The 71,186-nt window shown below is 43.1% G+C and overlaps 5 protein-coding genes across 6 annotated transcripts in view; 3 read left to right on the plus strand and 2 right to left on the minus strand.

Annotated features, from left to right (window-relative positions):
- PCSK6 (proprotein convertase subtilisin/kexin type 6) overlaps positions 1 to 6,785 on the plus strand; it is a 142,506-nt gene extending 135,721 nt beyond the window's left edge. The window contains exon 21 of the mRNA XM_075273143.1: positions 2,161 to 6,785. Coding sequence (XP_075129244.1) covers positions 2,161 to 2,258 — 98 coding nt within the window. The 3' untranslated portion in view covers positions 2,259 to 6,785. The remainder of the gene's footprint in view (positions 1 to 2,160) is intronic.
- Positions 6,786 to 18,491: 11,706 nt separating this feature from the next.
- Positions 18,492 to 25,045, plus strand: SNRPA1 (small nuclear ribonucleoprotein polypeptide A'). Its single transcript, XM_075273116.1, has 9 exons — positions 18,492 to 18,647; positions 20,223 to 20,370; positions 20,762 to 20,840; positions 20,923 to 20,969; positions 21,867 to 21,969; positions 22,660 to 22,739; positions 23,190 to 23,262; positions 24,191 to 24,284; positions 24,878 to 25,045. The coding sequence occupies exons 1-9, from the start codon at positions 18,566 to 18,568 to the stop codon at positions 24,946 to 24,948; spliced, it is 777 nt and encodes a 258-aa protein (XP_075129217.1). The 5' UTR covers positions 18,492 to 18,565; the 3' UTR covers positions 24,949 to 25,045.
- A 738-nt stretch (positions 25,046 to 25,783) lies between these two features.
- Positions 25,784 to 44,790, minus strand: LOC142202800 (nucleoporin NUP35-like). The gene is made up of 9 exons (XM_075273119.1): positions 44,637 to 44,790; positions 41,205 to 41,363; positions 40,342 to 40,469; positions 35,832 to 35,889; positions 33,807 to 33,948; positions 33,018 to 33,087; positions 31,417 to 31,545; positions 30,336 to 30,476; positions 25,784 to 28,201 (listed from the first exon to the last, which is right to left on the minus strand). Exons 1-9 carry the CDS (start codon positions 44,662 to 44,664, stop codon positions 28,124 to 28,126), a joined length of 933 nt encoding a protein of 310 aa, XP_075129220.1. The 5' UTR covers positions 44,665 to 44,790; the 3' UTR covers positions 25,784 to 28,123.
- Positions 44,791 to 44,861: 71 nt separating this feature from the next.
- Positions 44,862 to 54,866, plus strand: SELENOS (selenoprotein S). Its single transcript, XM_075273120.1, has 6 exons — positions 44,862 to 45,001; positions 45,822 to 45,947; positions 48,811 to 48,917; positions 51,591 to 51,680; positions 53,038 to 53,119; positions 53,634 to 54,866. The coding sequence occupies exons 1-6, from the start codon at positions 44,923 to 44,925 to the stop codon at positions 53,711 to 53,713; spliced, it is 564 nt and encodes a 187-aa protein (XP_075129221.1). The 5' UTR covers positions 44,862 to 44,922; the 3' UTR covers positions 53,714 to 54,866.
- A 4,005-nt stretch (positions 54,867 to 58,871) lies between these two features.
- On the minus strand, positions 58,872 to 66,708 carry LOC142202799 (uncharacterized). Of its 2 annotated transcripts, XM_075273118.1 has the most exons (7): positions 66,629 to 66,708; positions 62,658 to 62,986; positions 62,275 to 62,375; positions 61,828 to 62,007; positions 61,642 to 61,717; positions 61,085 to 61,423; positions 58,872 to 60,985 (listed from the first exon to the last, which is right to left on the minus strand). In XM_075273118.1, the coding sequence occupies exons 2-7, from the start codon at positions 62,983 to 62,985 to the stop codon at positions 60,378 to 60,380; spliced, it is 1,632 nt and encodes a 543-aa protein (XP_075129219.1). In that variant the 5' UTR covers position 62,986; positions 66,629 to 66,708; the 3' UTR covers positions 58,872 to 60,377. The 2 variants fall into 2 exon arrangements, with proteins under 2 accessions (XP_075129219.1, XP_075129218.1); XM_075273117.1 differs by having other exon boundaries at positions 58,872 to 61,423.
- Between the last annotated feature and the right edge of the window lie 4,478 nt (positions 66,709 to 71,186).

Raw genomic sequence — 71,186 nt, forward strand, 5'->3', positions numbered from 1 at the left:
GGTAGAGCATTCCAGAGAAGTGGTGCAGCTCGGGAGAAGTCTTGTATACGAGCATGGGAGGTTCTGATAATAGAGGATGTAAGTGTTAGGTCATTGAGTGAACAGAGAACACGGGTTGGGCGGTAGACAGAGATGAGGGAAGAAATGTAGGGAGGTGCGGCATTATGGAGAGCCTTGTGGATGAGGGTGATAACTTTATATTTTATTCTATAATGAATAGGCAGCCAATGTAGTGACTGGCACAGACCGGAGGCATCGCTGTAGCGTCTAGCCTGATAGATGAGCCTGGCTGCTGCATTCAGAATAGATTGTAGAGGGGAGAGTTTAGTGAGGAGAAGACCGATTAGTAAGGAGTTACAGTAGTCAAGGCGAGAATGAATCAGAGAGACAATAAGTGTCTTTAGTGTATCTCTGGTAAGGAAAGGGCGTATTCTGGAGATGTTTTTGAGGTTGAAGGTTCAAATACAGACAGAAAGATACATTACAAAGAAAGTCATTTCACCCAATGGGACTGAGGGCCCTGCTCGCAAGAGCTTATAATCTATGAGATAGAGGGGGTGACACAAGAGGTAGCAGGGGTGGCATTGCTTATACAGAGGTCAGACAATGTTGTAATAGAGGTGACTGTCATTACATAAACACAAGACTTTATGAGCCGTCGACAGTCGTGTCCTTTAACATGTGGATGGAGCTTGGACAAATAGAGTTAGCCTGAAATGGCATCATATTATGTGGGGAAATTGGGGATCGGGGACAGAGGAGGGTTAAGGGTTTACGTTAGACATTGTGATAGGCTTGTCTGAAAAGATGCGTCTTTAGTTTGCGTTTGAAACTATAGAAATTGGGAGTTAATCTGATTGTCCGGGGTAGAGCATTCCAGAGAAGTGGTGCAACTCGGGAGAAGTCTTGTATACAGAGATGAGGGAGGAAATGTATGGAGGTGCGGCATTATGGAGAGCCTTGTGGATGACAGTGATAACTTTATATTTTATTCTATAATGAATAGGCAGCCAATGTAGTGACTGGCACAGACCAGAGACATCGCTGTAGCGTCTAGCCTGATAGATGAGCCTGGCCGCTGCATTCAGAATAGATTGTAGAGGGGAGAGTTTAGTGAGGGGAAGACCGATTAGTAAGGAGTTACAGTAGTCAAGGCGAGAATGAATCAGAGAGACAATAAGTGTCTTTAGTGTATCTCTGGTAAGGAAAGGGTGTATTCTGGAGATGTTTTTGAGGTGGAGGTGACATGAGTGTGCAAGTGATTCAATATGGGTATGAAGGAAAGGTCTGCGTAAACATGACCCTGAGGCAGCGGGCATACTGCCTAGGAGTTATAGTAAGGCCTGAGACTACAATGGATATATCAGGGACAGATCTATTAGATGGTGGAAACAGTAGTAGTTCAGTCTTAGAGAGACTTAGTTTCAGATAGAGTGAGGACATGATATTTGAGACAGCAGAGAGACAGTTGCTGGTGTTCTGTATGAGTGCAGGGGTGATGTCATGGGAAGATGTGTATAATTGGGTGTCATCAGCATAAAGATGGTACCTGAAGCCAAATCTGGCGATGGTTTGTCCAATGGGGGCTGTGTAGAGAGAAAAGAGCAGGGGGCCGAGGACCGAGCCCTGAGGAACCCCAACAGCAAGGGAAAGAGGGGAGGAAACAGAGCCCGCAAATGATACACTGAAAGTTGATGGTCAACAGTGTGAAAAGCTGCGAAGGGTCCAGAAGAATAAGAAGAGAGAAGTCACCATTGGATTTAGCCATTAGGAGATCATTGGAGACTTTTGTGTTAGCCGTTTCAGTAGAGTGCAAAGCGCGGAAACCAGATTGTAAGGGGTCAAGCAGAGAGATAGCGGATTAAACGAGAATAGACCAGGCGTTCCAAGAGTTTAGAGATGAAGGGGAGGTTAGAGACGGGTTGATAGTTAGCAGCACAGGATGGGTCCAGGGACATAACAAATATCCAGTCCTGAATGTGAGCAACAAACATAGTATATCCCCAAAAACACCTCATACCAACTATAAAGCACAGTGGTGGAGGGGTGATGACTTTCGCTTGTTTTGCAGCCAAAATATGATTATTAAAACCTTTTTTCATAATTCTCTTAAAATATACTGATTTAATTTATTTCTTCTGTTTATTTCCATGTAAACAGCTGACGAAATGTTCTGCGAGATGGTGAAGTCCAGCAAACTCTGTGAACGGAAACTATTCATCCAGTTTTGCTGTCGAACTTGTATGCTGGCAGGCTGACCCTGTTGAAGTGTCTTCTTTATCCCACCATGGTGTGACTGCTGCCGACCTAGTGTCCAGAACACCCACTTCTGGCAATGGTGCTATCCTGGTTGCATTAATCCATTTCATGCCAAGGCTGACTGGCAACGAATGGGTTCAATGGCTGTCTGCTTGACAATAACCCCCAGTGTGATATTATATTGTTAAACATGGACCACAAACAATGTTTCTGGAAGGGATTTCAAGCTTTTGCTGTAGCTCTGAGCACAGGATCATTATTACAAGTCATGTATTAGTTGCCCAGTCTTCCAGTGGCCGACTGGGTGACCATAGATATTCCAGTAAGTTATCAAAGGGAGGGGGCTGCAGTATCACTTCGGGGTGGACTTCTCCTTAAATGTGCCAGTATTCCCAGAAGAAAGAAGGAACATGTGCCTTGCATATGAACAGTAGGCTACTTATAGGTTTCAAATTGGAAGTCTGCCTTACGTTTATGAAGAATCGCCATAGTGCGTCTTATGACGCTGGACGTATATTATTAGCTTGGTTGGATGACTATAATAGCTGCTATATACTTTCATTGGTCACAGTTGTGTAGGGCACGTACAGATTGATACATGACACTTTATTTTTACACACAGGTGAATCTACCAATATTAAGTGTTGGGTCTTAAGGATCACATAAGAAATATGTTGTTTGAGCACAACATCTAATATGCCCGTATACCTCCAGCATATGATGGGATTGTATTGTTGTTATGGGTTCGGTAAGATTTTAAAATCACAAGAAAAAATTCATCTTTCACAAGGTGGATGTAAATTTTAAGCTCTATATGTGAGTGTTTTAACAGTTGTCTGTATTCACTACATGTTGTTCACCAATATGGCGGCTGCTTTGAGATCCCATTGTGTTATCAGATACCAGCTAAGATTGTAATGTATACAGTAGTGTATGTACAAACTGGAGAAGTGCTGTGTACACCTCTGAGCTATTCACCAGCACACACAAAATACATCACAACTACATTTGCCTCTAAAGGATGTATTCTGATTATAACAAGTTATCCGCTATCTGCTGGGTAGGGTAACAGCTAGATTTAGGGGTATGACTACTGTAATTCCCACCATACACAATAACAGGTCCAGAATCCCCCATTTGAATTGAGTAGTGGTCAAGCATGAATGCTCTTGCTCTAATTGACTATGGGAGTGATGGAGAAGGCCTAGCGCAGTGCTGCGACACCTACAGCAGGGCCATGGACTCTGAATGAAGCAGTAGTAGTGGTGCGCTTGCTTAACCATTGCTATGTTCAACTTGGTGATGACCCAATGGCACTACCCCTAATCTAGTAGTGGATAACTTGTAATGACTAGCATACCCCTTTAATTGATAAATGAAACAACTGATCTCTCACTATATTGTCTAAAAACTAAGTCTAGGCGATCACAAAGTAGACTCTGATTTGCGAGATGAAACTCCGTATGACCATTGGCTAAGATTTAAATGTTTCCTTATGGAATTTTTTGTTCTGCAAGTTGAGGGTGAATCCCTATCACTATAGAGCTCTATCCTTAAAGCCTAATTCTCCTTAAAGGGAGCCTATCACCACCTAGATCGCTTCTAAACCACTTATGTGCTGTATGGCCGGTAAATCTCACAGTGAACATACTGTTCTTGTTTTAGTCCGGCAGCCACCATTTAATTTTAATGCCATATAGAGGTGAGCTGTTTGGTGCACTCGGATGGGATCAGACCTTCTGGAGCACCCATTCTTTTTTATGGCCATCACGTTGTGCAACCCTCAAAACAGACTGACATGTCTCATGGACAGTAATTTCAGCACCTACAAAATGAAATGGTTCTCCAGCAGCTGGGCCTGTGCCCTGAGAGCACAGAATAAGTCTTTTACATATAGAATAAAAGTTCACTATGTTATTTAATAAAAGTTTGGGTGGTGGTAGACTCGCTTTAAGGCTGAGGTCCCACATTGCGAGAACACAGCTTTTTTTGTTGTTGCAGATTTTGCTGCGTTTTTTTTTTTTTTTTTCGGTGGTTCAACACCTGGGACCCACGTGGATCAGCTGTTTGAAGAGTCTTCAGCCCTTCAGACAAATATTGCAGCCTCTTCTCTGACAACCAAGCATAGTGCCGTACATTGTATAATGGCTATACTTTGTATTGCAGCTCAGCCTCATTTGCTTGAATGGGACTGTGTTGATAACACAGACCAATAAACATAGCATCACAAGGCCCGGAAAGCAAAACACAGCTCACAGAGCGCTGCTGCCACTTCAGACATCTGATCTATGGGGGTCTCAGGTACCATCCCCATGCTGGTTGATAGGTCCTCAGTCTTTTAAACCGTTTTATTGACCTAGTTGACGGCAACATCTGACTCTCTCCAAGTCACACTGAAAGTGGTCCAGAAAGCTTAAGATATGAGGTAGCGCTTGGTTGGGGATCTTACACTGTCATTTTTGTAGTTATACACCTGTCATGTCCCATCTGCAGGCAGTATGTTATATAGCAGGAGGAGCTGAGCAGATCATTACATAGGTTTGCTAAATAGTTCCAGTATAAACTGTAATTTATTTACTTCTGCTCATTCTGTGCTTGAGTCCAATGGGTAGTCCTACTTGATTGACAATCTTCCTTGTGTGTGTGCATACAGAGATATTGTAGCTGTCAATCACAGATTAGGACCGCCCACTGGACTCCTAAATCTAGACTGAGCAGAGATGAATAAAGGGAACTTTTGAGTCTGTTTATGGAGAACTGAAAAGACAACCCCTGTAAGTCTGCAGAGCCATTGTAGGTGACCAGTGTTTCCTTCCATTACATATATGTACACAGATTCTACTACACATGAGACCTCCACCAAAAATCAAATCTCCACTTTAAGAGGTTCTCTGGCCAACAAATCAAATTTTTATTCTCATGACCTATCCATAGTACAGGTCATCATAATGTGACTTATTGATTCCGATGCTTAGACCCTGCACAGATCAGCTGTTCTAGCAGGCTCCATGTACTGGAAGCTGTTAGTGGATGGGCCGCTCCTGCAGCTCTGCTCCTCTTCAAGTAATGGGAAGGGCGCAGCAACCTTGTCTACTGCATAGTGGCGCGTCTGGGAAATTTTGGTGCTGCTAGAATAGATAATCTGTATGGGGTCTGGGTGTCGGACCCCTGCAGAACACAGACTGATGACCTATCCTGTGGATTTCATTCCATTCAATTCAGAAAAGTCCTAGAAGACAATAAACTATTGTAGAATATTTATTAACGTGTCGCTGGATTAACCCTCTAATATGAATAAGTTTCAAAAACATCTTTTAACATGACTGTTCCAGGAATATTGTGAAAAAAAGATGTGTACATAATATAATATAATCATCTACTATAAGCTTTTCTAGCCAGCACTGTATAGGAAACTATGCCTGAAGAACCATTGCCAAAATTGTACATAGGTCCTCTAGTGGCCTGTCTCGCAGTTATAGCCTCAGCCCTGCACAGCCACTAAGGGGTTAAGAGTTTTCTGTAAAGTGTTTTTCAATGCTCGGCACTGTTTTTACATATGTTTTTCTTAAATTATAACATCAAAGACTATTATTTTTCCATAAATTGTCATTTTTTTGTATCAGAAATGCTTATCCGGTGTTTCTACATGTCAGGTCTGCATATATAGTATGCGTTTATCAAACTGTACATATTTCTGTGTTGCATGTAATTTTTATAGAAGTTCTATATTTTAGGAGACTTTTTAAGAGTAGTTGATCATACATGGTCTGGCAGATTTGGGATTAGTGTGCCTCCATTTTGAAGCTTACTATTCGACTTCGGAGGATCTGTTTGCTCTCCTGCCGTGTCTGTATTAGTAAATACTTCATGTGAAATAATTCTGGAAATTTTCATTTTTAAGAAATCTTTGGGTTTTTTTAATTCCTCTGGAAATTAATCTGATAACTGGGTGTTACCGTCCGCATGGTGAATAGGTTACAGAGGACCTCATATTGATGTACGGTATTATATACTGCTAGAAAGCAGACCGTGTACGGTATTCTGTGCACTGTTGGCTTTCCTGGTATTCGCCCTGGTGCTGGAGATATCTGCGCCATTATTTCAACACTGATATCTCCCCATTGTCAGAAGGCCAGGCCTTACAGCCTACAAAGTTATAGAAGTCCGGTCAGGAAAGCAGACAGATCCTCTTAAGTGCGCCATTTCGTTACATGTAATGTTGTATAATCCGATTATACTCTGATTTCTCCCAATGAATGTATTATGTACTAAAGGCATGACCTCCGGTACAAGGTACATTAAGTTCTAAGTGTTAGGTGTGATATTGGCTACATTGGTTTATTTCCCCAATAGGGCTGCCTGTGCCTAATATAGGTAACAGGTAAATTTAAGGAGTAGACAAAAAATTGCCACTGTACTAAATCTTCTCATATTGTCCTATCCTGAATGTCTCCTTTTTAACTCTAACCATTCACTCCATGGAGGGTAGTCCAAAGATCTTCCATTCTGATCAATAAAATTTTTACTTGCCTAAAGAGTCTCAGCTTCTTTATTCCAATACAATGTAATCCTAAAGGGAAATAGTAAAGTCTTTATAGCAGCAATGCCTAAAAATGACACATAAAGTTACATAATACTGAACAGGTTCACATATAAAACATAAATACGTGTTCCAGCACGTGTAAATGTGTAAGCACTTCCTATATATTTCCCATTCTGTTCAAAGTGCTGTGGGAAGAACCGTGATCCGTTCTCACAGTGCTTTAGCGTGGCGTTTCCAGTCTGTGGGGCCTTAGCCTTAAAGTGTTTTTTCCAATGTGGTTTTCAACTGTGTTGCAAAAAAAGCATTATGTGAACAGTAGTTTACAAGTTGCTGCTTAGCAACAACATATTGACAAGTTGGTTGTAAGAATTCATTTACACAGTCTGTCACCGGGATCCAGCAGATGGATTTAGATCCTGTGAATTATACAGTGTTTTCAACTTGTAGATCGCTGCCTCCGATGAGAGACACTGTTTTTGTCAACATGCAAATTAGCTGTTCGGAGCAATGGGGCCAAAGAGATAATTAGCCGCACCCACATTTCTCAAAAAGAACTAATTTGCATATTGACAAAGCATGGGTATTCCCTTTCTAGTGTATCTGAAATGCTACGACTAAAGGCAGATGGAGCACAATATTACCAAATTTATATAACGTGAAGCAAACAACAGTGCCAAGAGTGAAATGGCGGAGCAAGGCTAAAGCCCAAATGAATGAGCCTAGTCGGGAGGGAGAGTTGTGCTATGGAATCTGCCTGAAGAAAGGGCAGGTTACTTCTTTTTTCCGATCTTGGGAAGAAACCGCTCTCGGGGAAAAAGGAACCCATTGAAAACAATGGGAGCTGGATTTTGACGCAGATTCCGCGTCAAAATCGGTCACAAAAACCCCATGTGAATCCAGCTTAAAGGAACCAAATCCACTGCAAAAAAACTTGGCAAAAAAATGCAATAAAATTTTTTAGTTTATCTGTTGTAGCCAAATACACATTCTGCATTGCTTGCCTGAACTGAGGGAGCTGAATGTTGTAGATATGACATTAATTTGTTTTGAGCAATTTTCCGTTTATTCTGTGTTCCAACATATAGAAATTGCACATCTGTGCGCTGGAATGTGTATAGTTAAATATTTATCTTCAGCAAAGAAAGGTATTCTACTGCCCTCTGATGGTGACATGGAGTAGTACATGTGTGACGATTTGTAAGTCTCTGAAGAGAAGCTTCTTTCATGCTACTGTATGTAAGTGGGATCATTTTTTTTTCCTAGATATTTGTTAAAAATGTTGTTTACTCAATACAATGGGATCGATTTAGTCTGTACAGGAGCGACACAAGGTGTAAACTATGTACACTGATCACATGTGGAGGAGTTGCTTCAAATTTAAACATGCAAATCCACTGGAAAAAACAGTGCAACGCAAAAACACAATTTACGGTACTAAGAAAATAAATGTATGGATTTGCCGAATGCTGCTGATGCTAAAGGTCAAGTACCCTGTTGTACTGTGGACTTGTTCTGAATTTCACTTTGGATAACACACTTGGCAGAATTCAAAAATTGTGTATTTTCATAGTTTTTCTGTCTGGTTCACAGAAGAAATGTCCTTTTGTTGTGTGAACATGTCCTGAATAGTTGCCAACAAAATTTTGCAATATTTTAGCCCCTTTCCTGGCCCAATCCAGAAACTCTCCTTTCAGGCTCAGGATTGCCCACTTTAGAGGTTAATTTTACTGTCACCTCACCCCTTTGTGATTTGTCACACTTCTTCCCATCCAGTGGCATAACTAGGAATGGCAGGGTTGCGTGGCACACTTTTGACATGGCCCCCCCCACCCTGACTGATGCCAAAGACCTCGACCAACCGACCCAGAGTATAATAATCAGAGACCCAGGGGGGATAAAAACGTAAAAAAAACCTGTTACTTAACTGTCCCTGCGCTCCCCACTGATGGCGGCCATCTTCAATGATGTCTGGGACGTCATTTGACCGTGGGGGCCTGCGTCGCGATGCATATGGTCATGTGACGTCACGCAAGTAGGCTCGAAGCCTGCCCAGAGAGGTAAGTAATACTGTTTTTTTTTCATGTTCCTTACCTCTCCTGGGCCTCCAATCATCATGGAGTAACACCAGCCGGTAACGGCCTATTAAAAACGCAGCGGTAGCATCTCAGAATATTATAAACTTGATCACTTGTACATCCCAACTACATTGAGACCCCCTCCCCATACTGAAATATTTACTGTGTGTTCCTCTCGTATATGTGGTTTTCCCATCGCTAGGGTTTTGTCTTTCTAAGATGACACCGTTTACATTTCCTACATGGGGAAAAACATGCAAGCTGGAAAAAGAAATTCTCTCTCATGTTCATCTGTGCATCTCATAATTACAGCCATAATAAAGGGTCTTTGTCAGGTCCAAAATTCCTCCAAACTAATGACTGTGCTTTGTAGAGACCTATAGGCTAAAGCCCCACGTTGCGGAAATGCAGATTTTTTTTTTTTTTTGCTTCAGATTCTGTTGTGTTTTTTTGAGCCAAAGCCAAGAATTTGTTCTTATACTTCTATCATCTGCTCAATCTACTCCTGGCTTTGGCTAAAAAACTACAGCACAATCTGCAACAAAAAAAGCTGCGTTTTCGCAACATGGGGCTTTATCCTTAAAGGGAGTCTCTTAGGTCAATTAGGGACACTAAATGACCCACAGATACTTATGGACTGGGGCTTCAGTGTCCCAAATCACTCTGTTATGACGCTATTGGTGGCCGCGTTAAAAATAAAAACGTATACTCTCCTATTGATTGTACTCCTCATGTTGGTACAGTTCTTTAATGAAGCCAGAGTCATTTATCATCATTGTATACTATTTTTCCTCCACTGACTGATATAAATGCAGTTCATCCATGGGATGCTAATGCATAGAGTCCACACCATGTCTTGATTTAGTGGAATCACCACCCTGGTAGGCCTTCAAGTCGTGCCTGTTGAGTCAAAACTGCATCCGCATCGCAGAAAGGCCCATTCTAAAGGAGATAATGTCATGTGCCCATTTCCAGAACATTCTGGTGACCCCTTTATCCTGTATGTATTTTTATTTATTATGCTTATATAGTGCCGTCATATTCTGAAGCACATTACAGAGATTGTCATTCACTGGAAACCCACGCAAACACAGGGAGAACGTACAAACTCCTTGCAGATGTTGTCCTTGGCAGGATTCAAACCCAGGACTCCAGCATTGCAAGGCTGCAGTGCTAAACACTGAGTCACCATTCTGCCCGTGCTTAACCATCATCAAATTTCCCTTTCCCCATGTTTATTTGGCATTTGTACCCTCTGTCAATTTGTTAATAATACGAAAATATGATGCCACATGTTAGTATAGAGATGCAAATGATGAAACACAACTGTCCTTCATCAGCTTTAGGTTCAATAAAATTAAATAAACAGTGTTTTTCAATATGTCAATATATGTCAAGGAATATGAATTTTTTGGCCTTTTCTAAGGACATACTGAGGATTTTATGTCCCCAGATGCCCCCACATTGCTCAACTGCATGGGGCTGCTTCCTGACTACATACCATATGCTATACCAGGCAGGGTCGAACTGGCCCAATGGGGGACCGGGGACCCCGGTGGGCCCCAAGACTTCACTATTAGTCCTCATTATGGAGCCCTACCGGACCACTGCTACCCTGGTAGTTACACCCCTGAGGAAACCAATAGACAGCCCTGAACCCTGCGAGGAGGCCCAAAATAAGTGAGGGGAGGAAAATATAAATGTTTGTTATTTTCTTTGCCTCCACCTATTATACTGTAATATCTGAAGAGACCCCAGACCCAAATCATGTCACTTCTTGGTTTATCCGAACTTCGATTTGAAATGTATCAGGGACCCCGAACTACCAGAACTGAAACAAAATGAGTCTTGGACACTTCGCCCATCTCCAGTCCTAGCCCATAAAGGACTATGTTTTATTTTTTGATGGAGAACGGGCAACTTTTTATTCTCTGCGACAATAACAATCCTTGCAAAGTCAACCAAATCCATAAACTTGGAATTCTGAACGGACTTTGAACATCAATCAGAATATTTATATATATATTTCTGCATTGTGATTTGCCTGCAGATACAGCCCCGGACGCCGATGAGTTAAAACCAGGACACACCACCCCATCTCTGCCCCCAGTTTCATGTCCCCCCCCCCATCTCTGCCCCCAGTTTCATGTCCCCCCATCTCTGCCTCCAGACTCATGTCCCCCCATCTCTGCACAGTTTCATGCCATTTCCCCCCTTCATCTGCCCCAGTTTCATGCCGTTCTCCCACCTTCATCTGCCCCCAGTTTCATGAGCCCCCTTCATATACTCACCTTCCAACGCTCCCCAGCAGCTCTCTCTGCAGTCTCACTAACAGAGTTGTAGACGTGATGTGACGTCATCACATCGTGCCTACACATCCACTAGCCCGCGGCAAAGCAAAGAGCTGAGCTGTGACAGCTCCTTGCTTTAGTCGCATATGTATTCAACTCAGATCTGCATCCGGAGAGGACATAGTTCCCACCGACCGGGACCGCGAGACAGGACACCGAAATTGTGAATGTCCCGCGGAAATTGGGACGGTTGGTAGGTATGTAGGACACCAAATCTGTAGGACACCGAACCAGGTTAAACTGGTGTTCCAGTTTAAATTGGGGGAAACTAGAGGGGACATGAAACTGGGGCAGCTGGAGGGGGACATTAGCAGTGAAGGGTAGTTGGAGGGAGGCAATAAATTAATGGCAGCTGAAGTGGGACATTAAACTGGGGGCAACTAGAGGGGGAGATTAAACTCGGGCTGCTAGTAGCAGACATTAAACCGTAGGGGTAGCTGAAGGTTGACATTAAATGGGGGGCAACTAGAGGCAGACAGGTCTCCCTTAAACTACCTTCACGGTTTAATGGCCCCTCTAGTTGTCCCCAGTTTATTTGTCCCCTCAGTTTAAGTGCCCCCTTGGTCTACCCCCAGTTTCATGTCCCTCCTCCATTTCTCCCCCAGTTTTATATCCCCCTCCATCTATCCCCAGTTTCTTCTACCCCTCCATCTCTCCCAAGTTTCATATCCCCCTTTATCTGCCTCCCGTTTCATGCCCCCCTCCATCTACCCCCAGTTTCATGTCCCCCTCATCTCTGTCCTCAGTATAATGTTCCCCTTCACATATAGAGCAGCATTAATTTATCTTATACTAATATAGTATGTATGCAGTGAGTGCCCCGTAGTGGTGGCTGTATATATAGTATGGGCATGGCTCAGTGGTTAGCACTGCAGCCTTGCAGCGCTGGAGCCCTAGGTTCAAATCCTGCCAAGGGCAACATCTGCAAGGAGTTTGTATGTTCTCCCCGTGTTTGCGTGGGTTTTCTCCGGGTACTCCAGTTTCCTCCCACACACCAAAGACATACTGATAGGGAATGTAGATTGTGAGCCCTATATGGGACAGTGACTGACCATATCTGTAAAGCGCTGCGGAATATGATGGCGCTATATGAGTAAGCATAATAAATAATAATAGTATGTATGCATAGAGTTCCCCCTAGTGGTGGCTGTAAATATAATATGTATGCAGTGAGAGACCTCTAGTGGTGTATATATAGTACTTATGCAGTGAGTGCCCCGTAGTGGTGGCTGTATATATAGTATGTATGCAGTGAGGGACCTCTAGTGGTGGCTGTATATATAGTACTTATGCAGCGAGTGCCCCCTAGTGGTGGCTGTATATATAGTATGTATGAAGTGAGTGCCCCCTAGTGGTGTCTTTATATATAGTATGCATGCAGTGAGTGCCCCCTAGTGGTGGCTGTATATATAGTATGTATGAAGTGAGTGCCCCGTAGTGGTGCCCCTCTAAAACAATCCACACACACCCCTCCTCCCCATGCCATATATTTACCTAGTTGTGTATGGGTCTGGTTGCTGGGAAAATTTGGGGAGACGTTTCTGTGTTCTGCAATAGAAAAATCCATCTCAAGTTAGCCTCATTAACCCTTTATTCCCTGTAACAATCCATCTCCCCCACATCTATATATGGACTTACAGGACCCCCCACCCTAATGGTAATAAAGCTTACAGAAATATACCAAGTCCTAAGAATAAATCCTACTGCCCCCCCCCCCCCAATATCTGGTCCCCCCATGTGTTTAGTGTACCCCACGAGCAGGATTCATGTTTTCTTACAATGTATCTCTTCTCATACAGTAAAGATGGTGATTGTACACTCAGTGTAAAGTATTAGTCCCCCAGGACTACCCCGTCGCTCTATACTTAGAAGACCCTAATACTGTAACCCAGGAGGAACCCACAATCATACTGTCGTTACAATGTATCAGTGTAGCCTGCCTGGACTCTAGGACAGGAAAGAGGTTTCTACCACTGCTTATAGCTCAGCTGTAAACCAACTCAATCAATGTTTTGAGTTGTATTAGAAAGCCTGTTGCAACATAATAACACATGGACCCTCTCTTGATGAACTAGAGACGCTCTCTGCAACAAACTATCACTTGACCCAACTAGATACTGCTATGGTTATGCAGAGAAATAGACCAAAGGACATATATACAGGGGTGTCATAGACTTAACCTCTCCCTGTTGCCACTACAGCGCTGTATCTCAAAACATTGATTGAGTTGGTTTACAGCTGCGGGATAGGTAGCAGCTACGGTGTTACAGGATTTTCTGCATCAATTTAATAGGCTATAAGTCATCTCTTTGCCATTTGAGATACAGGCAGCCGTTAGTGCAATATTAGTCATCTCTCCTAGGACAAACTTTAGGACTTGGGAATACTAAAGATTTGGGATCCCAAACCTACATTGCTTTTGGGTTTTGGAGGTCTTTTTGGAATGGGAATAGTATGACATTCGAAACAGACCAAAAAAGACACCAGTACACTATCTGGAGAGAATATTTTAATAAATTTAATATATTTATACCCAGGATATACATTTTTTAACGCATATCAATAAAAAATTAATTATTTTATTATTTTTGCCATTTTTCCACATAGAATTGGATTGTTTGTATATCATTAGTTCATTGGGATTGACCCTTTTTTTCTGCCTCCCATTCTTGTTAAGGGGCCTTACAAGGTGGAATCCCCTAAAGGTAGATCCAGGGGCTTCTTTTTGCCTCTACCTGACAATATATATAATAAATTTTATTTATATGGCGCCAACATATTCCGTAGCACTGTACAATTTGTACGGTTCAACTACAGACAGAAAGATACATTACAAAGAAATTCATTTCACACAATGGGACTGAGGGCCCTGCTTGCAAGAGCTTACAATCTATGAGGTAGAGGGGGTGACACAAGAGGTAGCAGGGGCGGCATTGCTTATACAGAGGTCAGACAATGTTGTAATAGAGGTGACTGTCATTGCACAAACATAAAACTCATCTGCCACGGCCATCGTGACACCTTTACAAGAACCTGCCGCAAGCACTCCAAATAGCCCACTCAGGCGACTTAACTTCCTGTAAGAAAAAATATTAAATATCAAGGCAAAAAACATATGCGTACCCTAACAAAAAATAAGCGCGGGAGGGACCTTTCAAAATGGTGTCTCCGTTAAAAGTGAGCGCTTTCCAGCTACCCGCCGGAAGTTGCGCTCTAGCTCCACCCCCCACTTCGTGTACTAGGCGCAGGAAGCGGAGCGGCACTATCTTGGGAAAGGTAGGTGAAACGCTGCCTCACCTACCATTCCCCCTGCCCGGATTCCGGCCAACAGAGGCAGCGGCAGCCATCTTGGGAAGGTAAGTGAAACGCCGCTTCACCTCACCTTCCCCCCCCCCCTGCACCACACTACAGCCAGAAGTCATGCTGACCTCCGCTACAGGCCTGCAGCCCCCACTGCGGCCCCTACTTGATTGTGACTGTGGTGCCTAACATTGACCCCTCACCTGAAAACAAACCCCCTTCCCAAGGCCTGAAACATCCTATACTCCCGGATCCCCCTTTGTTATCAAAAAAACCCCTGGCAACATCATACCTCTGAACCCAAGACACCGGATCACCGCCGCATCCCTACTGAAGCCGAGTTGTCTCCCATTGGGACAAACATTAGTGTGCTCAGCTCCCCAATGCACAAATGAGTGCTCGAGGATCCAGACCAACGGAACCGTGCCACCTGCAGGAACACAAAAACATCCAACAGAAAACATCCAAAGCAACAGAAAAAAGGGGGCGACTATACAAAAAGAAAACTATTGTAACAAGTGAGGGCCATGTTGCCATGGAGGGGGGGAGGGACCAGTGAAGGGGCTACTGTATCAGCCATACAGTGGCCCCATCACTATTCCCCCCCATACAGTTGCCAACTCACTTAGCCCCCCACCCCCCATATAGTGGTCCCTTCAGAACCCCCCCATACACTGGATACAGTGGTCAACTGTACTATGGGGGGTATATATTCTCCCCATACAGTGGCCAACTCACCTGCCCCACCCCCCCTACAGTGGTCCCTTCACTATTTCCCCCCATACAATGGTTCCCTTCCCCCCATCCCCGTAAAGGGTCCTCTATACTGTATGGGGACCATTGATGGGGCTATTATATTGTCAGTGATGGAGGGCAATATCCTGGAGGATATTATTGGGGTCGTCCAAACAAAAAAAATATCTAATGCCCTGTTCACATCTGCTTTTGTATTCCGTCTGGGGAGAGTCCGCATGGAGAACCCCCCCCCCCCCGAACGGAATACAAACGCTATTGCAAGCGCTGTGCTGTAAATACATAGACTATAACGGGGTCCTTGTGTTTCCTGCGCACTGCCCTCATGAATCATGTGGACATGATTGCGTTTGTATTCCGTTCGGGAATCCGGTCAAATCCTCCTGTTCTTACTATGCAAACTCTTCCTCTGAAAATGACGTCCTGTGACTAAGGTTTCAATGCTTGTAGATGGTACGACTGGCTCTGGGTGGAGCGCCAAAAGATTCCTTTATAAACTGATACAGGACTTTTCAATAAACAGAATTCATTTTACACGCTACACTCGTGTATGTGATTTTCTCCGAGTTCATATTGATATTAGAAATTCAACAAAATATCTCGGGGTCCCTTGTAATCCCCAACACTACAGGACCAATGCAGAGACGCTAAGGGAAAAACCTGGTAAGTATTGATTATTTTGTTAGTTTATCACTTTTACTAGTGATCAGCCATAATTTGGCTTATATCTTTTTTTTTTCTGGCCCTTCCATACACATGCAGAAATGGCTGGGTGTGCATGTGCATGCATTGTGAATGCAATGACTGGAGGAGGTCACTGGCAGACTAACGCTAAGGCTCCGTTCCCATGGAGTAACGCGCCGTGCATTCAGACATGTATACACGTGTCAGAGTGTGAGCGCTCAAAAAAGATCCCATTCACTTCAATGTGTGCCGGCTCACGCGCGCTACACATTGAAATCAATTGGTTAAAAAGCCTCCCATTGATTTCAATGTGTAGCGCCTGTAAGCCGGCACACATTGAAATGAATGGGATCTGTTTTGAGCGCTCACACTCTGACACGTGTATAGGTGTCTGAATGCGCGGCGCGTTAGTCTGTGGGAACGGAGCCTTAGTTCACATTATCGTTGCCTCTTTGTTGTTGTGGTCCGTCAAAGGACCAAAACAATGGAGAGGTGGACTGCTAAATAGCTGTAACACAAAAAGTTAGACGAACCCCATTGACTATAGTGGGGTCCATCAGGTGTCCTTCGTTTTAAAACTGAAATCGGGAGAGGAAAATGATGTGCAAATGTGAACTTAGCCTTAACATATTCTTAAGTCCAGATAACAAAAGAAATGGGAATGTTAAAATCCAACTGCTTGATTACTCTCCCAATATCTGCTGCCAGGTGGAAATTGAGAGCCCCCTATACACATTACATGGTCATCTGGTCCAATGAAATGAGTAGATTTGGCCAGCTTAGGCAGGGTTTCTCCCTACGGTTAAATTCCGTTATAAAGGTGTCCGTTAAAAAAAAACGGACAACTATCATAACAGACATTAATGTGTCCTTTTTTTTTTTTTACATTTAATGGATCAATTAAAAAAAAAATGGACACACTAGCATCAGTTAATGTCTGGTTTTTTTATAGTCTGTTTTTTTTTTGTTTTTGTTTTTTTAGAATGTTTCTGCTTTCTGGGCATGCACAGAAAAAAATTGGCACAAAATAACGGACAGTATCTGAAGTCTATGGGCAACGCCCTGTCTTCTCCATTCTCGCTCCGGCTGTTAAAATCTCGGGCATGCACAGTAACGCTCCGTCCTGCAGGAGGAGGGCATACTGAGCACAAGCAATGGAGAGGCGTTTTCAGAAGTATGATGGGGGAAGGTTGGGTTGGGGGTGCTCAGAGGCCCTGGACAACACCCAGGGTGCTCCGTGGGGCTGATTTACATATACAACTTTTTCATTTTTAAAAGAAACCGTGGGGTCAGCTGCAGTAGTAGAGGCAGCACCTGATTAGGCTTTGTAAAGGATGTTCAGGCATACGTTTAGCTAAAAATGTAGTTTATGAATGATAGAATCCCTTTAAGGATGTATTTTATTTCTCGGACATGATTGCGTAAATATTAATTATCATTAATTATGTATAATTCACACATGAATTGGTGTTTCACTCAGGAACGTTACTAGGAAAATCTGACGGATGTTTCAGCAAAATTTTGCTGTATGAGCCCCACATATGCGTGAATAGCCTTTAAAAAGGCTATTCAGGCACCACTAATCTTACTTTAAACCCCCCTCCCGTTTTAAAATAAAACTATAAAAACATATATGTAAATCATACTTTAGCGTGCACGCTGGGCGGTGATCCACGGTCCGTCATCATCTTCTGGCACGCTTTCCTCTCCTTTCGGCGACGCCCTCCGGTCCTGGATCTTCCCCGGCTTCATTGTCATCTTCTTCTGGTGGTTCAAATCCGGCGCGTGCGCAATAGCGCTCCCTCCGGAGCTACTGCGCATGCTCCAGCGCCATTTTTCTCAATGGAGGGCATAGCCGAAAAAAGAAGAGGAAGGCGTGCCAGAAGATAACGTCGGATTGTGCACGACCGCCCAGCTTGCATGATAGGTATGATTTACATATATGGTTTTATAGTTTTATTTTAAAACGGGAGGTGGGAGTTAAAATAAGATTAGCGGTGCCTGAATAGCCTTTTTAAAGGCTATTCAGGCATATGTGGGGCTCATACTGCATAATTTTGCTGATAGAGCCCCTTTGCTCTCCCAACATGGTATATTGCCCTTTATTGTCCCCGATACAGTAAGTGCCTGCATTACAGACCCCATAATCTGCTATGGCAATAGTTACACCTCTGGTCCTTGGTTTAAATTTTAGGGCAGGCAGGCTGCCTTTTTTTCTGTCCCATTGAGCTTTACTGATTGGATCCTGGGCGTGCATCCTGATTTCTGTGATCGTGCAGCTGGTATTTTTGTTAATTATAATATATATATATATATATACACACACACACACTTATATGTACGTTTTTTCATAGTCTTTAGTCAGAGAGCCCAATACTGCCACTGCACTACAATGATGCAGAGGGCTCCAGGCAGGCTTATTGAACCTAGACCGCCTCAGTCAACTCTCCACTCTATAAGTTCTTTGATCGACTTGTTCTGCCTGGGCTGCAGTTCGCTTACTGTGATTGGACGACGTACCGGAAGTGACGTATGAGGCCTAGCTAGTCAGTGTTGAAGCGCGGTTTGTGTGCAGCGTGTTGAGGATCTGTGCGGGCGCCATGGTGAAGCTCACGGCCGATGTGATTGAGCAGGCGGCACAATACACGAATGCCGTGCGCGACAGAGAGCTGGACCTGCGGGGTGAGACCTGGGGCTCGGTGCTAAGGGAGTGGGGTACCTGGCAGAGCGGGCGGGCGGCGCAGAGCTGCAGGCTGCCTGCTGTATCGCTCCGCATTCCGGGTTATTCCGGCGCTTTCTCTTACTAACACATAATGAGGGATCTTTGTTGAGCCTCTTTTGGTCTTAGCCTGGTGTTGGTTAGCTGTGATACCAGAAGGGGGCGCACTGTGCGGTACTGACCTCAGTGCTTGTCCCCACCGGAAGCTTATCATGGGTCTCCATCAGGTACCAGGTGTCCATAGTAAAGCTCCTTTATTATACCCAGTGATTACATCTGTGGATTTGCCCTTAGCATAAAGTTGACCCGTTGATGATTTTATATGGAGATCCACAAGGGTTAATCTACATGTGTGTGCACATATGGGGCCCTGTTCAGATTCCACTGGAGGTGTAGTATTCTGATGCTTCAGTCACATCTCTGTAGGATTAGTCCCGTCTTCTGTCCATTCTTTGTCCCAAAATTGCTTGATTCGGGATGTTTGTCATTCAATCTCTGATGGATGTACTTTGGATCCACTCCCAGCACACAGAGCCTAAAGCTAGGTTGACAATAGCATTTGGGTTTCCCAACTGGACCCCACGAACTGAAAACTAATCCACTTAAAAAAAAAAAAAAAAAAAGTGGTTACCCATGGACCCCATAGACTATAACGGGGTATGACTGGTTTCAAAGAAGTCCTGCTTGTAAGACTCTTCTCTCTGTATTTTTAAAGTAGAATGGGGAATGGAATCCCTTAGTGGAGGTGTGAGCCTTGCTTGAGCTGTTCTGAGTCCTCCAGAGCTAGGTGCACACTTAGCCGCTGCTTTCTGCTTTGGTTCACAGAGTTGAATGTGTCTGACATAATACAGAAAACATATAAACCTAGGGCGTACCATAGAGGTAGATGCTGAAAGAGATAGCAATACGTTTGGCAAAGAATAAGGGAATAGTACCAAAATCCAATTGAATAAAAATATAGCCAAAGTTTATTTATATGAATATTAAAACCACATAAATCAAATGAAAAAAGAGAGGAAAGAAAACCTATGATGTTGACCCGGTGAGTAGGATGTAGAGAAAGGAGATGAAGGTCTAGCTTTTAGGATATGCAGTCAGTATTACAGCAGGTTAGTTCCACTGTTGCAGGACCTCCCCCAGATGTTTGGAGGGAGGGGATCAAGGTTCTCTTCAATCCCTTAGAGGTGTTGTAGAATGTTATAAAATAACCGACCGCTACTTAGCTGAATCCCTGCAGTGCATCGGTGATCCATGTTAGTATCACCACTGAAGCCAGTGATTGGCTGCAGAGGTCACGTGTGAGCCATGTCATACGTTTTGGATATTAAACAGACTGGTGGGCACCACTGGCGCGGCAGGGGATTTAATTGTGGGTTAATGTTGTTCGTTTATTTATTTTTTTAATATGTATTTTAATTCTACTTTTACAGATCATTTACCAGATGCCTGTAATCCTTATGTGTATACGTAGCATTTATACTCATGAGAGAGTGTACTTGTGTATTTTAAATACACAAAATATCTTTTGTTCTCTTTAGGTTACAAAATCCCAGTCATTGAGAATCTTGGGGCCACATTGGACCAGTTTGATACAATTGACTTTTCAGACAATGAGATCAGGAAGTTGGATGGATTTCCCTTGCTGAGGAGACTCAAATCCTTACTACTAAACAATAATAGAATATGGTAAGATTGTCCGTGTTCATTACGGCCCCATACCGTGTTATTCAGCCCCAGTTTAAATGTTGTAATAACTCCTCATTCATCTTGAGAGACTGTGCTAGGAGTGCAGCAAGTGTGTAAAGATTGTGTCTGCTCTAAAATCTGTCTTTGATATATAATACTTCTTACAGTGCTTTTCCCAATTGAGTCTGTTGTCTTATCTACTTCTCCACCACACATTCAGATGCAGAACTCCTAGGGACGTTCTTATGACCAATGGTAGTCTCATAAGTAAACTGCTGTCCCTTTTGGTTTGTCTTAAGCAAATCCATGTGGTGAAAGCTTTGTGATTTTCTTTTAGTTGTAGCCTTGTGTTGCAGATTTCTGAGATACAATTGGTTTTTGTTGTTTCTAGTCGTATCGGGGAAGGACTGGAGCAGGTTTTGCCGAATCTCACTGAGCTGATCCTTACAAATAACAATATTCTGGAACTGGTAAGAATTTTCTCCTTGCTGTGTATTTTATTAGTAAACCTATAGCACTGCTTTCATTTATTATTCGCTTCTTCATTTTCAGGGTGACTTGGACAACTTGTCAACGCTTAAGAATCTCACGTATCTTTGGTAAGTAGTCCACTGTCGTTATAAGGCTTGTTTAGTCACTTTAGGTTGGCACACACTGTTTATTTATTACGTATTGATCTATGTACATATTTACAATCAATATATATTTATGACCATAGTGTCCCTCAGAAACTAAATCTTGGTCTAACCAAAGATGCACAGAGTTCAGAAGCATTACAGTTTGCAGACTCTGATCAATGGTATTCTTTTCTACTCAACCCCCTGCCAATATATCAGTTATCATAGATGGTGTCTATTTATGGGTACATGCCATGTGTGCAAACCCTATATAGCAATATATGGAGTCCCCAGTTGTTCATATCCTGTGCAGTACGTTACATTCACCTCTAGCAAAAAAGATTCCCGGTGAATACCTCATTAAAGGATTTTCTCAGTCAGCAATCTTGATGACCGGTCCTAAGGATCAGGACTGTGGAGTTGCGTTTGGGGCAAGTCTTGGTTAAAAAACAAATTATGGACTCCAGCGTTAAAATTAAAATGATGATTTTTAATCATATTATAGAACTATTGCTATGGTATCGTTAATTTGATATATAGTTTGTTGCATTTTTACCTTCATAGGAATTCAGACACTAGCTTATTCCATTAGCGGATCTGTATGGCTATGGCTGTCATCCACTAATAAATTCTAAGTGTAGAACTATAGGATTTGGAAGGTAGCGCTCTGACCTCCTAACTCTACAGTACTGCTTAGGATATCCATCAGTATCCGATCACGCCATGAGCTTAGTAGCATGGTATTGCTGCTTTGTCCCATTCACTTGGCCATAACGCAAGGGTTAGCCATTAATATTGTGGACATGTAAAAGTTTGTAATGTGTGTTTTGTTTATTGTAGTTGTTGTTCTCACTAACCATTCACTGTTTTCTCTTCCAGTTTATTAAGAAATCCAGTCATTAACAAGCGACATTACAGACTGTATGTAATTTACAAAGTACCACAGGTCCGGGTGTTGGACTTCCAGAAAGTCAGACTAGCAGTAAGTTGCCTTTGCTGATATCTCTACTTGGCACTAACTGGTATTCTTTGTAGAAGAGAATTCTCTCTCTTTACCATGAGTCCCAGAGAAATTTAGTTGGCTGATAGCTGCATGATGGGTTAAAAATTGCACCTAGAGTACTCACTTGGCCCAATAACATAGCAGAGTTTGGTTCTTTAATGGCCATTCTGATGGCTAGAGGAAGACCTAGCCGTTCCATAAATGTTAGGTGTAAGAACAGCCTTTTTTTCCCCCTATTATAAGTTGCAGTTTTCTGTGGCTGACTTGCCACCTTTGCTCTGTAGACTGAGTGAGTTCAACGTGTGGCCCTTGGCTGTACGGTTAAGCATGCTTGCTTTTTCAGTAGATAAATGGATGCAAGCTGTTGTTAGTCACAAACATTAGTTCCTGTTTACATACGTGGATTCACGTTTTGTGTCATTATTAAATATAACTCAAATATAACACTTCTGAGAGTGCACCAGCACGGAAACTCTTTGTACATATAAGACACTAACTTTCCCATAGAGCCATCAACCTTGTTGGTTTTGGTCTGGCTGCCTTTGGTCTTCTCTATGAGCACATTGCACTTAGTTTTGTTGTAACAAGACGACTGCTGAGCAGTTACTTCCCAGTCTTGGAATTGCTCTTGCTGACTTTCATTTAACTCTGTGTATGGTATCGCTTCAGGAGCGACAAGAAGCAGCGAGTATGTTCAAGGGCAAGCGGGGTGCACAGCTTGCAAAGGATATTGCCAAGAGATCAAAAACGTAAGATACGAATTTCTCTCTGAAGCTTGAAAGTTTCCTTCACAAGCACCTTCCTTGGGCACATGTCTTGTTAAAAGATTGCTGGAAATGGCATGTAATGTCATATCCTGCACCGTAGACCTGCACTGATGGTGTCAGATGCATCATAGGAAATCTCTAAATTACTATGTAAAAAAAAAATTAAAAAAAAGGGGGCTTTTAATTCTAAACTAGCTACAAAGTATGTCATCTGACCATGTAAGAAGCATTGTGCTTTTTGTTCAGAGACCACAAATCTATTCTCCACAAGGTGCTTCTGAAGAAGCTTTCTGTATGTATCAGTTGTTAACCAAGATAAGATACTACACTGGGTTGAAATCACTTTCATGGTGTCACCATTGAAAGATGAGAGAAGCCAATACCGGTTTATGAGCCGACTTCTGAAATATGTTTCTTCCTTCCTGTTTCTAGATTCACACCTGGGGCAGGTTTACAAGAGAAGAAGAAGTCTGGCCCTTCACCCAGTGATGTCGAAGCCATCAAGGTACAGTATTTTTCTTGTACAGTTTCCATGTCTGAGAAGTCTCACATGGGTGATGGCTCGCAATTTGTAAGCAAACTGGTAATTATTTTTAGGCGAAAATTCAGAAAAATATCTACACATTTAAGAAAGCCTGTCTTATAATAAAATGTAGTGGTCTGTTGGCACCATGTTATACAGCAGAAGAAGCTGAGTAGATTGATACATGGCTTTGTTGGAATTATGGAAATATTTGAGATTTTTCAATTGAATGTCTGCTCATTTTCATTTCAAAACCCTGACCAAAAAACTCAGTGTAAACTTACCCTAAAGGGACAGACCTATCCACATGATTTTAATCAGAAAAAGGGAGTTTGTGAGTGAGGCAACATCTTGCCATGAAAAATTGCTAAACTTGTTGCCATGAATATCTCTATCTGCTAGATTAAGACCTCATACTGCTGGGATCCTCGCTGTTCATGAGAGTGGGAGCCCAGAGCCCCTTAGTAAACAGTAGTGCTTGCTCAAACACCACACCATTCAAAGTCTATGAGGTGTAAGAGATAACTGAACACTATATTCTGTCAACTTGATAGCCAGTGAATGGAGCCGCATTGCATATGCTTGACCCTTTGCTGTTTTAAAAAGGGAAAAGGGGGGGGGGGGGGGTATTAATGGAACCAACCCTTTAGCAAACAGAAAGCATGCTCATGTTTATAATACCTCTAGCTCCCTTCCCCCCCCCCCCCTCAATAAAAAAAAAAAAAAAAAAATACTTGCGTGTATTCACATTTTCAATTCATATAGCCTGAGGAGCAGAACATAACACTTCATGTATGTTGGAGGAGAAATCTTCGCTTCATTATTCTCACCTACAATGTTACATTTGCATAGTGTATATTATACATATGTATCCTAATATGTACAATTGTTTTACACTGTAATGTTACAGAATGCCATTGCTAATGCTACAACCCTAGCCGAAGTGGAAAGGTTGAAAGGTTTGCTGCAGTCTGGTCAGATTCCTGGTAAAGACCGCGCTCCAGGTGAGTGTCTCCCAATGCTCCTATCACCCTTTTTTTATATTCCTAATAAGGGAACTTGTTTTGCTCCAACCCAGGCAGGAAATTCAGTTTTGGAGATGTAAAAGCTTTATGTAATGGCTGCAGATTTAGTTATCCTATTAAGTATATGTGATGGTGAGAGAGCAAGATGGGGAACTTGCTTTACACGGCAAGACAATATGGTCGAGTGAGTGGATTATGCATTTGCTAATACATAGCCATTGTTAGACTAGTTGGCAGTCAGTTGGGGCCAAGATGTTACAGCTCTACAGTATGTTATGCTAATATTTAGGGATAAGGTGAAAAATTAAAGAAGTAATACACATCAGATGAAGGTTAATCCATAGATTGTACGGTAGTGACCCAACTCTCTGATTGGGAAAGGCGAAGAGTATCGATATTTTGTTCTAAGGCAAAAAAGCTGCCGCGGGACTGGTGGTGACTTATTCTCCTTTCTCTGAGAACATACGCATGCTCATATAAGCAAGAGAGAGAATACTCAGCTGAATGTAAATGTCAAAAGAGAGATGTTAACGTATAGATCAATCATTCATTTCTCTTGTACAATTTTGCAGGCAACGATGTGTTCATTTCAGAGGAAGCAGAAGAGGAAATGGACGAAGACATAGCAGTCAATGGATCCTGAGCTGTCATTTTGTGATGTTTCTTTACAAGGCTGTTTGTTTCACTGTAAATGTTCTTCTGTAAATTGTATTTCAATAAATTTTTGTATTTTAATTTGAGGTTAGGTGTATACAGAGCTAAGGCTCACTCACAATGGGGGAAACTTGACACAACTATATACCATACTATTGTTTGGGCTGTACGCTGACGTTAGGCATGTGATTTTAATGACGTTATGAAAGGAAAAGGACTCACCCATAGAGTAAAGGATGAATTGCTAATTGGTGGGTGTCTGACCACAACCCCTCTCATACATTCTCATTGGGAATGCAGCCAAGGTGGGCACAGACACATCCCGGCTCTATGCATTTCAATGGGGTCACTGAAAATGGCTCTGATACAGCAAATATGTGGTGCTCCCATTGAAATGAATGGCACATGCGTGTCCACATTCACAATGGGAGTAGAATTTCCCCAATCAGCAATCCCTTTAACTATCCATTGTGTCTAGTACATGGTATACGTCCACTGACTGCAGTGCTTGTGGTTTACACGTTACAAGTGTGAGCACAATTTAATAAAACATTATAAATATATAAAATATTTTAATACATAAAGCACCAGTGTGGGAAAAGCCATTTAATTTTGATGCAGCTATTTTATTTACATTCTCATACAAGTCAGTCAATCCTGTACAAAATGATATTCTAGGAAAACATGGATTCAGTATTTTACATGTTTCTGGATAAAACCCTCCCAAGCACTTGGGCACTGGCTGCCGGGCATTTTTCTATTTTGTTGTTCCAGCCCAAGCTTAAAGGTATTTTCAGACTTGAGTAATTAAAAAAAAAAAAAAAGTCTATTGCTAATAACAACCCATTACTGCGCAGCTTTGATTGGTTGTAATGGGCAACCGTGAGTTCTTCCATCTAGATCTCCTAAAGTGTGCCTGTGCGTATGTAGAAAGTATACTTGCCATATAAAACCATACAGAGACCGATATGTTCTGCCTAAGTGATGGCTTTAGTCTGTCACTAAAAGCGCATCAAAGTAACCACACTGTTGGGGGCTGTTCACATAAGTTTGATTATTAGTTGACATTAACTGTAGCAGAGCAACAGTTTTGTTTTACATATTGGGGTGACTTCAGACTGATGTCCGAGAATAGGAAGGGGAGGGGGGTGTCAAATTCTTACTTAGACATGGACAATGGTAGTGTGAATCCACCTTAACTGATCAGTTTTGGATGCTGCAGCTTCTGGGTGTACTGTGACAATTCTCTGACCAGCACCAACACAAGACCTCAGCTCAACTCCTTAGTCTTATCACTCAATGACTAAAAGGAGCCAATTGGGGCAAAATGGCTTAGAGCAACAGATTGCTCATTAGCATATGTCAGGAACAGTGGCATTTGGGGGGCTGTCATGCTTATCTGAATGAAACCCTAACAGTATGGTTAAAGGGTGGCGCATACCTTTTCCATGTGTTTTGTTACTTGGCTGGGCTTACACAACAGTTTAACCTTTTGCAGTTCATGCGCTACACAAATCTGCATCAAAGCAGATCTAGTTGGTGTTTGCATGACATTTCATGTACAATTGATACATCCACCATTTTGGAATACAAGAAATCTGACAGTCTACCACTGCAAATATTACTCTCGACACCTGAGTATTACAGCCCTCTGTCCTTTACATCTGTGTCAGAGCTCATTAACATTCTATTAAGATTTGGCTGAGGTATGCCTATACAGCAGCTCTTATCTCTGCATTATACAATTACAGTATTTATATACATTATACATGTCCACTGAGTAAAAGAAAAAAAATAAAGTAAATAAGGCTGAAACAGGATAGATCTAATGCATAAGATTCTAATAAGCATTGACATTTAGCCACCCAAGCAGTGATCTTGGCAAATACTACTGCAGGAAGAGGAGATTCTTTGGTATGCCTGTAAGGGTAAGTTCACACAGGGTCAGGATTTTGTGGCCATATCCATGTCAAAATCCTGACCAAAAAGACGGCTCCCATTGAAATCAATGGGAGCCGTTTCTTCCAGCTCCTGGAAACAGAAGCAAGATGCGGATTCAACTCGCGACATCCGCCTGAAGACACTCCCTCCTCCCAACTAGGCCCATTCATTTGGGCCTAATCCAGAGCGGACTGCGAGACTAGATACCAGTGCACTACATCAGCATCCACTCACAGTTACCCGTATTTTGGTCCGGGACCTGAGACAGCCTCCACCTCAGGTTCCGAATCAAAAGACCCTGTGTGAACTTACCCTAAGAGTTTACAATTTCCAGCAGCCACATGAGGCTGCAAACCCACCCAAGTGTTATACATGGGGTTTTCTAGGGGTCTATTCACACAAATGATAAAGTGCAATGTGACAACCGTTTAAAAAAAAAAAAGTTTTAACATATTTACTAATAGTGTTTTAGACAGTGCATCTTTAGTCTAGGCAGTCTTAGGGTATGTTCACACAGCGGAAAATGAAGAGGAATACCTCTTCATTTTTTTTTTTCCGCTGCTGGTATTTTCGGCACAGGTGAATAGGACTAATCATAAGAGAGTTTTGAGCCACAGGCTCCACAACAAGATCGAGCAGGATGCTTACATGTCCTCACACAGGTTGTATATGCCGCTACAAAGCTGACAGTGCACTAAGTTCAGCTTTTTCTGGTATATGCCATAGATATAGTTTCATCACCGATATCCTTCCAGTGTCATTGTTGGGCTGTGAGGAACACCCCTAAAAAATAAGATGTTATTTGTGGCTGCTTTTCACAGATCCTGCAGACTCGAATACATGAAAACTGGTGCCCCATGGATGACAACGAATCCATTTTTCAGGGTTTTTTTTTCTTCTCTAGCACAGTCATGTGAATATAGCCTTTCAATTTGTTAATACCATAATTTTACCCATGAGACTCCACAGCCATCAATGTTCATGTTGATAGCTGCCTGTATTATTGGTATACTGGAAAAAATGGCTGCCAGAAGGTGTAAACCCATCAGTGAGCGGTCCGCAGTTGTCATTCTACAAGTAAAGTGGCAGTCGAGCACCGTTCCAGTACCTGGAGAATGCTTATTATTCTGTGTTGTACAAATTTCATGTAAAAAGTTGATAAAATACAAATAAGTTTAAAAAAATATTGAATTACAGCAGTTTGATACATGTAATAAAAACCATCACCATCCAAATAGATACTCCAGAGCTTTAGACACCAAGGTGTCGTCCTTTTTCGGGGTCTGTCTGTCCATGAAAACCTGCAAGAACAGTTTTTGTTCACAGTTAGATTTTTTTTTAATGTTTTTTTCCCACTTATTGTCATTTTGCACAGACATTTTTTGATGTGTTATAGAGAAGCCAAGGGAGAAAAATGTCATTTATGGTCCTTTCACATGGACATGAGCAGGTCAAGAAATATAGTCCATGTGTCAGCCATAGTTCCTGGACAGACTGTGACGTGTATGAATGGAAGGCACGCCATCACTGATTTATGATGCTTCCCATATACGGTGTAAATAATATGCAAATCTATTCTCCAGGATGTAATTAGGAGAACAGCGCATTCTGTATGCCGCCCTCTAGAGTGCACTCTGTTCTAATTACATCCTGGAGAATAGATTTGCATATTATTTTTTACCCAGAATCCCTAGCAGAGCAGGAATGACTTGTAAGTCTCCGTACCGCCTATGTAAGCACACACTCTCCCTGATGTGTACGATTATCCTCTGTCCCATATACTGTATCATACCTAGGCTTTTTAACAGCTTAGACAAGTTTACCAAAGAACCTAATGGTCTAAAGCCAGCCAAGACATAGCATAGAGATGTACCAGATTTATCAAACACCTTTTTTTCTTTAGTATTTTGGCACAGTGTGATGCATTTTAAGGCATAAAACATTTCTATACCTTAAATCTGGTGCAAGGTATGTATGGCATGGTTCTACATTAAGATTACAGTATGTAACATTCTTTTTCCTCTTCAGCATTCCACCATGAACCGTGAATACAATTATTGTAAAGTGGATGTGTTTAGGAACTTGACCACGAAATTGCAGACCAAGTAAAGTTACAAAGCGGAGGCTCATAGTGCGTACAAGTCAGCAGTCTGGGTTTGGTGAATGCCAGGGGAGCATTACTTGCTTGACTTCATTGTGCCAACTTTGGGAGGAGAGATTAAGCTATGGGGTTGTTTTATCAGGAGTTCCTCCAATTTTGTAGGACTTTTGATGTTCCAATATGACTGTACCCCGATGCTGACAGTAAGGTCCATAAAGGCATGGTTGGATGAATTTGATGTGGAAGGTCCGCACACAGCCATGACCTCAACACCAACCAAAAACTTAGATGAATCAGAATGGCAATTGCCAGCCAACATCAATATCTGATCCATAAATACTTTTATGGATTAATTGGGCAAAAACTCCCATAGACACATTCCAAAATCTTGTAAAACGTCTTCCAGAAGACTAAAATCTTTAAGCCTCACAATAATGCCTATGGCAGTGGTTCTTAACTAAAGATGAGCGAACACTGTTCGGAACAGCCGTTCCAAACAGCACGCTCCCATAGAAATGAATGGAAGCGGCCGGCACGCGGGGGGTTAAGCGGCCGGCCGCCGGCAAAGTCTTTGTGCCAGGTGCTTCCATTCATTTCTATGGGAGTGTGCTGTTTGGATTGGCTGATCCGAACAGTGTTCGCTCATCTCTATTCTTAACCTTGTTTGAGGTACTGTACCCACCAGTTTCATATGCACATTCACCGAACCCTTCTTTAGAAATAAATCAAATATGATTTTTTTCAAAATTCAAGACATAGGTATATGTTTTTTTTACTGGTACACAAAATGAACCGTGCATAGGGCCTAGGGTTCGATCGGACCCTGGTTAAGAATCACTGGCCTATGGATTTAGAATAGGGCATCATAAAAGTCCCTGTAGATTTACTAATACTATTGTATGTCGCCCCATATAAGAGAATAACTGACCTTCAGCAATCAGGCATGTTATTTCCCTACACACACTACAATGGTATTAGTGGGGGGGGGGGACCTTTAAAAGATCCGGTTGCAGCATTAGGCCAGGTAATTCTGTGTGGGATTGTAAGCATCACAGTGATATGTAATGTTGGCCTAGCTGCATAGCTTTTACCCCATCACAGACAGACCTCATATTTTACACTGCAGCACTGCTTCTTCAGATTGGCTGCTGTACATGGAGAGGACATTGCCATTTCAGCAAAAATAGACAAACTACAAGCAACTAAATCAACAGTGAGACAAAAGTAGATAACATGAAGAGGGGCAGGGAGTGCAAGGGCGAGAGATTTGATTTACAGTTATCGCACTGGAGTATATAGATTGATATAGACAGTCAGACAGCCAAATAAAATACCTTGTAAGGACTAGTTGAGGCCCTGTAAGCTGCAGCCAGAGGTCGCATTCCTGTCCGTGGAGAGCTTATGCTTTTTAGTGGCGGTGTGATGGTGGAATACACGGAGGACACAGAAGCTTTCTCACTATTTTCCATTAAACTCTGAAAGAAAGACAGCACTTGGTTAATCCACAGGTCACTATGAGAAAGAATAAAAGTACAAGAATAACCATTATGTAATACGATTTAGACCAACGCCCCTTCGTGAAACCTTTGGGCAGTCAAGGAAGTACTTTCATTGTGCATTCATAGGCTGCAATATGGCTACTTGGGGTTGTATTCGTCGCTGTTGATTAATATTTGATGACCTTGAGAGTTTTTCTGGGAATTTACATAACCCAAGGGAGAGGGACCCCAAAGATCAGCAGGACAAAGGCACCACCATGGCCTGACATATCCTAAGTATGTGGCTGTGTCTGGAATGGTAGCTTGGTCCAGTTAAAGAGGACCTTAGCCAGGAACGTCCTTCAGCCTCGCGGCGCCTATCACACTGTACTGTGGAGCGGGGAGGAACGCCCCCTCCCTCTGCTCACACAGCTCGTCCATAAACGAGTATTATAAGGAGAGGGAGGGGGTGTTCCTCCCCGCTCCACAGTACAGTGTGATAGGCGCCACGAGGCATAACGGCATCACTGGCTAAGTGTCAGAAACGCCCTTCTGACACTAAAGCGCTACAGTCCCGGGACCGATAGCGCTTTACACCGGGCACAGATCGGGAAAGCCGACAGTGCGCTGAATTCAGCGCACTGTCAGCTTTCCAGCAGTATATAGAACTGCATGTGCCCGATTTGATGAAAGGTCCTCTTTAAGTGAATGAGGAGCGGTACATGACAGCAACATGCGTACGGACATCTTTGTGGGAATGTGTTGCGCTCCTGCAGGGTGTACTCCAGATTTACTTAAGCAAGGACTGTCGCCACTTCATTCTGCAGCCCTTTGTGGTTTTGGGGAATGAATACACTGATAGCTATCAATGTAAATCCATAGAAAACAACGCTGGAGGAGGGAATGGTTTCTAATATTCCATATACAGCACTCTTACCTTATCTATACAAGGTTTCACACCAATCATAATGCATTCACCAAATATCTTGCCGTCTTTACTTAGAGCTTTCCTTGCCTGTAGCTTGGACTGGTATTGTAAGTGCATCCAGTTTCCAGTATTTGACATCTATTAAAAGAAACAAAAAAACAAAACTTAAAGATGGTCAGAAAATAATCTCCTTTCAGGATATCAAGTTCTAATATGGAGACTAAAATTTGGCAATATTGCAGCAAGACACAGCAAACACATAGACGTGTGTGTTCTGTACAATGGCATGCGTGTCACAGCCAGCGACTAAACTCCAGCCCAGCTGATCACAAGGTAACACTTCAGGTCCTCACCACCAGGCAGGCAGCACAGTCATAGGATCCTCATGTATGCTCAATGCTAACAGATCTAATGGCAAAATGTATGTATGATGCAAATGATTTTGATGCGCATAAATTACCCCGATTATGATGTCTGACATAAGCCAAGGATAAAAAGAACAACTAAATAAACAAAAAGAGTAGACAACTAAAGGAATGTCATGGAGCGCATTTACTTGTAGAATAGGTAATACATTGCAAATCAGGAGTACTAGTGATTTTCCACATCCTCAGATATAAAACAGGAGGGTGTTTTTTTCCCCCTCATCATCTTAACAATCGGCCTTTATTTCACTGTTGCATTCAAAGCAATATCACTTTTCTTTTTTAATGTAGCAAATTGCAGCTAAAAAATGCTGAAAAAAACAACAACAACAAAAAAAAACACATCAAAAACGTTTGTGCTTTTACCTACATTTTGTATTTATGCCTCCCCTATTAATATAAAAGTCTATGGGGAAGATCTAGCAAATTTTTTGCAGGTAAAATGAATATGCTGTGTGTTTCAAAAACACACACACAAAAAAAAAAACAACAAAAAAAACACACACTCACTTCTCCCCAGTGCTTTGGTACCTCCCAGGATAGTCCGGTCCTTCTGGTCTGTTATTGCCCGGACCGTACCAGGAGGACACTGGGGAAAGGGGAGTATGAATTTATTTTCTTTCTTTTTAAAAAAACAAACAAACCTCCCCAGCCTATATGAAACAAATTTTTTTTTTTGCATAGGACATCCTCTTTAACCTTAAAAACATTTGTGTCAAAGATAAAAGAAAAAAAAAAACCCAAACCTGTACAAGTAATACCTTTGTTGGCTAACCATAAAAAAAAAAAAAAAAAAAATGTTTTCAAGCTTTCAAAGCACAAGGGATCCTATGGGGAATACTAATACTAAAAAAACAAAAAAACATAACACTGACTTTTGTGTCCTTCACCTCAGGCTGCTCACTATGCATTATAAATAAGATGAGATACAAAACATGTATCATGTTTTGATTGCTTTTTATTGTTTTTGGGAGAGGGGTGGCATTTTTTTTTAAATATGTTTAATTGTTGACAAATTTTTGTTTCTGTTCTTCGGGACTTAGATATTAATTTTATATATACTTTTTTACACATCAGTTAATCTCACACTGTCCCGGGTCCACAAAGTACCGCAAGGGTCAGAAAAGGTGAGGGGTTCACTTTAATAAAACAGACTCATAAAAGAGAGATAAAAGTAATCCTTACCACGTGTTTTATTATATTTCCATACTGAGCAAACTGGAGTAAGATGTAGGAAGCTGAGGCTTGAGGAAACCTGAAAACAAATGGAAGAAGCAGGGGTGGTAACGAAAGAAAGAAACAATGAAAAGATTAAGGCCTAGGACACACTGCGAGTTTTTGCAGTGCCACTATTTGACTATAACTATTGGGCCAGAGTGCAGTCCAGATGTAAGCAGTCGTGTGGACTGTACCCGTTACTAAATAGTCAATAGTTGTACTACAAAAAGTCACAGTGTAGCCTTGGCCTTAGGCACAACTCTTGTATGGAGGCATATATGGAACCTACAGATCCCTATAGATCCATACTGAACCTCTCTAGCACTACGTCATACAAGAACACATGGAGTGCCCACTGCGCGCTCTGACTCTGAGTCAATGTGACATTACACTGAAGTACATTCTGCTAAAAGACGGATGCAGAATGAAAGTCTGGCACAACCATGTCTACTGAGAGAAGACCAGACCTGCTGTCTCCTAAGAAACCTTGAGGATCCTGGCGCTACAGAGCTTTTAAATGATGTTGGATGAACATGTATATATCTGGCAGAGGATAACATACACATGAGAAAGACAACTAGTCCCAGAAAGCCCTCCATTGACCCTTAGTTTTATACAACACAACTGAGGTAGCAGGTTAACTTCTTGCACAAGCATAGGCGTAGTATCCCCATCCACTGTGGTGTGGCATTTAGTGATGGACAGCAGAGGGTATCCCCCGCCTTGCCAAATTTTAAATAAAATACAACAGCTCACCCATAAACTGTAACCCAGGTATCATCCAATTGGTCTTCAGAGGTCAACGAATCACCTTGTGTGTAAAACGGATCGAGCTGCGCAGGTGATAATGTGGCCTTTCTGCTTTGTACTATGGTTGACGGACTGAATACACTTGAAGCTGTTTATAAAAAAAAAAAAAAGGTTTGGATTAATTAATAATAATCCTACTCACAAGTAAAATCATAGTTGTGGTGATTATTTAGCACACAGGTCCATTTGGCACCAAAGATGTGCCACTTCCTTCTTTTTGCACCCCAAAAATGGGCATTGAACAAGCAAGCTGGGGACGTCTCGGCCCAACAAATTTACAATAAATTACGCAAGAAAATTGGCAATAGGGATATAGGAAATCTTCGAAATCATACACCAGGTCCTGAAAGTAGAAGATTTACATATTGGTACAAGAGCGGGCTTGTGAATTATTGAGATGCCGGCGCCTCGTAAGACAGGTGCAGCTAACAGTTTTTGTCTCTTACTGCAGATAGATGAGAGTGTGAGTCTCCTCCTGCAGACAGTTGTCTTACAGGCTGTCTTATAGGACTACAAAAAGGGAAGGGGGTTATGACAGTTTTCTGTGCAAAATGAGACATAGTGTCATAGAAGAGGAGAAAGTCAATGGAGGAATAACTGGGATTATCTTTTGGGTGCAATGTCTACCTGTCGTGTTCTTTAATACATTCAGATACAATATGGACATATTAATATACATAATATAATTTCAGTTAAGTGTCTGTTTCTCCACGCACTATGTAGGTTATGAATTTAGCCACTGTCCCTTACACTCAGCTGTAAAATAAATCAAATGCAAACCAAAGAGGCCGCTCAGTTACACGTATTACATTTCTAAAACTAAAGAGAAAATGTCAAGGCTCAGATTCCTTATTGCAATTGTAAAGAGGTTTTCCATATGTTAACATTGGAGTTCTGAATCCTGCACACAGCTATATGGGTACAGTTTACTTCCCGTAATGTGAATACATTAATATAGGACTATAGCGATTCTTATTCCTAATATAGTCCATTATCCAGTTCCACCGTGTTCTCTTGATGCATCAGGGGCTGTCTGATGTATGTGCTACATGCCGCCCATATAATAATGTGGGGTTCTTAAAGGGAGTCTGTCACTGGAACCCAGCATGACTGTTTCAGGTGACCCTACACTATCTAATGGTGTTTTCCACTAATTTGCTGAGATATCGCTCTTTATTTCAATATACAAATGAACTCTTTAGAGCAATGTTGACCTTGCCAGCCTTTACACCTTCAAGACAATGACATCATCCTTATTCCTCCAAAGAGCTCAAAAAAGACAATATCTCGACGATGGCGGTACAGATTCACAAGGAAAAAACACTGTTTGATCCAGGTGATTGTAACCTCTCTGCAGGGCTGGCTGATATGATGGGTTCTGGTAATAAGCTCCCTTTAACCTATTGCTAACTCAGAGGTTAGTTATTCTTCCCACAACCATCAACCTCCTCTCTATACACATGATTGGTTCGAGTTTGTGTACAAGTGTTTATGATGGGGAGAGGCGAATAACCCAAAATTGGAGAGAGCTTATTTGTTGCGAGTATCACATGCTTTAATATGCCTGATCTAAAAAAAAGAGCTTTAGCGTACAGTTAGGGCAAGTTCACACACAGTGTTTTGTATGTGGATTTAGAGGCGCGATCTGGCTCATCATCTGCCTTAAATAACACCTCCATTCATTTCAATAAGAGTGAGGAGAGGAGTTAGTGAAAGATGGGAGGCATCTTTAGAGGTGGATTCCATCTCAAAAATCCAGCAGGAATAAATTCTATGTGAACTCACCTTTACTGGAGAAAAGGCCCAAAAATAATATTGCTACGATAATTCCTTGATATAACTGGTGACATACTTTACTTTATGGCTCCATGGACAAAAGAACTGTAGATTGGCTGGATTTCCCATCTCAAACCTAGTCAGGAGATGGGATTCCTTGAATCATACTTATCTATAGTGCTCGGACTTACTTACATGTGTACGGAGTCGATGGGGTCGATGGAATTCCTGAAGTGAAAGTCGTCTGCATTGCCTAAGGTACAAGACAAAATGTCAACATGCAAAGCAATAGTGAAAAATACAAGATCATCATTATTAGAGATGAGCGAACACTAAAATGTTCGAGGTTCGAAATTCGATTCGAACAGCCGCTCACTGTTCGAGTGTTCGAATGGGTTTCGAACCACATTATAGTCTATGGGGAACATATACTCGTTAAGGGGGAAACCCAAATCCGTGTCTGGAGGGTCACCAAGTCCACTATGACACCCCAGGAAATGATACCAACACCCTGGAATGACACTGGGACAGCAGGGGAAGCATGTCTGGGGGCATAAAAGTCACTTTATTTCATGGAAATCCCTGTCAGTTTGCGATTTTCGCAAGCTAACTTTTCCCCATAGAAATGCATTGGCCAGTGCTGATTGGTCGAGTTCCGTACTCTGGCCAATCAGCGCTGGCTCTGCTGGAGGAGGCGGAGTCTAAGATCGCTCCACACCAGTCTCCATTCAGGTCCGACCTTAGACTCCGTCTCCTCCGGCAGAGCCAGCGCTGATTGGCCGAAGGCTGGCCAATGCATTCCTATGCGAATGCAGAGACTTAGCAGTGCTGAGCCAGTTCTGCTCAACTACACATCTGATGCACACTCGGCACTGCTACATCAGATGTAGCAATCTGATGTAGCAGAGCTGAGGGTGCACTAGAACCCCTGTGCAAACTCAGTTCACGCTAATAGAATGCATTGGCCAGCGCTGATTGGCCAATGCATTCTATTAGCCCGATGAAGTAGAGCTGAATGTGTGTGCTAAGCACACACATTCAGCTCTACTTCATCGGGCTAATAGAATGCATTGGCCAGCGCTGATTGGCCAGAGTACGGAACTCGACCAATCAGCGCTGGCTCTGCTGGAGGAGGCGGAGTCTAAGATCGCTCCACACCAGTCTCCATTCTGGTCCGACCTTAGACTCCGCCTCCTCCAGCAGAGCCAGCGCTGATTGGCCGAATTCCGTACTCTGGCCAATCAGTGCTAGCCAATGCATTGTATTGGCGTGATGAAGCAGAGTGTGCACAAGGGTTCAAGCGCACCCTCGGCCCTGATGTAGCAGAGCCGAGGCTGCACAAGGGTTCAAGCGCACCCTCGGCTCTGATGTAGCAGAGCCGAGGCTGCACAAGGGTTCAAGCGCACCCTCGGCTCTGATGTAGCAGAGCCGAGGGTGCACTTGAACCCTTGTGCAGCCTCGGCTCTGCTACATCAGAGCCGAGGGTGCGCTTGAACCCTTGTGCACACTCTGCTTCATCAAGCTAATAGAATGCATTGGCCAGCGCTGATTGAAGCAGAGCTGAATCTGTGTGCTTAGCTCAACTACTCCACCGGTGTAGTTGAGCTAAACACACACATTCAGCACTGCTTCATCACACCAATACAATGCATTCGCCAGCACTGATTGGCCAGAGTACGGAATTCGGCCAATCAGCGCTGGCTCTGCTGGAGGAGGCGGAGTCTAAGGTCGGACCAGAATGGAGACTGGTGTGGAGCAATCTTAGACTTCGCCTCCTCCAGCAGAGCCGGCGCTGATTGGCCAAAGTACGGAATTCGGCCAATCAGCGCTGGCCAATGCATCCCTATGGGAAAAAGTTTATCTCACAAAAATCACAATTACACACCCGATAGAGCCCCAAGAAGTTATTTTTAATAACATTCCCCCCTAAATAAAGGTTATCCCTAGCTATCCCTGCCTGTACAGCTATCCCTGTCTCATAGTCACAAAGTTCACATTCTCATATGACCCGGATTTGAAATCCACTATTCGTCTAAAATGGAGGTCACCTGATTTCGGCAGCCAATGACTTTTTCCAATTTTTTTCAATGCCCCCGGTGTCGTAGTTCCTGTCCCACCTCCCCTGCGCTGTTATTGGTGCAAAAAAGGCGCCAGGGAAGGTGGGAGGGGAATCGAATTTTGGCGCACTTTACCACGCGGTGTTCGATTCGATTCGAACATGGCGAACACCCTGATATCCGATCGAACATGTGTTCGATAGAACACTGTTCGCTCATCTCTAATCATTATGGTATAGTAGCAGGGCTCTGGAGTCAGAGACGGGGCCAGTTTTGGGTGGAATTACTAGACTCTGACTTCAAAATAAAATGATGAATTATTTTTATTCCTAACTTAGAATTATTAATATTGTATAATTAGACTTATAGTTTGTTGCATAATTATTTTCATAGGATTTCAATCACAAGCTTTTTTTTTTTGTGAATAAGAAGAACTTAATAGCTTTTTTTCTCACCATGGCTGTCAGCCATTTATAAAGGAGCTGGAATTTAAGAAAGAGTCTGAGTCAGGCTGTGGAAAAATGGAGTCGGAGGTTTGGCCTACTGACTCCAAAGTCCATGTGGCCAGGATTTGATACAAGAGACAAACCTGCTAAACTGTACCACTAACCACCTTAGAAAAAGATAAAGATACTGCACATTCTTTACGGGATATTCCCATGAACATAAACATAATCATCCCAGTGATCTGTAGTACGGGGGCAACACAAGGTACAGTTCTTGGCCCATTTCTCTTCACACTGTACACTGCTAACTTTAGGCACAACTCATCCAGGCATTGAGATAGTCAGGACCTCTAAGTACCTGGGCGTGCTCCTCAACAATAAACTAGACTGGGCTGATCACCTGGAGGCGCTGCACAGAAAGGGCCACAGCAGACTCTACCTGCTCAGGAGGCTGAGGGCCTTCAGAGTCCAGGGGCCACTTCTTAGGGCCTTTTTCAACTCTGTGGTTGCTTCAGCCACCTTTTTCAGTGTGGCCTGCTGGGGGAGCAGTATATCAACCAGGGACAGAAATAGATGTGACAGGCTGATCAGAAGGGCCAGCTCTGTCCTGGGGAGCCCCCTGGACCCAGTACAGGTGGTGGGTGACAGAAGGATACTGTCTGTGGTGACCTCCATGCGGGAGAATAAATCCCACCCCATGTATGGGACCTTGATGGCACTTGGCAGCACCGTAAGTGACCGTCTGCTTCACCCCAAGTGTGAGAAGGAGCGCTATCACAAGTCCTTCCTTCCAACCACGATCAGGCTGTATAATCTACATCAGACCAAGCGAAGATCACTCCGCACAGAGAACTAATGATTATGAAGTCTTCCTTCTTTCTTCTTCTGTTCCTTAGCTGCTATGGACTCCTAGTATATCTTCTCTTCTCAGCCTGTGTGTGTACTTCTGTAATATATTACTGTGTATTATCCTGTATCTGTATTACTATGCTGCTGTAACATGCTGAAATTTCCCCACTGTGCGACTATTAAATCTTATCTTATATCTTAGACTGCAACACCCTTCTTCATGGACTCCCAGCAAACACCCTCTCCCCTCTCCAGTCCACCTTAAACTGCGCTGCCCGCTTAATTCCCCCCCGATACTCATGCTGCTCCCCTCTGCCAGTCCCTCCACTGGTTACCTATAGCCCAGCGAATTGAGTTCAAGCTACTAACGTTAACATTCAAAGCGATCCACAACCTGGCCCCTCCATATATCTCCAACCTAATCTCCCACTACCTGCCCACACGTAACCTCAGATCCTCCAACGACCTCCTACTCCGCTCTGCTCTCATCTGCTCCTCACACAACTGTCTGCAAATTTCTCCTGCGCATCCCCCATACTCTGGAACTCCTTACTACGACACATAAGACTGACCCCCACAATCACAGGATTCAAGAAGGCCCTGAAGACTCACCTATTCAGGAAGGCCTACAACCTCCAATAACACTATCACCGCACCACCATCTGTACAGTCTCCCCCTCTCCTTCTGTCTCTACCCCCCTTCCCTCATAGATTGTAAGCCCTTGCGGGCAGGGCCCTCTACCCCACCGTGCCAGTCGGTCACTGTTAGTTTTATACCTACCTGTATATTTTGTGTATTGTATGTAAACCCCCAAATGTAAAGCACCATGGAATTAATGGTGCTATATAAACAATAATAATACATAATAATAGTTAATGTGGGCTCACTACATGTATCAGAAGATATCCCGTCCACAATAAGGAAATCATGGCTGATTTTCTGACCTTAGAAAAGTCCCACATTCATGGCTGTATCCACTGGCAACAGATCAAGTAGAGACTGGCAGAGTCTCCCGTATACATGTGTATAGAGATAGCTGTCAGCCACTGAGTAGGAGTGACCACTTGTTTCATATGCCTAATCTTCCTCCCCTAACAAACACTACCTACAGATAGGACTCTATTTCCCTTCAGGTGACCAGTTCCCTTCAGTGCCAAATTCTGCCATGTGAACAGGCCCTAATAGAGCCAGTAATTATTATAATTCCCTACTAAACACATTACAGCAGAACACTGCATTACATAGATTATAAGAAATACTTGATCAGCCCCTGTTCAGACTAATGAGACAGAAAAACAAAGTACAAAGTTACACAAAAAAGTACAAAGTACAAGTACAAAAAAATACTTTACCAGCTTTCTGGAACTTAAAGGTGTAGTGTTAAGACCTGGAAGTAAAAGGTCATCATATATGCTTCCAACAGGGGGAGCACCACTCTTATCTTTATGAGAAGGAACAACAGGCTGAGGAGGAGAACTTCCTAAAAACAGCAGAAAACATATCATTTGTTATTATAGAATAAGGCTGGCCATACACATGAGAATGCTTGCTCAGTATCCGGCTGTCACACTCTGCCATAGACATGCATGCTCAGCCTGGCCAAGTGTCCAAGTATACAATAGGAGGATAAAACCACTGTCAGACATGGATAGTAAATTATCTCACTATAAAACAACAGGATCCAACAGGTATAATCGGATCCAACAGATTCCTCTGACATCTGCCATTGTGGAGAGGTGGGAGGATCACATAGACAGTAGATGGTCAGTCCAAAACTTCTCTCTACTGGTGTAGCTGTACAAGGCTGGTTAATTTTTAGGGACAAAAGGCTTCATGTTGGGGTAATTCCTGCACTTTGTAGGGTCTGTCTTAGTAACAATGGTTTCAGCAATATCAAACATCTATTTTTCAATCTATTTTTTACTGTAGACACTTTTTCATTTATGAACTAATGCTATAAATGTACAGCATTTTACAGGAACTCTCTGGTGACCGTATTGCACATGCAGCGCAGAAAGGAATTTGTATGTTTGGTTTTTGTTTTTTTAAAAAGTCCAGGAATCTGCAAGAAATAGAAGCATTGAATAGACAGCTGTGACATTGTATCTACCGAGATGTCCTAAGCTACAGCCTGCAGATGACGGGCTGCTCACATAAGTCACTTAGGTTTACCATTATGGCCTCTATGATGTGGTCATGTGATTAACCTTCTCACCTCCCAACACTGGTGATCGAGACTCCATAAATCCTAATGATGGCCGGGGCTGTGGTGTTACAGGTGTTGGAAGATCACCCATCAAAAAGCCAGGAAGGAACTGGGCGCTGGCACCGGGTTTGGCGGATGTTGGTGAACCCATTACCATAGGTTCTCCACCTGCGGAAAGAAAGGACATCAAAATGTAAAACTGTCATGCAGCTTAACTGTATACAGCTTAATATCTTGGAAATGTCACACTGATAAAATATACATCGCAAACATTTATAAGGGGCTTTACTTACAAGAAACAAAGCGCAGTCCAATGGTTATCAAAATAGTATAGAGAGGGTATCTGTGCCCGATCTGGTGACATCCTATATATAGGGTGTTATCTGTACACTATATGGTGATATCTTATGTATAGTGATGGTGTTATCTGTACACTATATGGTGATATCCTCTGTATAGTGATGGAGTTATCTGTACACTATATGGTGATATCCTCTGTATAGTGATGGTGTTATCTGTATCCCACTTGGTGATATCTTATGTATAGTGGTGGTGTTATCTGTATCCCACTTGGTGATATCTTATGTATAGTGGTGGTGTTATCTGTACACTATATGGTGATATTCTATGTATATTGAAGGTTTGCTTTGAGTTTTGATTTAAAGTTGTTCAAGTACGAGATTTTAAGCCCCTGAGCCCTGACACTGTATGGCTTGTCATACTTCCTAAGACTTGATGCAATCTGCGTTGGAGTCTTAATGGGATATCTGTAGGAGCCTCCGCTGCAGATTCTGCAAAAACCGGTAGAGAGAAAAGTCCTTCCAGGAGGAAACATAGGCTCTGGGGGTCCGCCGATAACCAATTTTTAAGCAGGTAGGTTGTCTGTCTTTCGGGTCTCCATGCAGATCCAAATGCTAATGTTAAACCTATGATAAGACATTCAAGGGGCAATAGGATGTCTACACAGATTTCAGGTACAACTTACCTACGCAATACAAGATTAAACTACAAGTGGAGTCCTCTCGCTGACCCATTACAAAAAAGTATACTGAAGTGGATTTCAGGTTTTACATTAGTAAATGTTACTCAGTAAGGATGCCATTTTTCAATCCTATCTGGCACCAAAGATTCAGTACTCTGATCCATCTCCGTCCTACTCGCCATTTTTTATGAAAGCGGGCAGAGAATGGTGGAGACCAAATACACTATAACTTACACCAGTTTTCGGACATAGATCTCAACCCTGGTGCTAGGGAGTGCACCTAAATTAGCATGAGCCTGGAGCCTCTTAATAATTCACACACATCTCAAGCCAGACAAGGAATTGGTAAAGGCTGGCACCCAGAATACCAGTCCTCATAAACTCTCCCATTTGCTACAACTCAGGCCAGTAACCTGGCAATACTCAATAATTACAACAGAAATTCCCATCTTAACAAATCCTCCTCACCACATTACCTTCAGACTCTTGGGACAAAGTGTAAGGGTAGAAGAAATGACATTTTATTGTATTACCCATCATACTGACGACAAAAGCCTAGGAGACAGACAACGCGCCCCTTAGGACAGTCATGTGCAGCCGTCAGCACTTAGTAAAACAGATGACATGTCAAGGAAAGTCACAGCTGAAAAAAACTCCCAAATAACCTGTGATGTTCACACTAGCACCGCTGTCTACCCTTTGGGTTTCCGCCCTAATCCCTCGAGAAACTGGATAGGGGACAGCTTGCTGGCGGTCAGTCTAAAAACCCATTCATTTGAATGTTTTTTTAAAGCAAACTACCAGACGCACCGGAGCACTGGGGAAAAGGGAGTATGTATTGGTTTTTTTGCTTGTTTTTCACCTACCCTTGGCTATTTAAAAAATACATTTATTGTCCATTTTTGCCTGAACAACCCCTTTAGGCTAGGGTCCCACGGGCCGTAATCGCAGAGCTAAAGCACTGCGGAAGGAACCGCTGTGTGAACGCATTGTGGTTCTTTCCGCAGCGCTTTTAAGAGAAAGTTCACAGAGTTTTCCTCAGCGGACTTTCTCTTAACATTATATCTATGGGAAAGCCGCCGGCATTTCCGTAGATATAATTGACATGCTGTGATTTGCAAAGCCGCAACGGCTTTGCAAATCGCAGCGTGTCCGTGCTGCGATTACTTCCGCAAAGTCCCTTTTGCTTGCATTGTAAAACGCTGTGGTTTTTCCCGCAGCTTCTCCGCTGCAGCAAATCGCGGCGTTTACATCCCGTGGGGCTCCGGCCTTAAAGGGGTTTTCCCATCTCACCGTTTCAGCAGTACAATGCGGTATCACAATACTTATGCAGATCAGATAATATGCAGATGCATATAGAGAAGGGCTCAGTGTTATCTGTGTGTTTACATAGAGAGATAACAGACTCAGCTTTATCAGCAAACTGCAATTAGCTGAATGGCACTAAGTAAGTGACGTCACTTGTCCTATCACACAGGTCCGTGGTTATGGCAACGCTGTAAACAATGGGAGGAATAAGTTCACAAAGCAGGCAAACAAGGCAGCATTTCTAAAGCAATATATTTAGGAAAAGTCTTAATTTATATAAGCTACCAGTATAGATAGATCCTTAAGATGGGACAACCCCTTTAAGCTCTGTCAAGTTTCTTTTGCTTCCAATAAGGATGTTTAGATGCTGCTTTTTACTAGAGAAATGCAGGCAGTTTTTAATTGTAATATTGCTAAGCAGGTTACTATACATTTCACCTATAGGATATTGTTCACCACACTAAAATCCTCTGGTTTACTGGCATAGGAGAAATTGGTTACTCATAGGGGTGGGCAATTAATCGCAAAATAACCAAAACTGAAATCTGGCTCCTTTTATGGAGATGAACTCGCCCACATTGATTATATCAATTATCTTCCATCCATGTCATCTGGTTTCATACTGCCATTGGCTAAAGGATATAGCACTAACTGTAAACGATCCAATCGGGATTCCTGATCCGTGAATAACCAAAACCTAGTGGAAGGGCATGGCATTTAAATAGGGGGTGTGGCCTCTGATTTAGGTCATATTCGCCCAACCCTAGTTACTCATAACTGTGATAAAAAAAATGTATGCAGTTCTTACGTTAACAAAAAAAAAATCATGTAAAAAATCCGAAAAATAGCAGGAAAATATTTAGCAGGTAAAATAAATGGAAACTTAAAGATTGTTTATAAGGGCCCTTGCCTCCAGAAGTGTAATATAAGCTCACCCTGCTTTATAGATGGGTATGATGCAGGGTAAGGCTATGGGCAGTGCCAGGAATCACAGTCACACAGGGCACAGGCCTCATATTCACTCATAATGATAGTGAAAGGAAAACCGCATGCTGAACTCAGTGTATACACCTACCAATAGGGGGCGTTATCGCGCCACCCAAATCACATGACACCTGCAGCACTACTCGCTTCTTACTGCCTCTACTCACCCGGGGGCTCTAAGGAGAAGGCTGACATGTCTCCAGGAACAGCCCGGCCTCACAACATGCGTCTCACATGGGCCAACGATGTAACCCGCGGACACTTCCTCCTTGCCTGTGTGTCACGGCTCTGTCGGTCACGTGTCCGCCTGTCATCCTCACATAGAGGTCTGGAACGCAGCTGTGCGCCGTCTGCACGCATGTGACATCGAAAGTGACACGTCATGGTGAGCTGTGATTGGCTGGAGCGCAGTAAACACTGAGAAGCCGGATCTGAAGATTCGGCCCCGTCAGCATGGAGCTGGGAGACCGGGAGGTACCGGCGGCCAAGCCCGATATAGAGGTGGAATGGGGCGCCTTCCTGCAGGAGACTGGTGAGTGCGGGGACATAGCTGGCTACAGTGAGCAGTGCTGCGGGGCCATATGGGCTACAGCACCGGGGGCGTAGCCAGCAGTTAGGTGCAATACCATATAGCAGGGGTCTCTAACTCGGCTGGCCAAATGGGCCACATGTAGAGGGGGGATTCTGTCTGTGGTAGCGCCCCCCTGCTGTCTAGTGGCAGGGGCAGCATTCCCCTAATGTTCCCATAGAGCTATCACATGGGGCAGCACCCACCTATGTGGCGGGGGTAGTGTTCGCATAGTGTCATCATATGGGATAGTGTCTGCCTAGTGTTGGGTGTTACAATATTACAATATGGACATCGTGGCTGGGTGTCTGACAATTGCCAGGCCGAGATTAATGGGAAGCTCCCTTTAAGCCATAGATTTGTAGTTCTGATCCAGTATTGGATCTTCAGACCCAAGTTATTGGAACTATGACACATTTATGTAGTATTATTATTATGTAGTATTATTCTAGTATAACATTGCAGAATACACACACTGACTACTATCAGTAACCCTCTGTTAATATCCGGCTAGGGCTAAGGGATCACAATAATCTGTATAGTAGCATGTCGATCATTGGCCACTCAAGATATTTTGGGGTGAGAGGTTATTACTACCGTATGTAAGATGGAGAAGTCTGTTGTGCTTTCCGTATGTAAAAAGAAAAGGTATGTGATCCCCTTTTGGCCAGAGAATGGGGTATTATGGTTACATTTGGTATGTGTCAGGATATGTTGACCCAGGTAGGGCGATGTAGGATGCCAGTGTATTGGGCATTTCTGATCTTACCTCTTCCTCCTGCAGTGGGCACAGCACTGTCAAGCTATGGATGGTTTATTCTGTTGGGCTGTATATTACTGTATCTTGTGAAGCAGAGGTTCTCGGATAACATCAGCTCTTTGCTGACCTCCACCCCCAGATCCACAGAAGGTATGTACCGCACCCTCACCCCGTTTTTCATTTCTTCCATATAACCTATAGAGATGTCAAATGTCATACTGTGGCAGTCAAAGACAAGACTGGATATTAGCTATATAGTGTGTCCAGTAGTGGCATTACCATAATGGCTTTTTTTTTGTTTTAATTCTGCGATAACACATGGTGTAAAAGCTGAAAAAGAATTGCTGCATCAGAAAACTGTCTCCATTTAACTGGATTGATGACCCTTAACTTAAATCCAATTCTAAAACTACTTTTCTTAATGCATAGTAGGGGTGAATCTAAGAAACTTTGTAATTTATCTTATTATAGACGCTTCCTGCTCCATTTATCTTCATTATAGTCTCCGTATTCACCTCACTCATAGAAATTCTTATATTCACCTGTACTATTCATATAATTAAAGTTGTCTTATAATTGAAGGTACAATATAAACTACACCTCTGGTCTTTCCTTGCCAAAGATGGAGGAAATGGATGTCCAATAAGATGTCTAAAATTGTGTTAGTTGTTGTTTTTTAAGATCTACAGTAGAAATCTCTGTCCCACTTTCAAAGATGAATTGTTTAGTTTTAAGCCTAATATCACCAAATGCAGATGTTGTATCACTGTGGTCATTTGCTAGGAAAACATTGCTAAGTAGGATTCTAAAGTGAATGTCTGTTTATTTAAAGGGGTTGTCCCATCATAAGGATCCTATCTATACTGCTAGTTTATGTGGATATAAAACTTTTTCTAAATACATTGCTTTATCAAAACTGCTTTGTTTGGCCGCTATCTTAATTTATTCACTTAATTGTTTATATGCGTTTCTATGACTACGGGTCCCAGACGGGTTTATCTGCTCAGTCCCCAAGTAGCTGCCTGCTCTCAGGGGGGGAGGGGCTGAGTGCTGTGAGCAGCTCTGAGCTGTGTATGTCTCTGCCACAGACAAGCAAAGGAGCTCCTCAGATAGGGGAGGTGAGAGCTCCTGTATTTCTGAGCTGTTATCTCCTGCTCTTCCACTTATCAGTCGGTTTAATTGAATTTGGCTGATAAGGGCTGACTGACTCAAATCCAGCTCTGCTACATCAGCCTCTACATCAGCTTCATACTGTGGTAATTCATTTACATCCAATCCCTCATTACTGGCTGCAAACATAGCAGATAGCAGAGCAAGTGAAACCCCGACCACCAATGTGCCGAGAAACCCAGGAGGTGAAGAGAGCACAGAGCCTGTAGGTTGGTGAACAAGCGTGATGGGAATACCCGTTTAATTCTGGTATTACCAAAGGGGTTTTCTGGCACTTATTAAAATAGAAAACACCTCGGCCATTCCATGCTCCAGTGCTAGCACTATACTAGGCCATCCATATCTGATCTTGGACAAGCCACTTAAGTGTACTATGCTTTTTGCTTACCTCTGCAACTTTTTATATTTGATTTGATAGATTTATTCTTAACCCTTTCCCGACATCCGCCGTAATAGTACGGCGCATGCTGGGTGTGTAACTATGGCGGCTGCCATAGCTGCCGGGTGTCTACTGCTTTACACAGTAGACAACCAGCGCTAATGTCTCTGATTGGTCCCCGGACCGATCGGAGGCATTAACTCTTCCGGCACCTCGGTCAAAGCTGACTGAGGCGCCATTTTCCCGGCGACACGTGGCCGCTGCCATTTTCTTGGTGATCGCCGGCACCCGGAGTAAGCTCCAACGTTACGTTACTATGACAGCTGGGAGCCTTGTGAAGGCTCCACTACTTGTCATTACATTGCTTCTATTGCAGGCTATGCTACATAGCCTGAAATAGAAGTGCCGATATTTTGCAATGCATTAGCATTGTAATGCATTGCATTACTGATCAGACCCGCTGGGGTTCAAGACCCCTAGGGGGTCTGATAAATGCAAAAAAAAAAGTAAAAACATAAAAAAGTCAAATCACCCCCCTTTCCCTAGAACATATATAGAAGTAGTTAAATACTGTGAAACACATACATGTTAGGTATCCCTGTGCCTGAAATTGCCCGCTCTACAAATCTATAAAAATATTTTTCCTGTTCGGTAAACGCCGTAGTGGGAAAAATAGTCAAAAGTTCCAAACCGCCGTTTTTTCACTTTTTTGATTCTGATAAAAATTTAAATAAAAAGAAATAGCATTTCCCAAAAATGGTAGAACTAAAAAATACACCCGGCCCCGTAACAAAAAGACGCCCTATGTATCCCCGTACACAGATGTATACAAAAAAGTAACGGCTGTCAGAATATGGCGACTTTTAGAAAAAAAATTTTTTTTAACAGTTTTGGATTTTTTTAAGGGGTTAAAATGTAAATAAAACCATATAAATTTGGTATCCCCGGAATCATACCGAATCACAGAATACAGGGGACATGTCATTTTGGCTGCACAGTGAACGCCGTAAAACCGAAGCCCGTAAGAATGTCGCAGACATGCATTTTTTCTTCAAATCCACCCCATTCTGAATTTTTTCCAGCTTCCCAGTTCATTATACAGAATAATTAATGGTGGCATCATGCAGAAAAATTTGTCTCGCAAAAATTAAGACCTCATATGGCTCTGGGAGCGGAGAAATAAAAAAGTTATGGGGTTTAGAAGGAGGGGAGTCAAAAACGAAAATCAAAAAATGCCGTCGGCGGGAAGGGGTTAAAAAGTATTACAGATTAGTAAAAGTTTTATTTACATAGTATTGCTATGATATAAAGCAGTTAGGACAATATAACCCAGTCAACCAGATAATATAAATTAAAAATAAATTAATAAAACATATCTATTTTATTGTGGTTAAAGGTAAGAATGTGTTGTAGGTTTTTTTTGTTTGACTTTTTTTTTTTTTTTTTTTTTCTTCCCACTTGCAGACCCAGATGAGGTGGTCAGAAGACAGGAAGCTGTGGCTGCAGCCAGGCTGAAGATGCAGGAGGAGCTCAACGCTCAGGCTGAGAGGTTTAAAGAGAAGCAGAAACAGGTGGGAAGTAGTGACCATCTTATTCTTAAAGGGGTTGTCTAATAACAACGACTAAATGACCGACTCTTAGAGATCAAGACTCAACACTTTATGGGGCCACGGTGGGGGCCATTTTACTGAATGGAGCAAACATATGGTATGTGGTCCATCTAAACCAGGGGTAAGAAACCTTCGGAACTTTAGCTGCACTGAAACTACAACTCCCAACATGCTCCATTCACCTCTGAGAGTTCCAAGAACAGCAGAGCAAGTATGCATGCTGGGAGTTGTAGTTTTACAACAGCTGGAGTGTTGGAGGTTGCTTACCCCTGACTTAAACAATAGGCCTAACCCACATATAAGGGCCTCAGTCAAGATAGGTCTTTTCTCATATAGGGCCCATATAGGTCTCACAATGTACATTTTCCCCTATCAGTATGTCCTTTTGGAGTATGGGAAGAAATCCACACAAACACAGGGAGAACATACAAACTCCTTGCAGATGTTGCTCCAGGCAGGATTTGAACCCAGGACTCCGGCGCTGCAAGACTGCAGTGCTAACCACTGAGCTGCCATGCCTCCCCATCTTTTTTTCTTTTATACCAAAAAAAGCCCACATTCCTAAGAAAAAACTTAGCAAAGCCACATATGAAGATGTCAGAAATATTACAAGCACTATATATATTTATATATTTTAGTGATTTTTAGCAAAGACTATAATGATCATTAATTTTCTTTATCAATATACATAGAACACAGATGAACCTTGTTTGGTTTTGGAGGTTTTTAATGTACTTTTTCAATGGGGAAGACCAGGAATTTCATTGCTGATTTCACCCTTTGCAAGAATGTTTTCTAAGGCAAGTGGTCCCTGGACCCTAAGCCAGTTGTCTGAAATGTGAGAAGATTTTAGACATGTGATTGTAGTCTTTAGTTTTTCCATTAAAGCAGCAGTCTTGTGCCAATGCTTGCAGATCATAGCAGGATGTCTTAGAGGTGGGGTGGCACGCCTGGTACAGTTTTGTACCTGTCACATAGTATTTTAGGTAGTAGGCTTAAAAACCATGAGATGCTGACCACTAATAATAGAAATAGCATCTTTTCTTCTGTGTGCAGAAGATGGGCTAGTGTTGTCTTTCTTGCTTTTTTTTATGGGTTTTTCAGAAGATTGCTTGTACTTCAGGAAAAATAAAAGCACAGATGAAGGGAGATGCCTTGGCAGGGTTCCTCACACAATATAACAATAGTCATGTTGGCAGTAAGCACTACTGGCTGGTTTACCCAAATCACATACTGTCAGCCAGGTCCTGGCAGCGTCCTCTCCTGCTCAGAGCAGCCGGGACTGTGGGAATGTGGAAGAAGCGGAGCAGAATGCCAGATATAATACATCATATCTCTGCATGAATCCTAGGAAGCAACCGAGGTTCGAGCACAGCCCATACACTCAGGATTTACTGGGAGACTCTGACAACTTAGGGGTCAATTGTTACAGTAAAATACAAAAATTATGGATTGGCATTTTTACCATTTCATAAAGCAACAACCGCTCCAAAAAAGTCCGTTTTGTGTATAACTAATAGTATTTCCAGAATAGGGTTAAAAATGACATCAGTGGTTGGCTAGATGGTAGAGAAACTCTTACAAATCGGAAAAAATCTGCACTGACTTTTGTCCAAACAGCTGAAATAAAATGTGCGAAGGCAATGAACAAGGACGTTCTTGACTCCACATAAATGAAATTTGGGCTAATATTATTGAGGCCATCTGGAACATCCTCTGTCCTGAGTGTGTGAACATAACCTAAACTCTATACTGTTAAAGGGAGTCTACCACCTCCCCCCAAGAATATTTCATTGTCACCATGGTGTTACACAGCACATTGCAGTTATAACATACCTGTGTTACATATGTCACTTCTGTAGATTTGGAGGAAAACAACTTTGAATTCCTATAAAAATTAGGCAGATGGTGCACTGGGGGTGGGGCTTAGCATTGGAATAGGGAATTGCTTTTGCTGCATAGGGTTCTGCAGGAATGAGTATGGGTGTGATTGGCAAGAACAGCGCTCCAATGAAATCCCTACTCATGCCTGCAGCTACCTGTGCTGTGAGCAACAAGAGCAGTGCCCCCAATGCTGAAGTCCCGCCCCCAATGCTGAAGTCCCGCCCCCAGTGCACCAACTGCCTAACTTGCATAATAATTCAAAGTTGTTTCTCTCCAAATGTACAAAAGTGACATATATTACAGTGATGAACATCTTACCTTTGCTATATGGTGGTAGTAGTCAAATATGCTTGGGGGAGGAGGTAGATTCCCTTTTAAATAGAATTTCTATGCAAAATGTAAAAAAAAAAAAATCATACAGTGGAAAGCTAGACGTTGGCTTTTGTTGTTGACTGTTAGTGCTATTAACTTTTTTCTGTTCAGTTATGTTGGAATTTTTTGTTGTTAAAGTGATAGTATGACATGCAGCCATATTGGTTGTCACATTTTAGTAAGTGAATTGTAAGTGTCTTTTGTCTTATCCTGAGTATTGCTTGGGCGGCACACGGTGGAATATATAACTGTTATATACACTGTGTGTGTGTGTGTGTGTGTGTGTATGTATATATATATATATATATATATATATATATATATATATATATATATACTGTATATTATACCACTCTTACACTCTTTGCTGCATTTCAGCTGGAAGAAGAGAAAAGGCGTCAGAAGATTGAGAGCTGGGAGAGTATGAAGGAAGGGAAAAGTTACAGGGTGGCTACTCGTGTACCTCAGGTAAGACTAGAAACAACTTGGCAATGTTCCCTTTTAGATTATAGCTTACATGCCGTGTCCTGTGAATACAAAGACATGAGGTCAATGTCATTGAAAGATTTCAACTGCTTTGCCTTAACGTCAGCCATGAATTGGTCGCATTCTATTCTCTTGAGACCGATTCACGTTGGACATCCTATATGTTATAACCTTACACTGATAATTTGACTTTTATAGCACCAACAGCCATTCGCTGACTGGTCAGACATTATTGTAGAGCATGCCTTCGCTACTTGGCCTGGATCTGGGGAAGTAAAAAAAAAAAAAAAAAAATCTGATCATGCTTGTCAGAAATGGACCGATGCATTTGTATGACCGAGGGCTTCACCTTTAGGCTGCCATTTCTTTATATTTGGATAGTTTATGCCTGTTGGTCCCATATGGGATAGAAAACAGTTGAATGATTGCCCAGACAGTAGCTTAGCCCTCTAATTCCTCCATAGTGAAAAACTGTAAGGCCAACCCCATGGGCATGGCTACCTTTATATGGAGGCACTTCTGTCAGCTCTTCTCTATTAAGAGTACGTTCAAGGGGCTCTATCAGCAAAATCATGCTGATAGAGCCCCACATATGTGTGAATAGCCCCCCCCCCCGTTTTAAAATAAAACCCTTAAAAAGAATGTGCTCTACTTGTGCATCGTGCACGCTGGGCGGGCATTCAGGGTGTGTCTTCATCTTCATCCACGCCTCCTCTTCCTCCGATGTCCTCCTCCGGCGCTCGCGAGCGGACACTGATATAAAAAAATGGCCTGGGCGCCTGCGCAGTAGCATGTGGCTTCTACTACGGCTACTGCGCAGGCGCCCAGGCCATTTTTTTTATATTAGTGTCCGCTCGCGAGCGCCGGAGGACGTCGGAGGAAGAAGAGGCGTGGATAAAGATGAAGACACACCCTGAATGCCCGCCCAGCGTGCACGATGCGCAAGTAGATAACATTCTTTTTTAGGGTTTTATTTTAAAACGGGGGGGGGTTAGTTTAATATAACATTTATGGTGCCTGAATAGCCTTTTTAAAGGCTATTCACGCATATGTGGGGCTCTATCAGCATGATTTTGCTGATAGAGCCCCTTTAACACAGGTAACGTTGACCTACATCAGGCGCAGGAGAACAGAGGTGTTGCCTCATACACATTGTAGTGTTGGATCTCACTACATTCTAGTATTTATTTCCGCATGATACAAGAACAAAAACCCTAAAAGACTAGGCGCTAGCATTGTGGATTTAAATGAACAAACCTGCATACAGGTCACCTGGTGTGGAAATGTCTCCAGTCTCCATTTTCTTATTTGGAGCGTTATCCTTTCTCTCTCATTGCAGCCTCAAGAGCCATCTCCCAGCACATCAGCATCATCAGCTGCTCCAAAGCCAAAACCAGATCGGAGATCTCTCAGAGGAGGAGGTCAGTATGTACTAAAACTGGGAGTTGTGATGGCAAATGGGTCAATGGTCTAAAATAAGCCAGTAGCTGTTCTGAAGTCTCCTTGCTAAACAAGTGAACTATTTAAAGTATGCGTGTTCAGTATGAATACTGTGTGTGCAGCCAATATTGCTACAGGGCACTGACTGCACTGGTACTCTTAAGCCCCACGTTTCCAACAGTCTGGAAACCGCAGCTAAGTCTTGAGTTGCATTGCGTCATCACCGATCCCTTGGCTGTACCACTGGCTCTGCATACGCACAAGGTCGAACTCTTGAAAGCACATAGGCATATTGTGCACTATAACAGGACTTTTATTCAGAAATTATTCATGTAATATGCTGACTGTCCTGCAGAGGGCACACAAGTACTGTCTTCTTACAATAACAGGACAGGAACCTTTTCGTTCCTTGCTGTGACACTTGCAAGAACTTTTTTTTTTTTTTTAAATATCCATGCTAATATACAATAATTATTATTATTATTTTTTTTTTAGGTTATAACCCTCTAACAGGTGACGGAGGGGGTACATGTGCCTGGAGACCTGGAAGAAGAGGGCCCTCTGCAGGGGGGTGAGGTTAAAGCACCTTGCTGGTGTTACTACTTTCAATAATACCAGCAAGGATAAGGGCCTGAACCGCCTGAAACTATAGCGTCTTCTTCTAACCTTAAGGATATCTAGATTTTGAGTATAAATGAAGCACACAGTGAACTAATGGTCGTCTTCTGCCATAACTGTCTGCTGCTGTATGTGCAGTACAACACCTGCATTTGGAGGGACATATTGCATTTTGAGCACAGTGTCAGTGTAGAGGTTGTGCAGAGCCTTTCCTCTTCACCCGATCTAAGGCTCAGTTCCCACGGAGTAACGTGCCGCACATTAAGACAGGTATACACGTGTCAGAGTGTGAGCGCTCAAAACAGATCCCATTCACTTCAATGTGTGCCGACTCACGTGCGCTACACATTGAAATCAATGGGTTAAAAAGCTTCCCATTAATTTCAATGTGTAGCGCCCGTAAGCCAGCACACATTGAAGTGAATGGGATCTGTTTTGAGCGCTCACACTCTATATGTCTGAATGCGCGGCGTGTTACTCCATGGGAACAGAGCCTTACATTTCGTGACTCGTGTGGCAGAAGAGAGGGCGCGACACAACTCCTTACGCAGATGATGTAGATGGTTTTTGGTTCACTGTAGTGTGACGCTATGAATGATGTTTTCCTTAGAAATGGCCTGAAGCCAATAAGGTTGACTGATGTCATGTGGCGGTCTGCCCTTTTCTATTTGTCTTTTCATTGTCACATTTTCAAACTGTGGATAAATAGATATTTTGCACATTCAGCTATATGTATCTCAAAGGAGGTAGAGATTAAAGGGTTACTTTAGGATACCGTCCCCCCACCCCATCCACAGGGTGGGAGGTATTTTGCTGATTCGGGTGACTACAGTGCTTGGCTCTCTACTAGCAGTCCCAATGAAGTGGATGTGTATGCACATCCAGACGCTCCATTTATTTGTTGGTACAAGGGACTCCTGTTCTGGTGCTTGTTCCCAGCTGTCTGGCCCCTTTGATCAGCAAGTTACCCCACTTACAATAGCCAGAATCCTCCAAGTCCTTTTTTAATGCAGTTGTCTACTGGGTTCTGACCTGATTTTCCAAGACTCATATCTGTATTTAATAAAATCCACTGTATCAATGTTTAAATAAAAAGTGTACTTTTACACACCCCAAATTCTTCTTCTTCAGCACATTGGGGATATCTCGGAAAATGTTTGTATTGGGCGTAAGATCCAAGTGTGTTTGCATTTGGGTGTGTGTCAGAAAATGCGGGCCAAAATCTCACAATTTCATTTTGATTCTCTGCTTGTGGGAAAATGGTGCTACATTAAGGGTCAGTTCACAAAGAGTTTTTTGGCGCTGATTTTGAGGCTGAATCCGCCTCAAAATCACCCTTGAAAAAAAAAGCCTGTTTTTTGGAGGCTGATTTTTGAGGTGGATTCAGCGTCAAAATCCTCGCCAAAAAACTCCATGTTCACTGACCCTAATATTAACCAGTCCTATTTTATCGTAAAGGCCTTTGTGTACGTTTTAGGTGTCCTAAAAAGTACAAAATCCCTTCGATTCAGATTGCTTAGGACGAGCTCACACATTTTGTCATTTCTGTTTTTGGGAGGAGAGATCATTACATATATTGTATTAGCACTCATGCAGTGTGTATTTTCATGCTTTTTATTATTAAAGGTAAATTACCGGTATGTCACATTTCTGTACAGTCTTAAAGGAGCTATTCCAAGATTGCAACTTATCACCTATCCAGAGGATAAGTCTGATCAGAGGGGTCTGACTGCTGGAACCCTCACCAGTCCCTTGCACTCTTACCTAATGGAGCAGAGGTTGTGCAGGCCCTTCATCTCCATGGGACTTCTAAATAGAAGGGGTGAGTTGCAATCTTGGGACAACTTCTCTAAGGACTCTCTAAAAGGGTTGATGGTCAGGTGAATAAACACAGAATATAATGGTTTGTGTGAGGTCATTTATCTCGCATTAATACCTGAGAAGACTCTACAAATGGTTCCTGACCACATCTTATAAAAATCACCAGTTGTTGGCTGTGTCTCCCCTGTAAACAGGTGAACTGCCAAAAATAATGAAACGGTTGGGAAGATTGTTCTGGCCCATATTGGGGGAGTTTACTATTTCCTCTACACCAGAGAACTGGCATAGATGAGAGTAGTTGGGACATATCTCTGGTGCACAGTCTTTTTTTATTTTTTGCACCATTTTGACCTCTTTGCATCTCACTCACCAGTTTATATGAAAGTGGACCAGCACAGGGATGCCTTTGCCCGACAAACTTCTATAACTGGCACTAGTTATACATGAAAGCTGTGCGAGACCCTGGCTGGCGAAGACTTTTATGTCTAATGCACAGGAATGTGGAATGTCCTCTTCACGCGTCTTCTTCCGGCCCTGGAGGTCAAACTTCTAGGCCTCGGGTAGAGCCAACGGCGCATGTCCACAGGCCACAAGAAAATGGCTGCTTACTTACTGTGTAAGCGGCCATTTTTCTTGTGGCCGCGGGCATGCACAGTCGACTGTGCCCGAGGCCTAGAAGTTTGGCCCCCCCCCCAGCGTCAGAAGAGCACATTCCTGAAGAAGGTGGAGGTGGCGCTGCAGAGAGTTCTCTCGCAGCATTGGGGAAGCCCCCAGTGCTGTTTGAGCGCTGGGGCCCGCCCCCAGTGCTGCAAGAGAACTCATTTGCATACTGATGCAAACCGGGATTTCTACCAAACGGCGGCGCGGAGAAGACATCTAAAGGTAGGATAAGAATAGCCTTTCTTAAGGCTATTCCTACGTGTCAATGAGGAAAAAAAAAGTGTTTTAATAGTAGAATCCCTTTAAAGTTTCCAAGTTAAAAATACTGATGACCTATCCTAAAAATAGATCACTAATATCAGATCTGCCAAGGTTTGACACCAGCACCCCCATTGATCTGCTGTTCTCAGCAGCTTATACACAGTAAGTGGAGCAGGAAGCAAACCTCTCTCTTCTGTGTAGTGGTGGAACTGAGTGGCTGCGGCTTAGTCCCTATTCAACTCAATGAGAGCTGATTCGTATCACCCTTGTCTGACCACTACATAGAGTATAGTGCTGTCCGCTTCCTGCTCCATTCCCTGTTTATCAGCTGCTGAGAACAACAGATCACTGGGGGTGTGGGATGCTGATATTCATGACCTATCCTTAAGATGGGGCAGAAAGAGGAGAGCAATTTTAGATGAAAGGCCCCCTCAAATTCTTCTTCTGTTTCCACTGTGTTAATGTACACTTGGGAAATGTTCACACAACATAATCTGTCCTGCTTCCTCTGATCCGTATCAGGGAGGAAAAGCTGCACCATGAAGCCCGAAAAAATGAACAGGAATCGGAGGCAGATTCCACCATCTGAACATACACTCACCGGCCACTTTATTAGGTACACCTGTCCAACTGCTCGTTAACCCTTAATTTCTAATCAGCCAATCACATGGCGGCAACTCAGTGCATTTAGGCATGTAGACATGGTCAAGACAATCTCCTGCAGTTCAAACCGAGCATCAGTATGGGGAAGAAAGGTGATTTGAGTGCCTTTGAACGTGGCATGGTTGTTGGTGCCAGAAGGGCTGGTCTGAGTATTTCAGAAACTGCTGATCTACTGGGATTTTCACGCACAACCATCTCTAGGGTTTACAGAGAATGGTCCGAAAAAGAAAAAACATCCAGTGAGCGGCAGTTCTGTGGGCGGAAATGCGTTGTTGATGCCAGAGGTCAGAGGAGAATGGCCAGACTGGTTCGAGCTGATAGAAAGGCAACAATGACTCAAATAGCCACCCGTTACAACCAAGGTAGCCAGAAGAGCATCTCTGAACGCCGCACAGTACGTCCAACTTTGAGGCAGATGGGCTACAGCAGCAGAAGACCACACCGGGTGCCACTCCTTTCAGCTAAGAACAGGAAACTGAGGCTACAATTTGCACAAGCTCATCGAAATTGGACAATTGAAGATTGGAAAAACGTTGCCTGGTCTGATGAGTCTCGATTTCTGCTGCGACATTCGGATGGTAGGGTCAGAATTTGTCGTCAACAACATGAAAGCATGGATCCATCCTGCCTTGTATCAACGGTTCAGGCTGGTGGTGGTGGTGTCATGGTGTGGGGAATATTTTCTTGGCACTCTTTGGGCCCCTTGGTACCAATTGAGCATCGTTGCAACGCCAAAGCCTACCTGAGTATTGTTGCTGACCATGTCCATCCCTTTATGACCACAATGTACCCAACATCTGATGGCTACTTTCAGCAGGATAATGCGCCATGTCATAAAGCTGGAATCATCTCAGACTGGTTTCTTGAACATGACAATGAGTTCACTGTACTCCAATGGCCTCCACAGTCACCAGATCTCAATCCAATAGAGCATCTTTGGGATGTGGTGGAACGGGAGAGTCGCATCATGGATGTGCAGCCGACAAATCTGCGGCAATTGTGTGATGCCATCATGTCAATATGGACCAAAATCTCTGAGGAATGCTTCCAGCACCTTGTTGAATCTATGCCACGAAGAATTGAGGCAGTTCTGAAGGCAAAAGGGGGTCCAACCCGTTACTAGCATGGTGTACCTAATAAAGTGGCCGGTGAGTGTACATTTACAATAATCTTCTATTTGGTCACACGTGAGTGACTAAGAATACAATATATAATAAATAAAACTTGGAGAACTATAACAAGGCTCAACCACTGATGGCTTTAATAGTCTGAGTCAAAATATTAAATAATGATAGTAACTTATATAAAAAAAAATCTTCCTAATTAAAGCTACTTCTAGTATGGGAATTATACTGTCGACAACCATCTCACAATCCATCCTTAAAGACTATGTACCACTTTGCACAGTTCTTTTTCTTATAGACATGCTTCCTAAATGTAAAATTAAGCATCTTTTAAATAGTCCTAATAAAAAAAAAATCTTTCAATTTTACTGCTGTAGTGTCTGAGAAGAGAAGGTCAACAGTAGTATCTGCATGAGGAGATTGCACACAGGCAGGGAAAGGAAAACCCTCAAGGTCCATTCACATGGAGGAAAATGGTGAGGAATTTCAGCGTTGGAAAAAAAAAAAAAAAAGCCTCCCATTGACTTCAATGGGTTCCTTTTACTGCTAGCATTGAAGTCAATGGGAGGCTTTTTTTTTCAGCGCTGAAATTCCACACCAAATTCCTCACTATTTTCCTCCGTGTGAATGGACCCTCAGATGTGTTTTATCTGTGTTCCTAGAAATACAAAGCGGTCCAGGAATGAAGCAGTCTCAATGAATAAGAACTATAAAGGCAGAAACATCCTGGACACACAGACCTCACATCCAGCAGGTATAACAGGGAGAGACATGGCCACATGAGAAAAATATGAATGAACGTTGCAGCCTAAAACTTTTAATGCAGCTTTCTCAGACAACCACTGAATATATGTCACAGGTGTCCATAACCTTTAAGTATCCTGGCAGTGTTCTTCATTCCTTCTACGGTCTGGGGCCATTTGTAAGGTACTCAAGGCTGGAGAGATATCCTGTACTCCAAGATCATTCTAACCTAAAGAGTAGCTGTACCCTCAGGGTAACGCCCACATGCCATATATTCACTTTCTCCTATACATTACTGCTCTGCTTGTTTAGTTTGCATCTTATGTTCACACAACAAGGATATCATTCAGAAAATCGACCCCATGTGAACTTCAGTCTTGAAAAAAGGCAATAAAAAAAAAAAAGCTCCTCAAACACCCTGCTGCCCCAATCTGTGGCCCAAGTCTGTCAAATTGGGAGACTGTGAATACCTTTCAATGTTCAGTTTTGGTTGGAGCTATTCTTAACAGAGTACCTAAGCTTTCAAGTAACTTTTGATTTTCTGTCAGCGTTTGTGACATTAATATAACGTTGTAAAATACTCTACTGTGAAATTCTGCGATGCAACCTACTTTGTCTATTTCTCTATTGCCAGCAGAAATCAAACAGTTATATCTCTGCCATTGTAACACCTAGAATAGTGGTTATGGTATCCCATGAAAGCTGTGCCGGAGGATTCAGGCACCAGGCTCTAACACAATAATGCTTCAGCAGAGGACTCCTAACTTTGAAAGGTAGTACAGTCTATTTGCTAGGGGTTGCTGAAGAGTGGCTCTGCAGAATCATTCTATCTGGTGGGCCTAAAGATCCTCAGCCTGAGAGATTCTGAGCTTTCATACGACACCAGAACAGATCACACTTCTACCTGTATTATTTCCAGAAAATCAATAGTTTTTCTGAAAGCTTAAGTACGCTTTATAACTGAATTGAATTGTGAAACTTTATTAAAAACTAGCTGTTAAAAACTCACCTATTGGCAAATATTTAGCTAAGACAAGCTTGTTTTCTAGCTACCAAAATAAACAAAAACAATATGTGTACTGAAAGCGTAATTCCAATATAGTCTGGGTGGGTGACCCTTTATGATCTCCTTTCTCTGCCATGTGGCGGGTAGGAGGGCACAACATCCAGGATATCACAGATAAACACCAGAGGGCTTCGTTTTTTCTTCCATCATCAATGGTGAATGGAAGATCAGCATTGGTAAGACCTTAAGCAGGCCACGGTCTAGGTTATGTAGTGTCTATTCTTAAAACCAGGTAGAGTTACAATCTTTAAAGTCTGGAAGGGAAAGCACACCAGCCTCTTATTAGATTAAAGATAGGGTGTCTTCCTTGTGAATTCTCGCATGTGATATTAGGTGGGATCTGCACCTAAAGGATTTGCCACAGATGGCACACGAGAAGGGCCTCTCATCTGTATGAATTCGCTCGTGCGTCTTAAGCTGTGACAGTTGTCCAAAAGATTTGCTGCAAACAGTACATGAGAAGAGCTTTTCTCCTGTGTGACTCTGCCGGTGTGTGATAAGAGCCGAAGTGCACAGGAAAGTCTTCCCACATTCGGGACAAATACTCTTTTGGAAGGTTTTATGGATTGTCTGATGCGTCTGAAGATCTGCCTTGGTAGTAAAATTTTTCAGACATCCGACGCATTGATAAGTTTTCATTGAATCCTCCAGACGGCGCTTCATATTATTTATGGCTCCACTTCGCTTGGTAAGATTAACCGAAACAATATTGTCTTCTGGCATGTCGACATCATCCTTGTTGAAAGTTTCAGTGGAAGTATTGTCTTCTTCAGAACTGGAATCATCTTTAACGTGAACAAGTGTGTATTCGATATTCTCTTCTGAGTCATGAACTTTTTCTTTCGCATGAGCTTTTCTCCTCTCCGTACCTTTTTCAGTATTTAGTCCATCTTTACATGAGATAGAATCATCCTTAAAATAACTAAACTGATTTAGCTGATCTGATGGTTGCTCATCAATATCACCTATAGGAGAAGACGCGCCCTTACTGGATTTATTGCCTTTGTCATATAAGGCATTTTCATCCTCAAAATTAGAGGATGAATCTTGTTGCTCATGATCAGGGAGCGGCCAGCCATCGGTGTCTGTAAGATTTTCCTCATCATAGGATTCCGGCTCCTCCTTTACTAGTGTACATGCAATATCAGCATCTGTGAGTTCACCTTCTTCTTCTTGTGAGATGGATTCATCCTTATCATGTGTAGATATATATGGATGATGGCCACCGGGGGTATAAATGGATGGATCCATGAAAGCTCCTTCCTCATAAAGCATCGATTCCTCCTTACTATCAGATGTGTATATAACAAGACCATGTTCAGATATTTCTGTAGAAGGGAAAACAATATTACCAAGTTAGTAAGGGGCTGTTATTTAACTATGTAACTCCTGCATCCTCCAACTAAAAAAAGCAAAGCCAATGGAAGAGACCTTCTAACAATGTAGCCTATCATGACTGCTAATATGTTCAGTTTGCATCAGTAACGCTGACGATTTAATACTCTATTCACATGGCTGAGCGGATACATTGTATATCAATTCTTACCATGTGATCTGAAAGACTGCTCATTATCCAGCATGTCTGCATAAAAGTCATGGTGTCCTTCCAAATAGTCTCCCTCCTGGAAAAAAAAAAGATGGTATAATGCTACCAGAAACTAATACTACGTCAGAGTCCTCATTCAGACATGATCTTTGTGTATTATGTCCCTGCATTACCATCTGCGCTCACCTCTCCATTCAGCAGCTGGATGATCTTGTAGGCGAGTTCAAGAATTCTCCGATCATTGTTTTCCTCATTGCTGTGAGAGGGAGGAGATGGCGTCGTCATTGTAGTTGGGCCTTGGGACACATCCAGTTTTCCCAATTCCCTCATCTTAGCACGCTTACGAGACTTTACAACGGTGTAATCCTATGTAGAAAAACAGAAAATAACATGACACCAACTATAGCCAAACTAAGATGTCTGAATAATATCTTATCTTAGCCAGGTACCTTACTCAGGATAGGTCAACAACATGAAATACCCTGTGGACCCATTTAATATTTCTTCTACATGAGTGTGATGGAAACTCATAGCTTATTGTATAAGTGCCAAGCGCACTGCAGATAACAATGCCCTGTTTTATTATTACAAATAACAGTATGATCATGTGAATTCATTCCCAGAATCCCTCACCTCGCCAGTCAACAGATAGATGATCTCCAGGGTGATATTTAATATCCTCTGAGTCATTCGACTTCTGATCTTCTTTGCGCTCTTCGGGCGAGGTGGGCGTTCTACATAACGAATATTGAGATTAGGTCTCACTCAGCATGGTGACCGTACAATACAACAGCTGATTAAAAATAATATAAAACCATATATGTAAACTACTCTTCATCTAGAATTCTGAGAAACATGACCAAATGCCTCAAGCAAGACCAAGAAAAATATGTTCCCTTTTGACCCACCTACGAATCACCACCCAACTTCTATCCAACCCAATCGCTAATGTTGGCCAAATGACAAGCAGCAAAGAATTCAGAAGAAAAACAAAGTTTCCAAACAGGAGATTTAACCTTTCTTCTTCTGTATCTTCTTTACAGTAGTGGTTGCCTGTACTGTACAGTTAAAAATTGTAGGTAGAGCGTCCTTCTTCAGGCTCTTCCTCATTCCCTCATTAGTATAGGAATCTGGTGTAAAGTGCTGAGAGCATATGCGAAACGCATCTGTCTTCTTCCCTTCAAATACTTTATCTGTAAAAGCATCAATGTCTCCAAAATCTTGACCTGTCTGCATTAGCCATGCCTTGATCATCTCCTTACTCCTTGGGAATGCATGAATGGTGATGGTTGGATCCTTCTTCTTCCAGCTGAATGAACATCCTTTAACTATACAGGATGGCATCCTATACAAGTAAAGAAAAGTAAGGACTGATAAATAAATGCACAAAGCTATTCCAATTGTTGTCTTTTCATCTATCAGTAGCAGCCAAATAGCATCTATACCCTGTGTGCCCAAGCTGAGGTGACTGCAGGTGGATTACCAGTCATTGCCCTACTTAATAACTTTTGTAAGCTGGCCTCCAGGAGATCCGACGCGCTTCAATGGACACAGAATATGCCGGGTCATGCGCCTTTTCCTGTGACGTGACCAGCACATAAAGTGTCCACATGACATATACTATATCAGAGAATCACCAGGCCTGTGAGATTTGCCAACTCATCCAGGATGCCAAGGTCACCCCTTTAGCGGAAATCTCCCAGACGTTTCAGGAGAACTGACAAGTATACTTATGGCTCAGCTGCACCTCTCCTCACATGCAGCACAGATATAAGCTGTAAACTGCAGGGACGCATCAAGTATGGGCGCCCAAAATTATCCACAATTGTTGGGCAGTAAAGCATCAGGCTGCATCATATGCAATGTAGACCTAGAAGTAACAAATCGGGAGGGAGGGTTCTCATTTTGAGATGCAGGTTCCATGAGCCCATTTGTCTATTTAGAATAATAATAGTACAATTTCTTTATATAACTCCAACATATTCTGCAACACTTTACAAGTTATAGGGTTCAAGTGCAGACAAAATGAGTCATTGCAATGTGACAGTGAAAGCCATAATACTATAATATGGTCCCACAGACTTAAGACTATGGCATTACAGAAGGTCCTTCAAAGCTTTAGGATACAAAGGGGAGGGGGACAATGAACTTTAGGGTAAGTGCTTACCGACTCTAGAGCCTTCATATGTATACATTCTCTATGTTCCTGTTCACATGCTACCAAATACACAGTCTCATTGTAAATGCAAAACTGCATTGACATGCAAGGACCTCTGTGCAGCTACTCATCCTTAGGGAATCAGCTGTACATGGAAATAACACAAGACATTGCCAGTATAATCTACTATTCTCATGCAGTCTGGTCACCAGTTGAGTGACTTTATAAGCTTCAATGCAATTGTTGTGTAATTTGTGTAATGACAGTCACTTCTATTACAAAATTGTCTGAATACTGTATAAACAATGCCGCCCCTGCTACCTCTTGTGTCACCCCCTCTACCTCATAGATTGTAAGCTCTTGCGAGCAGGGCCCTCAGTCCCGTTGTGTGAAATGACGTTCTTTGTTATGTATCTGTCTGTATTTGAACCCTACAAATTGTACAGCGCTGCGGAATATGTTGGCGCTATATACCGGTAAATAAAATTTATTTTTATTATTAATTGTTGCTGAACCCCCTCCCAAAGTGTTCAATCCCCTGCGGCTACATTGCCACCGATCTGGTGGTCCCTACTGATCTATATTTTGGTCTCCTTACCAATGATACAATGTGCCTGAGCTGACCACTGATGTCACAGCTTGTGTGACACAAGACTGCTAAGACCAGTGACTGCCTGCAGAAGTTACATGCATGTACAAGACATGAGTGATGCAGCAAAGTAAATAGAGACAGGGAATGACCACTGCAATGGAGGCACAGAGCTGCCCAAGATTAACCAGTGAGACAACCCCTTTAACATGAACCCATCACCTCTCCTGATATGTATTTAATAAAAAAAAACAACTTGTATTTCCCATGAAAAAAGCAGCCTTCTGTGTTGTGTGAGTTGTTTTTTGTTAAAAGGATCATTTTTATGGTGTTTTGATATATTGATAAAGAAAAAATAAAAGAACTGTGCTGTTCCTTGGCTATTCCTTCTAAAAATGTATTGATAAATTAAAAATGGGGTGTTGCCATTCCTTGTGAGAAGGGAATGTAGCTAGACACTCTGGCACGCTCAGTACTGGCTGGACACCATCAAACTGTGGAAGGACACCTCTCAACCCAGTTGACAATTCATTCATAGATTTCAAGGAAGAACAACAGAGGAACGGCCTAAAGTATACCTTTAAGAAAAGAGGCCCCAGAATTATTTCATGGGGTGCTTACTTACTACAACAGAAATGTCAGTGGAAATGACACATGAGCACATTAAGGCTTAGGCCCCACAAAAAGTATTGAGGGGGCAAAGGATCGCGGTTCTTCCCGCAACGCTTTAGACAGAAAGTTTGCAAAGGTTTCCTCTGTGGACTGTCTGTTACAGTTATACCTATGGCGAAACCGCCAGCATTTCCATAGGTATAACTGACGTTGCAATTTCCAAAACCGCGCCGGTGTGTGTTTTTACCGCAAAGTGGGCATAGGATTTGCTAGAATCCCATCCACTTTGCCCTGACCGTAAAACGCGGCAATGTTTCCGGCCGTGGGCAAATCGGAGTGTTTATATCCCATGGGGCCCCGGCCTAAAGCTGAAGCCCCACTTTGTGGAAACGCAACTTTTTGTGTTGCACATTTTGCTATGTTTTTTTGAGCCAATGTAAGGGCTAGTTCACATGGGGACATGGAGGCAGATTTTGACAGCGGAATCCACGTCATAATCCGCCTCCATATAATGCTAGTCTATGTAGAGGGCTAGCTCTTTTTTTTTTCACTAGCGTTTTTTAACGCTAGGCAAAAAAAGAAGCGAGCTGCCCTTTCTTCCGGCAGAAGCTGCGGTGCGCTGTGCTGCAGCTTCTGCCTAGCGGCAGCACCCTCCGGTGTCGGCTCACTCATTTGAGCCGGCTACGGAGGGGAAAGCAGCAAGCGCGATAGTTGCGGCAAGCGGGTTTTGACCCCGCGTCACTCTCTGTGTCAAAATCCGCCCCCACCGTCCCCGTGCGAACGAGCCCTAAGAGTAGATTGAACAGGCTTTGGCTCCAAAGTGCGGTAAAATCTGCAATATAAAAAGCTGCTTCAGCCTAAAGGGAATTTTTTTTTTTTTTTTTATAAATAAAATGTTTTATGGAAAACATTTTACAGAGGAATTTTATTTTTATTTTTCCGCTCACTTGTAGTTCACCTCTTCAATATGATAAGGGATAACTTGCAGTGGTCAGATATGTATATGACCCTAGTGGCTGAGGGGCATGTGCACTTGTATGGTAGCCACCAGACCCCCATCTCTCCCTGTACTTCTAGTCCTCATGTAAATGGTGCATTATAAACATTGCTCATGGTTTCCTGGTGTAATCTGGGCAGGGTCATCTACAACATCAAACCCCATCTCACAGTGTAAGGGGCACAGAGCAGTCCTGCCAGGCATGTCCCCTCTCATATGTAGCCTCCTGACTGAAGAGGAGGCATCACACCATAGGGGTACATGGGTGAAGAAGAAGTACCATCACCAGCCTCCCCAAATAATGCCCCTGCCCCTCTCACAGCTCTGTGCTCCTGTCAATATCTTGTCTTGGCTCAGCCAGTACTTCTTCCCTTCCATACAGGGTACATGCACACACCTATCCCTTCCCTAAAGAGAACCAGGAGGAGCCCACCACCCCCAACCTGCAGGGACACCATTTCTCTCAGATACAATTTCTGGTTCTCAATGACAAGAGCCCTTTAACCCTTTGGCTAAGTAGAGGCTCAGTCAGAGCAGCCCAGTGCAGACTACAGGTCCCAGCATCCTCAGCTTCCCATTTTGCACATGCACGGACACATGACGCTTCCCAGGGTGCTGCCGCAGCCCTCACCTGTATCATGAAGATTTACCGTTAGCGAACACAAATAGCACCCGGGACCCACTTAAACACGCCTCTTTACAGACCGGAAGTAGCCTTCTTTGTATTCCATTCCACTTCCGGTTTTGCGTTCCAAGGCTTCTGAACTCTCCCGGCCCTTACTTCCGGGATACATAGCCTTGTGCGTTCCAGCTGTTTTCCTGCCTCTGCGTGCAGTATCCGTGCTCCTCAATAGCAGGACTCGCTCAATGACTATATTAGTATACCATATGGACGGAGTAATGCAGAGAGCAGGCATTAGGGGGCAGCACATTAATACATTAACATACTTGTCCCAGCTGTGAGTGTAATGGATATATCCTGTCCACTCAGGGGTATTCTCATTTTAAGAAGTTATTCCCCTCACTAGGACAGGGTATAATTTGCAGATTACTGGGGGGTATAACCCATATTTTGTCCTTATTTTGTATACAGGAACGTTAGTTGGGCCGGACAGTCTCTGTTCCATTCATTGCAATGGGAGCATCACAGATAGCCAAATACTGTACTTTGGCTATATTCAGTGTTCTGTCCATCCCGACCATTACATCATTCAAAAAAGGGGGATAAAACTCCCCCAGTCTCCTGATCATTGAAGGTTTTAGCAGTCTGACTGACGCCAATCTGTAAGTTGCCCCATAGTCTACGAAAGGGTATAACTATAAGATGGGAATACCTCTTTAGGCCGAGGCGAAAACAGTGTTTTACAGAACCTGCAAAGTGGATGTGATTGTGACTAATCCCATCCACACATTGCAGAAAAAAATGTGCACCAGAAAAGCTGTGTTTTCAAAAACGCTTGCATTTTTGAAAATCGTAGCATGTCATTGTACCCGTGGAAATGCTAGTATTTTCCATATAGGTATAATAGGAGCAAAAAGTACGCAGAGGAAAACCGCAAAATCACAAAGAAAAATGTTGCAGGAAAAAACTCATTGCGTTACCGCCACAATTGTTTCTGCAATTTTTTTTTGGTGCACTTCGTTATGTTGAGACTTAGCCTTAAGAGACAGTTAAAGAGGCTTTTTATCTCATAAGATACCGCATTACAAGCTTGTACAATTGGACTGGCTAACAGAGCCAATGATCACCCAATTAACAAGTGTTTCCTTGTTCATCTGATGATTTGCTGATTTCAGTAGGACAAATAAAATTATTGTCTATAGGTAGCGCATGGCCCTGTCTGATAAGGGCTGTGCTGCAGATGGACTATGAAAGTATATGCTGGAGGAACGATGACATTAGCAATCATTGCTCCTGAATGAGCTCTTCATCGGCCTGTGTAATATGGGTGATACAGAACAAGCGCTGATTGACATGCTTTGTAACCAATTAGCGCTGGTTCAAAAATATTTTTACATCCAATAAAACCCGGAGGCAACACGTTTGGCTCACTTCAGGATGTATGTGGCAAAGAAACTGCTGATATCATCTGGTTTTCATATGTGATTCCTGGACAGCTGACCTGACTATCAACCTTTGCACTGTAAAGGTTGAAGACCATGCCTGAATACACAGCAGTAATTGACAAGCCATGTGTTCAAAACCTGTAGTATGTGAATGAGATTGGGAGAAGGGTGTTACAGTAGTCTAAGCAGGAGATTATGAGGGCATGGACTAGAATTTTTGTAGTTTCAGTGGTAAGGAAGGAGCAGATTTGATGGATGTTCTTTAGTTGGAGGCGGTAGGAAGTGTTAAGGGTTTGGATGTGTGGCTTAAAGGATAGGTCAGAGTCAAAAGGTTATCCCAAGGCAGCTGGCCCGTGGGACTGTGGTAAGTGTGGTCCCTTTAACTTTGATAGATGGGTCAATTAGGGTGGCCATGTAGGGAGGCACAAAGAGGATGAACTCCGTTTTAGCCATGTAGACTTTGAGAAGACGGGAGGAGAGAAAGGAGGCTATGGCTGCAAGATGGAGAACAGGAGGGGTCCTAGGCCAGAGTCTTGAGGGACACTTACTGAAAGAGGGTACAGCCAGGAGGTGGTGTGTGAGTGTGAGACGCTGAATGTGTAGTTCGTGAGGTATGAGGAGATCCAGGAAAGGACCAAGTCTGTGATGGCAAGAGATGAGAAGGTTTGTAATAAGAGGGAGTTATTGACTGTATCAAAGGCAGACGAAAGGTCAAGGAGGAGGACAGAGTAGTGATGCTTTGGCAGTTAGTAGGTCATTGGTGACCAGGGGCGGATCCAGGGCCGGGCGAGCCGGGCAACCGCCCGGGGCCCCGTGGCGCTGCCGGGACCTAACAAAATGGTCCCGGTCGGCATGTCCCGATTCCAACTGAGCTCAGCGTTAAAGCAGGAGCTGACAGCTCCTGCTTTAAACGCCTATGTATTCAGCTTATCGGCGGTAGGACGCCGATGAGCTGACAACATAGGCGTTTAAAGCAGGAGCTGTCACAGCTCAGCTCCTGCTTTAACACTGAGCTCCGGCATTTGTAGCCGCGATGTGATGACGTCATCACATCGCGCCTACATTATGTGTATGAGGGAGAGAGCTGCGGGGGAACGAGGAATGGTGAGTGTGTGTGTGTGTGTGTGTGTGTGAGAACGGCATGACACTGGGGCAGATGGAGGGGGGGAGAACGGCATGACACTGGGGCAGATGGAGGGGGGGAGAACGGCATGACACTGGGGCAGATGGAGGGGGGGAGAACAGCATGACACTGGGGCAGATGGAGGGGGGGAGAACAGCATGACACTGGGGCAGATGGAGGGGGGAGAACGGCATGACACTGGGGCAGATGGAGGGGGGGAGAACGGCATGACACTGGGGCAGATGGAGGGGGAGAACAGCATGACACTTGGGGCAGATGAAGGGGGGAGAACGGCATGACACTGGGGCAGATGGAGGGGGGAGAACGGCATGACACTGGGGCAGATGGAGGGGGGGGAGAACAGCATGACACTGGGGCAGATGGAGGGGGGAGAACGGCATGACACTGGGGCAGATGAAGGGGGAGAATGGCATGACACTGGGGCAGATGGAGGGGGGGAGAACAGCATGACACTGGGGCAGATAGAGGGGGAGAGAACAGCATGACACTGGGGCAGATGGAGTGGGGAGAACGGCATGACACTGGGGCAGATGAAGGGGGGGAGAACAGCATGACACTGGGGCAGATGAAGGGGGGAGAATGGCATGACACTGGGGCAGATGAAGGGGGGAGAACGGCATGACACTGGGGCAAATGAAGGGGGGGGAACGGCATGACACTGAAGCAGATGAAGGGGGGATGGCATGACACTGGGGCAGATGAAGGGGGGGAGAATGGCATGACACTGGGACAGAGACGGGGGGAAATGAAACTGTGGGCAGATAAAGGGGGAGAATGGCATGAAACTGGGGACAGAGATAGAGGGGGGACATGAAACTAGGGGTAGATGAAGGGTGTATATGAAAATGGGGGAGAGATGGAGGGGGGACATATAATTTACGGGTGACTGTAGGAGGATTATACTGTGTGGAATCACATGAAAATTGAATGAGAATGGGTGGGGTCAACATAAAAGTGGGCGGGGCCTAATTTGCTGCGCTGCGCGCGCCGCACGTTTTGTTTCCTCTTTCTAGTCTTCAACAGTTGGGAAGTACAGGTTAGAAGTGCAAGATCCCCCAGTAAGTAGGGCCCCACCAAAGTCAATTGCCCAGGGCCCCGCAAACCCTGGATCCGCCACTGTTGGTGACTTTGGTTAGGGCAGTTTCTGTGGTTTGATGGGGGTCTGAAGCCTGAATGTAGCCTGTCAAAGAGTAAGTTGTACAAGAGATAGGAGGAGAGTTCAGAGTAGACGTGTTGTTCAAGCAATTTTGAGCCATTTGGGAGCAATGACATGGAGAGATAGTTGGCTGGAGAGGACATGTTGAGGGATAGTTTCTTAAGTATAGGTGTGACAGTAGCGTATTTGAAGGTGGAAGGGAAATATCCTCTGGTTAGAGATAGGTTGAAGAGATGGGTTAGGGCAGGAGTAAAGACATCAGTGAGAATGGGAATGAGGTGCGACAGTGTAGAAAAGTAGACTTAAAACTTTTCATATATTATGACTACATAAATAACAATTTGAAAACTAAATTGGGGTCTGTGATTCACTGTTAGTGTAATAATATGCATGTGTGTCCTGTGTGACTGCAGTGGTGGCATCCATAGAGGCATTAATGGTGTTTGATGGTCAATGGTGACATCTTTGGGGTCATAGGGTCATTTATGGTGTTTGATGGTCAATGTCCTTTAATTCCTGAGCACCACTCATCTTCAGTGAAATAATTTGGGGAATGGGGGACCCTGCTGTGAGCTTTTGGTTACAACTGGTTTCCTGTGTGTACCTGCCTTAGAAGATGGGGAGGCAGCCACATCCCTTATTCATGTGAAATGCAAATAGTGCATGGTGAGTTTACTGTCCACTGCTGCACAAGACATACAGTACTTGCATATCGTTACACTAACAGTGACTCATAGCCCCAACTGGCCATTAGTCTTGGAGATAATAATAAGGTTTCTGTATTTCTGAGCACTTTTGAGTAAACTGAAAGATATCCCACTC

The sequence above is a fragment of the Leptodactylus fuscus genome, chromosome 5 (assembly GCF_031893055.1).
Source record: "Leptodactylus fuscus isolate aLepFus1 chromosome 5, aLepFus1.hap2, whole genome shotgun sequence".
Classification (NCBI taxonomy): domain Eukaryota; kingdom Metazoa; phylum Chordata; class Amphibia; order Anura; family Leptodactylidae; genus Leptodactylus; species Leptodactylus fuscus.

Excerpts from the sequence above, each read along its gene's own strand:
- SNRPA1 (XM_075273116.1), top strand. The coding sequence starts at position 18,566 with ATGGTGAAGCTCACGGCCGATGTGATTGAGCAGGCGGCACAATACACG. Across the intron at positions 20,371-20,761 it reads CTAAACAATAATAGAATATG|TCGTATCGGGGAAGGACTGG; the intron begins GTAAGATTGTCC and ends TGTTGTTTCTAG. Across the intron at positions 21,970-22,659 it reads TCCAGAAAGTCAGACTAGCA|GAGCGACAAGAAGCAGCGAG; the intron begins GTAAGTTGCCTT and ends GTATCGCTTCAG.
- LOC142202800 (XM_075273119.1), bottom strand. The coding sequence starts at position 44,664 with ATGTCAGCCTTCTCCTTAGAGCCCCCGG. Across the intron at positions 40,470-41,204 it reads TCGATCACCAGTGTTGGGAG|GAAGTTCTCCTCCTCAGCCT; the intron begins GTGAGAAGGTTA and ends TGCTGTTTTTAG. Across the intron at positions 28,202-30,335 it reads CCTCAACTAGTCCTTACAAG|GTTTTCATGGACAGACAGAC; the intron begins GTATTTTATTTG and ends CTGTTCTTGCAG.
- SELENOS (XM_075273120.1), top strand. The coding sequence starts at position 44,923 with ATGGAGCTGGGAGACCGGGAGGTACCGGCGGCCAAGCCCGATATAGAG. Across the intron at positions 48,918-51,590 it reads TTAAAGAGAAGCAGAAACAG|CTGGAAGAAGAGAAAAGGCG; the intron begins GTGGGAAGTAGT and ends GCTGCATTTCAG. Across the intron at positions 51,681-53,037 it reads TGGCTACTCGTGTACCTCAG|CCTCAAGAGCCATCTCCCAG; the intron begins GTAAGACTAGAA and ends CTCTCATTGCAG.
- LOC142202799 (XM_075273117.1), bottom strand. The coding sequence starts at position 62,985 with ATGCCATCCTGTATAGTTAAAGGATGTTCATTCAGCTGGAAGAAGAAG. Across the intron at positions 62,376-62,657 it reads GAAGATACAGAAGAAGAAAG|AACGCCCACCTCGCCCGAAG; the intron begins GTTAAATCTCCT and ends TTCGTTATGTAG. Across the intron at positions 62,008-62,274 it reads TCTATCTGTTGACTGGCGAG|GATTACACCGTTGTAAAGTC; the intron begins GTGAGGGATTCT and ends TTTTCTACATAG.